A 72,089-nucleotide genomic window follows, 5' to 3' on the forward strand; every position below is an offset into this window, starting at 1 on the left:
TTCTCAGTCACAGTGAGATCTCACACTATCTTCAGAGGATGCGGTGGTTTGTATGTCTCACTGATATATCTGAAAGGAAATGACAAAAAAACCAAAAATCCTGGCTGCTGCCTTCAGCATTTGTCTTGCAAGCACCGTGTTTTATTATTTCAGTAAAAAGAAAATTCCATGCTCTCATGTAGAGGAATCTGCTAACAAAAACAAAGGAGAGAAAAGAAAGCACTAGATTTGTCTTGCTTTGCAAAGCAGAGGGACATGAAAATCTTTCACAGAGCTCTACTGTCCTTCACAAATAGTTTTGTATCACAATGTTTTAGGGTTTAACACAAGGTCCCCTTTCACATTTAACTTCTGTTTTTTTCAGGTTTTTTTTTTTCTCCCCCAGTTGTATCAGCTTGTTTTATATGAGCTAGTATTAACACTTCTTTCTGCAAACCTCATCTCACATTGCAGTTAAGGGACATGCCAATAAAGCCATGGGACATGATGAATTCTATGCAGCAGGAATGGGATATGCACATGGGGGGGTGGTATTGGGCAGCCAGCAGCAAACTCCATTTCATAAGTGAGAGGGAGCTGTGAAAGATGAGCGTGTGGTATGGAAAGGGAAATCTTTGTCGATCAGTGTAGGAAAGCAGAGAGAAAAGACATGAGGGCAATGGGTGGTTGCTACTGGAAAGAGTCTGCAGCAAGGACTGGGTGTTTGGTGCTGGAGTGGATAAGAAGAGGTTGTCAAAGCTGTGTGTTGTGCAGCTCTTCAGGCTGTCTCAGATCTGGAGTCCTGCCAGTGCTTCTGTAACTGGTGCTAGGGAAGTACCAGCAGTCTTTTTCCAAGGGAAGATTATTAAAATAACTGTGTAATTCTGGCCAGAAAATTCACTCCAAATACACCCTCCTCATTCTGTCTGCTCCTTGTTTGTTTATTTTGGTTTGCTTTGTTTTTGTTTGTTGGTTGTTTGGGTTTTTGTTGTTTGTTTGTTTTTTGTGTTTATTTTTTCCTAGTACTGGTATTGTGTTGGAAAACAGCCAGTTTCTGCTCCAGCCCTCTCTGTGCTGTGCTGATATATTGTTGTCCCCTGTGTTCAACAGGTACCTCTGTCCCAAATCGCTTTCAGTGCCGCACCTCCTCCTCAGATCCTGTACAATCCTGCTCAACAGATCCTGACATACGCTGGGTTCTGTCCTTCTGCAGCAACTATTTCTACATATCCATCCTACCCATTACCTCTTCAGGTACAGTACAAAATGGCACCCTTCTTTTACTCCATCAGAAAAGCATAAGTGGCCCCTCAGTACAAACTCTGCAGTGGCAGATATGGGCTCCTGGGGGGCTGAAATGAGGCAAGGAAGTTGGATGCCAACTGAGACTCATCTCTGAGATGACTTAGTCTGGGCCTAGTTTTCAAGTCTGTTCTCAGATCTCATCCTTTCTCTGGTCATCCTTTGGATTCTGCTGACCAGGAATCGCACTGTGGGATTAGAGCTGGGCTGCAGTAGTCGTGAAGGTGAATGTAGCCCCTGTGTTGAGCAAGATAAAGCAGCAACAGAGGCATGAGGGGAAGCCAAAGGAAGCATCTGATACACAACAGGTTTTGGCAGGAAAGTTTACACATCTTAGCCCACTTTACTCTTAATATGGAGATAAGTAGATCAGGACTCATCAGGTGGAAAGGAGGCAAGAAAGGGGGAGGAAATGAGGTCTGTGAAATTGAGTGATATGGAAAGGATTGTGGCTGGTTATTAGTGATAACTTGCCCAAATAAAGCTATTAGTTGGCAAGACAAGCCAGAAATAGGAAGAGTTTTTGCACACCAGAGAAGGTTCAAATACCACAGGATGTTGTGGAAGAGTATAAATGAGGGGTTAAGGAATTAGTCCATCAGCTGCTATTAAACATAGGGATTCAAGTGCCACTTGCAGCCCAGCAAGTTCCCAGATGGCTGCCTGCCACAAGAACCAACGGGGACTCATCAGAAGATGGAGCCCTTTTTCTTTTAGCTTACTATAAGCACTTGTGATGGTTCACTGCTGGGAGACAGGAAGAGAGCTGCCATGGCAGCTGGCAGAGGTTGGTGAGCCTTACTGACCTGGGGCAGCTGGCCTCAAGGCAGGACGAAAAGCTGCTGGAGGTACAGCTTCCTCCCCTTGGGGTAGGGGTTACAACATAAGCTTCACCTCCTTCAGAAGGATGAAGTGCAAGTCTGTGCTCCAAGTCTGTGCTCCTCCAGTCAGACCTGGCCTGCAAAACACAGGGAGTGGTGCCCCAGAGTGAGGGTGAGCTGGTAAATAACTGAACGTACCGAGATCCTGGAGTAATCCTAGGAGGTTTTAGATTTTTTTAAAGCACAGTAAGAGTGTTTTGTTCAATCCAATGGCTTGTTATACTTTGATTGTGCAGTGTTAGACTGGTGGGTATCACAAGTGTTGCAATACTTCTTAATTGAAAACACTGCATGTTTAGCATGAACTAGCTGTGGACCAGCTCCCCACAGCTTCCTGGGCTACATCTGTTCAGGTCCAGTAAGCTACTGGGCACAATTAGTGGGACATGATGACCATCCAGACCAGTGAATTGTTAGCATGCTCCTGGTATGGGTTTGGCCCAGAGCACCTAACTAACAGTCTCCCGGCAGTGCCCAGGAAGGGGTCAGGAGACGGCAAGGGCAATGAACCCTTCCTGGTAGGCAGTGTGCATACAGTCACACTGGTTTGGTGGTAAGAGTTCAGCTGTAGCGATCTGATATGTGCTGTGCCAGTTGGCTTCACAGCCAGAGAACAGTCCTTGGCACATCTTATTTATCAACGTAAATGGGGCCAGGCGCCTTTGGAGACCATGGGTTGAGAGAGGAAAAAAAGAGCACACTTGGAGATCCTTTTTTGTTTGCTTTTAGCTGAAAAGCTGTGCTGCTCTGCTGCGTTCTGTTAGCACGTAGCCAAGAATAGAGAGAGAAAGGGATAAAAACAGACGAAAGAAAGCAATTAAGCTGAAAAGATGCACACAAGTAGTAATGAGGATCAATTGTAACTGTTCAGTTCTTTGTCCACTGACAAACAGAAATACATCATATTTATCCCAAATTCTTAACTGCATTCTAAAATAAACGCAGATTTTTTTCCTAGGTTCCTGCTTTTTCTAAGAAATGTGTTCATTTTTCTTCTCTCCCTTTCATAACATTCGGAAGCAGACACCACCAGCTATCCCCAAGCCAGGATAGGTTAGTGGGAAGCACTGGGCTCCACAAGGGAGAGTGCTTAATTCTTTTCCTGGGAAAAAAAGGCAATAGCCTTCCTATGTGTATGAGCTCATCATGTTGTAGTTTGGAGGGAATTAATTTCTGCATCAGTATATGAGTTAAAAAATCATAATAAACTTATTAAAAGCTACAAAAGGGTAAATGTTAGAAGCAGGCCTGATAAGGAACAGCCAGAAGCCTGACTGTCATCCATTTCCATTACTTGGGAGCTGTGGGCTGAATCCATGGAGCTGTAGGTAGGTCTTCCTGACCCATGTAAGTGCTCCAAGCAGTGCCCAGTGATTTAGGCCTTCACAAGCCCTGCTCAGCTGGTCCTGGTCCTTAAGGCACCTACAGGCCCTGGAGCAGGCATGCATTTGGCTAAACACAGGGGCTGTTGGTGTGTAGGGATCTAGTGCTGACTGATAATGAGATTGGGTAGCCACCTGGCCTCTGCTGTCCCCCCAGGAGTCTCCATGTCACATCTGTGTGAATGTCTGGGATATCCCATGGTATCCCAAAAGGTCTGGGGACTTACCTGTGGGCATCCACAGTGTAGGAGACTCCACCTAAGCTAGTTGACCCTTCAGAGTCATCAGAGAGAGTGAGGCACTTCTCACTCAGGCTAAAGAAATACGATGTGAGTGGCATGAACGTACCCTAAAGGCCTTTCCACTGACTAGGGGTGGGATTTGGTTGCTACATGTCACCATGCTGTGCGCTTAGATATCTACATCCTTGAACCTTCAACTGAGATGTCAAAATCTGAGGCTGAGCTGTGGATCCTAAAGGTGCAGTTCAGTTGCCTAAAGATACAGCACCTGAGATGGCCTGAAGTTCACAAGACATCCGTACAGGGCTGGCTGATGTAGACCAAAGTCTACATGAGACCTGCACATATTTCTGGAGCAGGTGGCAGAGGGTGCCCTTGGGCATCTCAAAAGGTATAATGTTTTTGCTTCCATGTAGACCAAGATCCAAATAAGGCCCCCAAGATGCATTTTTTTTCTCAGTTTTTGCTTTGGCATGCTCAGTATTTGGCTAAACACTGTTCCTAAGCCCTGCATTTCACATTGCCCTGCACCTGCCCCCAGTTAGGGCAGGGTCACAGACATGATGGTTCAGTACAACAAAAGAAACAAAACCTTCTTCAGCTAAGAGATGGGGGGCGGGGAGGAGGAGAGAAAGTTAATTGATGCTAGTTAATTAAATAAAGCAGTTAGCAATCAATTACCAACTAATAACTCCAGTTTGAACCCTCACCTCGAGCAGAGGAAATCTACAGCCATAGCTCTTCCTCCTGGGAACATATCCCACCTTGGGTTAGTCTGGTACCAAACAAGCCCAGCCTAAGTGCTGCCCCCACTTGCATAGGTTGAAGCTCCATTAGCTTAAAGGCCATGAACCTGAGTTCACCTGTGGTTCCCATCACTGAGCAAATTCAGTCCTAGTCCTCTGCTGAATCCCGTATCACACTGAATAACTGCTTGCTGGAGGGACAAACAAAGTCTTTAAAAAAAATCACCACCTGAGCTGGTGATAAATGCTTCTCAGTTCACCTCATCCTTCCTTGTCCACAAGCAGAAATTGGCCAAATGCAAAAAATAAAAAGTGATAACAAGAATGCATTTTGACAGACATGTAACCAGCATTTCTTTTGCTTACTGTGGCATGTGCTAACAAAATCATTCAGCCCTTATTGGTACAGTTCAGGCACAACTAGTCTTGGTAACAGGCCTGCCAACTGGTCAAGTAAATTATTAGCTGTGCAGGGACTGGTGGTGATGACAGCAGGAAGGGTTGTGCCAATCGTTCCTGCCAGAGGAGAAGTCATTACAGAAGCAATTCCAGGCAGACAGATGGAAACAGCGGCTGCAGTTTGAGGGGGAAAGGGAAGCAACAACTTCAAAATAAATTAAAGAAAACCAAACTACTCAAAACTAGTATTATGTTTGGAGCAGATCTAACTAGCAGGTCTGTCAGCATACCTGCACTTCCTCCTGGAGAGTAAAAGGGCACGATCAACCTTCCTGTCAGGATGACCCCATTCTCACTCACTAACTCACCCTGTGGTACAAATGCAGGACAACTTTCTCCTGGCCGTGGAGGTTTGATCCCTGCTGAGCTGGAGCCCCACGGAGAAGGGCCACGGCCTGGGGTCTGCCAGCCCTGGCCAGTTCTGAGATGCCATTGTCCAAGTGCCACCTCTGGTACTGGCCTTCTATATGGTGACTATTACTTCTTCTGCAGCAGGGAGCAGTGTTTACTTGTCCAGATTTTTCATTTCCCTTGAAAAAGATGCATGGTTATGATTTTGTGTTTCGTTCTGTTTCTTTTTTAAATTCCAGGCACTTAAGGCCTGAGCCTGAGGGGAGCTGAACACAACTCTTCTGATGAACCCTAAGGACTGGCGTGTGTTGGCTTATGAGGGAGAGGATGAAATCCTGACCTGCTTTAAATCAATGACAAACCCTGGTTTAAAGTAGTGGTAGGATTTTATCCAGAACATTAGTCCCTAAATGCATTCTTTTGTTTTAGCAAAATCTGCTTGTTGCTGAACATGGGCTGCTTCCTAAGCTCTATCTATTTTTCGTGCCTCCTTCAGCCACTGAGACAGCCAAAGTAATAGACCTACAGGGAGACACATGCCTACCTGTAAAATTTTCTCTTAAGGGGATTCTGCATTTGGCACAGGAATAAGACCTTGCATTTATGCAAGTATTATAACTGAGATTAATTACATCTGAGATAATTTAAATTTCACAGTGATGCCTGGAAATGAGCAGCTACACGTAACCTCATCAGCCAGCCGGGTGCAGTGCCTCACCCAGGAAGCCAGAGCAACTTTTCTTGCAGAAATTCCTGTTCTGCTCTATTGCCTAGCTGTATGCGCAATGTCTATTAAAAGTGACTTGGGTTACAGATGGAATCTGTCTTGTTTCACTAGACACCATCATGCTAAAATGAACGTTGTGCTGCAATGCATGAGAAACTTCATCATGGGGCTTATTATCTAACACTTACATGGCAAACACTGAACTCAGAGCTGCAAATGGGACTGTAATGCTTTACTGAACAATGTGTTTTTCTTTGTCTATATACAGCCTGCCAGCAATTTTCCAGGAACATCATCTACTGACGTTTCTCTATCAGAAGAAACTCAGCCGCCATCTCAGTCCAGCTCCAGCTATGGTCTTCCCCCCAATGCCCCAGCCCTCTATACACCGACTTACTTCTTGCCTGGAGAAAAGCCTCCACCATACGCACCATAGAACAAAAGCATTTATTTTAGGTAGCTGGTAGGCTTTTATTTTGTTTTAAGAAATCTCTGGAAACTGTGCTGGGCAGGCACTAGACTTCCCAAGGAACCCAGCAGAGAGCATGTTACAGCCACTGTGCTTTTACCCATGTCTCACTGTGAGCAGTGGGGGACCCTGGAAATGTAATGGCAGGCACAATCACCAGCGGGGTGAACAGTCACCACACAGTTTGCCTGCAGTCAAATGCAGTGTTACTTTCCAGCTACCACTAGAGACATTCCAGGCCATGCTGGACAGGGCTCTGAGCAAAGTGATCTAGTTGCAGATGTCCCTGCTCGTTGCAGGGGGTTGGACTAGATGAGCTTTGAAGGTCCCTTCCAACAGAAACTATTCTATGGTTCTACCGTAAGCACGAGATGCTTCCTTCTTGGTACACTGCAGAGTGAATTTTCTTTAAGAGGAGATATGAAGAAAATACGCTTAAAACGTGTTCTGCTTTCATAAACCACTATAGAGGGGTTCGAGTCTGTGTTGTCTGAGTGGGTAGTAAGTAGGTCTCCAGGTCAGTTACTTTGGGTAGCAAGAGAGCAGGTGTTTGTTTGCTTGTAGTATTTATTTAATAACCCTTTTTGGTGGAAGTGTGGTATCAATAAAAAAAGTGTGGCAATTATTTTACAATAAAATTGACTGTGTATATTTGTACTGTACCTAAGGCTGTGTGTATTCGTAAGGACAGGAAAACAAAAGAAGAGAGGAAGAAGTACCCTACCAAATAGTTCCCTCTTTCAAGTTTCAAACAGAAAGGTTAATTTTATTGGGACTGTTTTATCCAAAATTTGTGCCAGTCTAGTCTGTCTAGTAAAAGGTCAAGCCAGTGTGCTAAAAATGCAATTCCCAGACAGGTATTTAAGCTGTACTTCAGTGCTGGAATTAATTCCTTTCTAATTAAATCAGGACCACAACAAACCCACCAGTTATATATTTTTAAACTGATCAAGACCTGGTCTAGTCATTTTACAACCACTGAAACAGAGCAGACAAAGGGTCAGATTTCCTTAATGATTTTTTTTTTTCAATTTTTCTCCTATTGTACAGTATAAAAACACTTTGACAAGGCTGAGCAGCACTACCTGTAACAGTGCCATTGACAGGAACACATTCTCGTCCCTGTCATGTTCACCCTGCCTCCTTGCTGTGTGTCAGCATTAGCTGCGGTCTCTCTTGGGACACAGCTGTCGTATTTTGGGTCAGGAACATTTGGGTCAGCTGCACCAGGTACACCAGCATGAAAACCCACCACATCGCCGCATCCCATCACTGCATTTTGCTCCTGGAGGAGGGCTGGTGGTGCTGCTTGCTGTATACATCTTCCAGTCTAGACAGCAATGAAGCTATAGAAATTTCCTGAAAGGCCAAAGAGCAAAGCAGGGGAAGGAAGGTTTTTCTCATTAATTTTTAAGCAGCTGCTTCGTATTATGAAAATATTAAGAAACCCTATATAAACAAAACGTAACACACGTAAGATCAGAGGTTAATTTATATGGGCAGTTAAAAAAATGTTTTGTTCGATTAAAAAGGATTTTCTGAGATGCGAAGTTTTAGGCCAGCGATGTGAACATCAGTGACAAGGTGCCTTATGCATAGCATTCATCAGGTGAATTACATGAACCTGATTAAGAGAAACAGAAGCCAGAGGAGACAATTACTTTTCCTTTAAACATGAATTTAATGCACCCAAAAAGCTTCCTTCTTGTGGAAATCCATGCTGTGCAGAGCACAATGACCCTGGTCATGAAATGAGTGGAACTACACATTTACTTCTTCTTGCTTGCTGTGAATATGACCAGGGGATCCACCTGGGTTCATTTTGGGGACTCAAAGCCTAGAACAGACTTGCTGCCTTTGAGTTGAGCACCTAGGCTGCTAACACAACAAAAACCAAATCAATATTTCTCTTGGGGTGAAGCACAGCGACTGAGGAATGAAGGAATGCTTATCGCTTTTTTCCTCTTTTCAGTGGTACATATTATAGAAGCAGCTGCCTGTTTCTCCAGCATGGTACGGCTGTAGGGTATTAAAAACAATCCAGCTTGACACAAAAATAAATCCCGCTTTATGTGATTCTCCAGACTTACAGACTCTGGCTTTCTCTTCTAAACCACATTTTGGGTTTGGGGCTGTTGTGGTCTGTACAAAATATCTTTGCATACATGCACACATATACACAGTCCAGGAAAAAATTTTGTTCCAAATTAGATTGGTTTAGAAAATGGAATCACAGTCATTTTTCACATAACATTAAGTCTGAAACTGCAGAGTACCATATTGTACCACAGGATTCACGTTTCCAGGATCCAAAATAATTCTGGCCTTATAAATAGTACCACTTATATTAACACAAAGGTCAGACACGTTAGTGATTCATTTATGCCACATGGTAGTTTTTTGGGAACTACCATAGAAATGATACAAAATGCCAGACATAAGACTATTTTGCTGACATGCTGCCTTTGAAAAGAACAAAGTAAAACAGGGTTTGTTTCATCTATTTAAAAAATAGTAGGTGTCTTCCAAGTTCGTACTGTTTTCATTAGAGGTACTCCAAGTTAGAAAAGATGGGAGATATATTTTGGTAAAGGACTAAAATAACCATGAAAAACACACAGAAAACAATGTGGAAGCAGTGTGGAAGTGCTGTTAACCACAGTATCTTCAGGATTCCTGGCTCTCCCTGGAGATACTAAACTCATGTTTCTTGGGTCCTCCATCATATCATAAGCTGATCCAGAGTCACCAACTCTAATAGAAAGAACTCTCTGGAATAACATGGTTTCCCTTGCTCAATAAAAAAAAGCAAAAACATCAAACTATTTCTGGGTTTTCCTATCCATGCGCACTCCACCAATAAGTTATTACTGTCCAGTGACCAACCATCCTTTCAAACTTGCATCTGGTTACACCTGAGTGTAAGGAGTCTTTTGACAGGTCCTTCTGTAAGTGTAAAAGAGTAGGCCGGATGAAAGCTATAAAGCTCTGGTCTCTTCTGCCCTACTGCATTACTGCTGATGGATTTGGTCATGATACACAGCTATGGTGTCATGCTGTCTAATGACTAAGAGAGTACCTTCCTCTTCTATGCTACACAAAGCAGGGATCCTTACCAGCAAATATGTTTGGGATAGTCTTCCCCCTCTTCCATCCTTTCCTCCAGGACAGTTGCATCTCCACAGGCTGGTCATCGATGTTGTCACATATGTGGATTATTAGGATAATCTATCATCTCTACATTTAACTGGGTGAAACATGACACAATGACCAGGAACAATTTATAGAAGACCTTGTAGAGTTAGATGTTTTCCACATTAACCCGCTGAAGCGTAGAGTAACCTCAGCCACCCAGTATTTGGATTTCCACCACGGCATTTATCTGTCTTTCTCAGTTCATTAATCTGACACAAAACAAGGACCAAGTAAAGCAAGATGGAAGTATCTTAAAGCAGGCTACCCCCACTTCACAAGGATATCTTAAAAGTAGAATGCACTTTATGGCTCTACAGCTTCTCCCCACGTATTATCTCACCACACTGCAATTTGGCCTGTCTAACTCTAAAGATCTCAAGCCTCTCTGCTCCCACTAGGCTCACAGTGAATGAGCCTATCTAAAAAATTAAGCAGCAAAAATATGTAATCTCCAGATTTTATCCCCCAGTTCTTGACACCTCATAATTTGCTTCAGCAGTTATTGACACAAAGGCCATATAGCTTTCAACTTATTAAGTCTTTTATTCTAACTGCTTCCTGATAACCCAACTTTCTTTTCCTATTACTGTTGACTTGTCACAGCTACATCTTCTACCCGTGGTACAGAAAGAGAAACTAAAGGAAAAACCCACCTCCAAACAAAAAAAAACCCAAACTAAACAAACAGCGCCCCTGCCCCGTAATCTTCACATCAGGCACAGCCTGAGTTATTATCTCCAAATAACAGAATATAGAATAATCTCAGTACAGGTAAATTAAAAACTTGTATGTAAATATTTTATTCTCTCATATTTTGCAAATCAGAAAGCAGTGCTTGGTAATAAAAAATAATACAGAATTATTATTTTTCTTCCAGTCCACATTCATATATTACCAGGTTTTCCACATTACAGATAAAACTGTCTCTTACAGTCTAAAGAGAACATTAACTTTTGGTATATTCTGTACTTTTGGCTTTTTTAATATTAGTTTTCTGAACTATTTACAAATATATTACAACCTTTAAACCTCAAAGCAATGGAGTATTTCAATAATCAATCTGACACAAGGATCAGTAGCTCCTACATAACTTCAGTGTTTAAGAGAAACTATACACGCAGTGCAGTAGGTCTGAATAATTTATATCTTTAAAAAAAAAGAAAAGCATTGAAAGTTTCTGAATATAAAACTTTCGCATTGCAGTGGTACCTACTGCCCTGCCTCGACGGGAGGACAGGAGTGTGAGGTGATGTCGCTGTGCTTGTACAGAGCCTCGTCTAAGTCCAGCGCCTTGTTGCTCAGCTTGACGGTCATGCAGCCGTGGTAGGACGCGGTGACTGGAGTGGAAGTCACAGGAACGTCTGTGTGAAAGCACAGACAAACATCTCAGATGGCTGGTTTTCAATACATGCCTGCCCTACCTATGCTCAGATGAGCATCATTTCAAGGAATTCAAACTCTCCTCCACTCTGGGATTTCTCCTTCCCCCTCACACCCCTCAGCAGAAGGCAGGAGCACAATCCCAGACATGGGGGAACACGCGCTCTGCTCTGGTGCACAAAAGCTCTTCTGAACCCTTCCTCAGCTGCTCTGTGTCTCTGCAAGGCCTCCAGTCCTGAGGAAACTCCATGCTGCACAGCCGCAAGGCTTCACTACAATTGCACGCTGTGTTCATGCTGCTTTCCTTCTCAGCATTTCCCCCCCTCCATCTCTGGAGCCTCTACTTTGTCTCTAGTGTAGCTGTTACACCTTCCTCTAATGCTCTCCCCCTCTCTCTTCAAAATGTCTGCCAAAAGATTATCGGAAGAACTTCATGACAGGAAGGCTCCTCCTATGCGCAGCCTCTACCACTAGCTGGACTTGCTGCCATACCTCAGAAAGGTGCTGGCATACATCAGTTGAGTTGCTAAGGTTAACGAGACTAATATTTTCTATGGAGATCCACCGGTGACACATTTTTAATCAGTTCACCAGAGGCAGAAAACAACTAGCAAGGAAGAAACCACTAAGTACCATCCAAGAGACTAGAGGAAATTAGTCAATCTGATTACTAACTTCTGTAACATCATACACACTCTGACCATAAATAAACAAAAATCCCACACAGTAACAAAGCAACATGGAAATTTACATGAACTGTGTCTTCTACCCTTCCCAAAAGGTTATTGTTTTTTTTACAACCCAAAGCCAACCTAGTCAAAGTAGTTGTGCAATGGAAAGCAATGAATGTCTCACAGATTCTTTAACTTCGCAGTGATTCGGGTAGCTAAGTAAACTCCTTATCTTTACGTGAAGCAAGGACAACTTGAACAATAGGTTGTCCTGTTGACCTGAGAACATATGCAATTCAAAGGGTTCTGCCTGCAGACATGAAGGGCCAAATTTGAAGCTGATGTGAAGAAACACAGCTCAGACTGAGGACAGGCTCTGGAACTGAGAGAAAGAATATTTGTGTGGGACCTCTAAGCCACAAAGAGATACTAAAAATCACACAGATTGCTGCTATATGTGCCACAGGGCTGACTGAAAGACAGTGTGGGCTTTGAGATGGGTTTGTAAGATACTACCAAAAATAATTAAAAAAAAAATACTTTCTTTGTGTTACAATTGCGAATCAGGTCAAATATTTAATCTTCTGTTATGACTAGAAATGGATCTGTCTGAAATATGGTCTTGTAAAGACTGAGAAAACTTGTTTAAAGGCTCCTTCACCCAACAGTATACACATTGCCTGGAAAAACACCTATGCTTTATATGAATTACATAATTCAGGATTTATCAGAACTGAAAATACCATAGAAAATGTAGTGAATTCCTCTACATTCCCTCTTATCTCTTGAAACTCTAAATAATATTTCTTCCACATCTGGAATTTTAGCTGTACTTAGGATGGCACATACTACATATTTTGACCTAGAATTATTTCTTAAATTGTCACAAGTGGAATAAAGACATTAAGTGTGACCACTATATGTAATTTTTTTCCACAGGGTATGGAACCAGGAAATAAACAAAAACGACATAATGTTTTCAAAATTTGAATGAGCCAAACTCACTTGGATCTGACCATTTGGTATAGTTATTTCACTCGGAGTGATAAATCCAACCAAAGTGCTGAAATGTTTATTTGTTTGGCAAATGGCAAGGTTTCTTGATGCAATGCTGGGTTCCTCTCGATGGCAAAAGCAGACTACGGGCAGAAATTCCCATTGCCAAGAAGAACAGATCAAAGGGGGAAAGCAGCCAAACCTCCAGAAGCCAGCTGGGTCTAACCAGCCACGGCTCTGGTATCTCACACTTAGTTCTGGCTAATTAAAAACTGTGCTTCATCCAGCATGGTTAGACTAAGCAAACCACAAAGAAATCAGGATGGCGACAGAATGGGATTGTCTTCTGGGCTGTGAAAGTCTCTGCTGTGTGTTTGAGAGCTACCTGAAAGAAAGCAGGTGAACCCTGTTGCTTGTGCAATGGTCAGCTTGAACAATTCAATCTGACACCAGAAAATGTCACATTTGAGCACTCAGCCTTGCTCCTGTCAGTGTGTGAACATCCCAGAGTGTGGCCTCCCCCTTTTAGGTGTCACTAGGAGCCATTTACATCATAGGCATAAACAGTCTGCAAACTCTTGTTCATGGCAGGAACAGTCACATCGTGTCCTGGCACACATGCACCTCAGCAACCCTCTTCCAGCCTGACTGCTCTAGCACCTACCAAGAGGCCAACGTTGCTGCCCCTCCCTTGCTTGGGCAAGTAAAGGCAAGATTTTGCTTAGCTGCTACCAATAAAATAGGATGTACTGCTGTGCATCAGAGACGTAAGTGTTTCCCTACTTGCATTCCTCAGCAATAGGAACTGATAAACCAGTTCAGCCACAAAGAGAAACAAATCCCCAAACTTGGCCAAAATTCAGCCAAGTTTCATGACTCAGATGAAATTTCCATCTTCCAGGTTCACAATCAAGGGGTAAACTGGCCTCCCACAAGAAGCCTTGTTGTTGCTGAAAAGCCGGCAAAACTACACATGGTGGTAGCCCTTTGTTTGTGCCCTAAGTACGCTCTGCTGGGAGGACATCTGTTAATTGTGTAGTGCTGTGATCATTTCAAAGACAACATCAGCCAGGGAGAACCAAGACGCTGGGCTTCCCAAGCTTCAGTCAAAATAATGTGAGGCCCTGGTAGCTCCCTCAAGGAGTGCTCACACATGCTCATTACATTAGTGAAGCACTGCAGGACCCTGTGGTTCAGCTCCTATGGATTTTACCAGGTTTAAGACAATGACCCTGCTTACAGCTGTCTTTCAGATAAATCATTCCTATTGCCAAATAAGCAAAACTTCCTCTTTCTATGTTTGCCTCTGTCCTCAGAAGGACACAATCATCCCAGGAAAAAAATAACTGTCAAGCACACCCTCACATCTGTTAAGGACGCATGACTGCCTTGCAGACAAAGCTTGCTCAAGCAGAAACAGAGAAGGAGGCTTCCAGCTTGAACGAATGGAGACAGTTTTCCTGACTGGCAGCTCAGCGAGGTGAGCTGCGTGTCTGTAGCCCATGGTACAAAACTAGGTGCTCACCTGGCAATCCTCCCACGTATGTCTTCACTGTTGACTGCAAAGAGTTCTCCAAGATGGACAGGCTGTCCTCTAACTCGGAGGTGCTTAGTTCACTCTCTCCCACTATCCCATCTACCCTCAGGGATAAGTGATCTTTCCTGAGGAGGATGTCCACAGAGTGTTCCTTCTTATCGCAGACATTTAATGCCAGTCTGGACACAACTGTGCTCTCCAAGGCCACAATGATAAACTGGACAGAAGGGGAAAGAAGAAAAAAGAGGCAGTGAGCAGAAATATGACTAGCCATGCTTATGCAAGATCAGGATGACCCCACTGTGGCCTTCTTACAAATTAGCCTTATTACTATTGCTGATCATGTTCCGAGATCATTTGCATATATGAAAAAAAACAATGAACCCATGGGACTAATAGTTAGTTATAACCACTGTCTTCTCAGAGAGAGTTCTCAGTGGGTCTTCCAGAGGTTGTTACATTGCACTGGAACCAAACAGACTAGAGCTGCTGTACTGTAAATGAAAAGTTGGCTTGTGGGTTATACACTCATCTAATGCCAGAATCCAGCCCTTTATTATGAATACCATTAAATCAGTCACTTCAGCACTTCATCATAACTGGCCTTTCACAGCACCTGTAGTGACACCTAAGCCTGTCCCTTTATTACCTTGGGGCTATGACTGATGAGCTCCATCCATTATTTGCTTATGGCATCAAACAGGTTCTATGCCAGAAAAACATAACAAAATATGCCTGCATTCAAGAGACCAGTTCCATCTTTTACCTAGACCACATCTGCAAAGAGATCCCTAGCAGTGTCTGACACGTATCCACAAGAGGGAGAACTTTGGTGACCACCAAGCAACTCAGTCTCAGACCATGTTCTGAACTCACGGGTGCAAATAAGCAGGCAGGCAGCAAACCTGACAACTGTTTTTTGAGAATGACTTCCAGTTCCCAGAAAGTAGCAAGGAGCCTTCTCTAGAAAAATGCTTAGGTCTGTACCTGTTGTTTCAGTTTTTTTGTGGAATGATAGTCAATCAGAGACAGTGACAAAGGGACAGTCGCTTCTTCCGTAACCAGAGCAAAGAGCACGCCAGTATCTGTTGCTGGTTGAATTGCAGCATTTACTTCTATTTCCCAACTTGTCTTGGTTTCATTTCCAGAAGAGGGTTGCACTGCAGAAAAGGAAATGTGTACCATGACAAACATAGGACTAACAGATCAAATGGGTAGGTTGTACAATTTCTGCCTGGAGGATAGATGGATGAGAGTATGGAGGGACTGCTACATTTCTTCTACTAAAAAAAAAAATTTCCAATGCACCTGAATATAAAAGCACAGAAGAAAATGGCATCCGTTTCCTCTTGTTACCTTCTGCAGTCTACTGCCTTTCAGAATGTCAAAGAACAAGGTTAAGCTTTTTTATCATAAATGGAAATTCAGATTCTTGTGGCTGTCAATCCAACACATTCAAAGAACTGCTGCAAGATATCTAATTTTTGCATCGTTCTTGACTGTCCAAAGATCACTAAGGAATCCAAGTCCAAATTTGTCATAAACTAAACATTTCTATGAAAGCCTGTGTTAAACTGAAAAAAGATATAAGCATACTACACTGATCACCTACCTAATAACTTCCTGATCACCAGCCTCTCAGAAGCATGGGATGTTTTATCTCACCTGCTGAACTCTGAATTAAACTCTCTGACATCTTTCTTACTGACCTACTTCCCTTATAACTTAGAAGCTGATGCTGGCTGCAAAGAAAGATTTCAATACTGTTTCTGCAGCCTCCCTACATGGTATTATCTATGCTGGTTCACCACATCGGAAATACAATAAATAAGTTATTTATAAAGCTTGCCCTTACAAGCAAAAATAAAGAGAGAGGATTATTGTTTGTAGAAAAACGAATATAAAAATGCAGGTGCTGAGGCCTCATCTCTGCTGAGTGTTGTCATCTGCACTTCAGATGCTTCATTGTCTCTACTTCGCAGCTTTTGAATCCATGTGGTAAACGAGACAACAAACACCTGATACCCCCTAATTTACAATGGCACAGCAGAAAAATCCACACAATGATGCACAGAAGGCTTCTGCAGAGGACTTGCACACAAAACTAAAATAGATAGTTAGCATTTGCATGAGTTTAAAAATACTGACAGTTGATCACAGATATACACAAACAGAATAACCCAGAACAACAAAAAGGAGTCTTTCTGAGTGCTAAATTAATATGACTGAGTTCATTTTGAAACTTGTTATTACTATATGTAGGCCAATTTCATTCAGCTTGTATCAGAGATATACTTAATGTGGTTGTCCCAAGTATAATGAGTACCACTTAATGATTAGAAGTGAATCTGATGTTGGACATTTTGCTACAGACAATACTGATTTTCTGTCTGTCATAAACTCAAGATATAGCACAATGGCTTACAGCTCTCCCTCTTTAAAAGAAAACAGCGGATAGTGCTGGAACCACTAATGCTGCTGACAGAGGGATGTGAAGCCCTGAACGCTGAGGATGAGCTGGAATCAGCCTGGATGTGCTACACAGAGAGAGAGGCATATCAATCCTGGTCATATTCATTCTGGCTTTAACTGTCATATATGGGCCTTCCTTCGCTATGAACCACAAGTTTAGCTATTCCTTCTCCATCCACAGCTGCCAGTCTTTTCTGCATCAGTCAACACTGAGTCTGGCATACATGTAAGTTTTAAACTGCTTATTAACCAAGTATGGTTAATAGCAGGACAACAGGTCAGAAATAAAATAAAGTACTTACTGTAAGTAAGATTAAACACAGCAAAGCCTCGGCCAGGATAGAAAGAACCCCGTCCTGCTACAGAAAAGCACTGCATCTTTTCATTCATCTTTATGGTCTCTTGGATAGTGGTGTCCTCCCCATTCAGCCAGTTCCATGCCCGCATACAACCATCCAGCCGAGGGTTTATCTAGGAAGATAAAGCAGTATCTCACATCTCAAAGCCCTGTTCAGTGAAGAACAACTGATTTTGGGTGCAGAGGAAAACTGAGTTATATCATGATACTAAATAGAAGAAATCATTTTGATGTGTTAGGCACATGCAAACCAACTGGCGGCATCTCTAGTCCTGTAACTCCAAGCAAGTAACTGGTCAGTATTCCCCAGGAAACTCTCTTGAGCCCAGCTTATCTCCACAGGACAGAAGGGCACTAGCTAATGCAGGTGCTGATTTGATTGTATTGATTCTGTTAGCTGCTTCTACACACTGCACATCATCAGTGCAACTTACTTTTAAACCCCTGTAGTCTAGGTTTTATAACTCCTGTAATTCTGAATTGCAAATGCTGAAGGCTAACTTGAATTATAAAAATAAAACCACAAAACAATCCTTTGTATCATTGCAAACAGGCTTCATGACACACAAGATGTTGGACCTGGTCATGGCACAAATTGTTGGGTTCTGGCTTAAGGGAGGGGTGCCTGAGCCACAAGATGGGCACACCACCCTGTACACACCTTGTTCTTGCCAGCTTCTAGTTATGTTATCCCGTACCAAGTGTCAACATTACAATGTGAGACAGTATGTAAAGAGATGGCTCTTCGCAAAGTGTATAAATCAGCACCATTACACTCAATTAAATGAAGCAGGGAGAGAATTAAGTGTCTGAGCCAGGATAAAAACCTCAGGAGTTTCTGGCTCTCAATCCTATATTCAGACCACACCCCAGGCTTAATGTTTCAGACAAGCAGCGTCCCTGAATGACTTTTTGTGAGGAACAGGAGCCTTCCTCAGCAGCTGCACTCCCATTAACAGAGCTGCAAGCTTGTCACCTCATTTAGAAATAAAGAGATGCCAATTTGGGTTTCAAGGTGCCAGGTCTGTGTGTGGTGGACATTCAAAACAGCCTGAACAGCAGCTATGTCAGAAACACAGGAATAATCCAATCTCAGCTAAGAGTGCCTAAACTTTTATTCATGTGCCTGATATACTTGGATTAGGAGGAAATAAAGAAAAAAAAGCTTCTGTTTCTTCCTTGGGTCTTACTAAAGAGCAAACACAAGCAGCAAAACTGTGAGAGAATATGCACGAGGCACAAACTTCATTCACAACAGAAAAAATGCCCCCAATGCAGCTTCCAGATGTAGTGGGCACACTGGTACCCTCACCCAGGGGTCTGCCCACTGACCCACCAGGGCCACCCATGGTCTCCAAGCCAGCATGACCACTGTTAATTTTGTCATGTGCTCCAGTTTTTTGGTGAGAAAGGATACATCTCACCCAGATTTATCTATCAAAAACACAGGAGTCTCACTGGCTTAGCCTCCCTCTATATTCAATGGACAGAAAGCTGCATCCAGAAGGTGATAATTCCACCTGCTTCAGGGCAGACTGAACTGCTCTCAGAAAGGACCTACATTACCCCAAGGGAAGATGAAATCAAGCCCTTCAGGCATGCAAAACAACATGAGTGATCATGCTATGCTTACCGGCAGGACAAGGTCCTTTGTTTTGAAAGGAATGCCTCCTACTGTCAAATTCAGCTGATACAGTCCTTTGTCTAGAGTAAACAGATCCCCTGAGACAGCTATTTTCATAACTGCATCCCTGTTGACCTTTATAACCAAACTTCTTTCAAGTTCTTCAACAGAGATCTGAAAAAGTAAAATTGCAAATAGAATAATTCAGGATAAAAAGAACTTAATATCAGCAGCTTCAACTGAAGGACAGACACCATTAGTAGAATCCTTAAGACACAGAAAGTCCCCAAGCCTCTCTGTCCACCTTTTAAGTGACATTCCACCTTGATATGTAAATCTTTACTCTAGACAGCAACGTGGGCTTGACATAATGGTGAAGACAGCCCAGCTACTTCAAAACAGCCACACAAAAAATGAGTGGATTAACTATATGACATTTGTAGGCTCCTCTATGCAAAATGTAAACACAGTAACGAGTTATTAATGAGAAACTTCCTACTGCAACTGCATGTGAAAGGAAAAGCTGGAAAGACAGATCCGAAGATTTATTTCAATTGGACCAGTGAAAGATAATGCAGAAGCCTTCCAGCCACACTAAATCTACATTTCGAATACTGACTGCTGAAAAAACAATAGAAGATGTCATCCTTGAGAAGGCAATAAAAATGGGAAACAATTTGTCATCTCAAAAATGTCTTTGCAGGTTTTACCTCCTTGTATCTGAAGAGCTACTTCTAGGAAGATTCTATCACAACTGAAATATTAAAAAAAATAAATTGTAATTTTAATTATGACCAGGCTGAACTATAAAGCAGACAGCTCTGTGGAGGAAGAGGAGGAGGCGAAGCAGAAAGCTGACACGCAGCGGGCTGCTGAACGGCAGCATGGATTCTGTGCCTTGGGACCCGGGTCCTGCTGCCAATGGGGTGATTCTGTGGCTGTAGAAGAAAACAACCCCTTCTTTCCTGCAGAGAAGAAAGGAGTGCACCTCCTCTGTTTGATTATCTCCAACATAGCACTCCTTCCGACTCCATGACAGACACCCTACCTAACCACTCTTCATCCTTACAGCTCCGTTCCCTGGGACACCCAGATGCTGCCTCCATCAGTGAGCCGCTCTACAGAACCCAGTATCTGTTTCAGCAGCTGTTTAGACACGTTCTTCCTTCTCCCTGCTAGCAGGTTATGTCATGAGCATCTTTCTCTTTGCCTTTTGAGAGCAGCTGCCCCAAAATTGTTTCCAGTAGCCACACTGAGCTCGGCCTCTATGGCTGTGATGTAAAGGATCAGAGAGTTGAGGAGGTTTACTCCTGGACACTCCCTTTGGATTGCAGTCTTCAGCAATGAAGATTAATGGAATTTGATATTCGAGAAGATTATTCATAGAACATCAAACTTTTTTCTTCTCTTGTGGATTCCAGTACTTTCTGGTTTATATTGCTAAAACACTGTTTACACCTGGTGTGTTGCTCTGTGCTATATCCTACGGGACATGAATTTACTTGTCTGAAGCTTCCTTGTTTAAAGTGGCACAAATGTCTCCCCACCACGTTCCACGGAGACACACAAGCCAGTCTCAAACAGGCTTTTTTTAAGCATTGGCAGGTGGTAAAATCCACTCCGTGGGTGGGAACTTTAGCCCACAGATCTTGGCAGCCACAGCCAAACTGGCTTAGCTACACTGGCTAGCAGGCTCAAAACTCACTCGGATGGTCACTGCTGCCCTAAGGCACCAGGGTGCAGAGCATCACAAGAAGCTGGGGCAGAGCACCTCCCTGCTCCTAGCATGGATAATGGGAAGCCACGGAGCAAACAGGAACGGGGAAAAGCCAGCTGCAGCAACGCGTGTACTGTGTGTGCGCTGTGAATAAATCCTGCAGCTTGCAGGGCCACCAAAATTCAGGGTCTTTGAAAATTTTATTAGATCATATTATAAGTAATAGCATAGAAGTTTTAAAACATTAGTCTGAGTTCTTAGCCACTTCTGATCATTAATATAAACAAAACCGAATCCATGGAAACTTCCAGAGGAGAAGGGGTTAATCCCAGTGGCAGCTCTTAACAAATTCCAGTTTAGGAAATGACATTCTGCCTAATTCCCGCTGCCCTCTGGCAGTTTCAGCTGCGGTTCCCTTATGTTCAAAGCTTAATTGCTGGTGCACTGCGGTCACCTACAAACCAAAAGGGAAGGATTTCGATGTTTAGCAGACTGCTGTAATACCTTCCTCCTGTTGCAAGGAGCAGCTGCTGCCTGCCATGGTGTGCTTGGGGAGGATCAGGCAGGCAGGTCCCACCGCTAAGTGTTCCCGTACGGTTAGCCATAAGGGCAGTGAGCTTTATGTTTTGGGTTATGCCCTGGATACCCCACAGCACAGAGCCAGCCTGCCTGCTCTCTGCTGAAAAGCAAGTGGGCAGCACTGAAAAGGGATGGGACGACAGGCAGCTGCAGGGTTAAAGCCAAACACGAAACCGCTTGCGATTGCTTAACCCTCAGTTCTGACATTTAACAGCGCAGGTAGGTTATTATTTTTGCTAACCATACTGTCCTCATGCCAGTGCTAAACCAGACGTTGAAAATAAGACAAAATGATGACTTTTTTTGGAAATGCAAAACAAACAGAAGGTGCTTGTGGCTCTCTACTATCATCAGTTCATACCGGCCACTTCATCCAGCTGGATTACACACAAATAACTACATCAGAAGTTTTTTCCTGAGGGTTGCTTGTTTGTCTTTGCAATGCTGGGAAAGATCATTTAAAAATAGATTAGGAGGGATCAACATCAGAGAAAATACCTAGGTAGAAATATTGGCCTGAAGTTTTGAAAATACCTTCATATTTCCATAAAAGTATGAAACTTTTGCTCAAGAGACCAGAAAACACACACTGCTCATGCTGATTCTCATGTTTTGCTTTTAAATAGCCATTGTTTTTTTCATCTGTTGAAAGTTAAATAGTAAGATTACTGTTTTCTCACAACCCCTATGAAATTCCCACCAGTACCCAAACTCCATTGTTCTAGGTCTAACCAAAACTAAGGGCTTGATCCTGAGCACACTGAAGCCCAGACTGAAGCTCCCAAAATGCATTTGAGCCTGGACTGTGACCTCTGAAGGTTGTTGGGGTTTGTGCTTCACAGAATATGGAGCTGAAAAGTACAAACAAGACGGTACTCACAATGAAATGTGTGGCTACATGTTTTATAAAAGGAGACACATAAAAAGAAATAACCCCTCCTCAACCGGACAGAGAGAAAAGGAGAAATGAGGGAAGGGATAAAATGGAGGGGCAGATTTATAGTCGTATGGCTCAGTCATACAGATTAAATGGCATTTAGAGAGAGGAAAGATGCTGGATGTTAAGAAGAGAACACAGCACCTGCAGGGTGGAGGCAAGGAATAAGAAAGCAGAGCAGAGAAAGGAGAAATCAGCAGCACCCCAGCAATGAAAGCAGCATCCCAAGTCTCAGAGGTGGGTCAACCACAAAGTCAAGAGACCAAAGGCTTCTTCCTCCTGCTGCCATTCATCTGTGGGTAACTCCTTCTGCATTTGGCCAGCATCAGGCACAACATCAACAGTTTCTCTCTGGGAGACAGTCACCAGAGCTGCAGAATGCCCTCTGGTTTGCCCATGCCATGCTACATCTTGGCAGCTGCCAGGCCATGTGCCAGGCAGCACTGCTGGCTGCAGGGGAACCTCTGCCCCACCTTTGGCCTGGCTCCTGTCTACCCACACCACCCAGCTCCATCTGCACTGTCCCCAAAAGCCTTGGGGAAGAGTCCCTAGGGGATTTATACAGTCTTGAAAATCTGCACAAAGAGTGCGTTGCTGCAGCAACCCAACCAATTTGTTGGTTATGATGGTACCTGTGGATAAGAGCCCTGAGATGATGGCTGGCAGGAGACCCATTCTTGCCTAAAAATGATACTTGCTTTTATCATACTGCCTTCTCTCCCTGCAGAAAGCAAGCACAGCCTTTGTTTACCCTGTAACTCCTATCTGTTTGAGCACTTTTGTATTACTTGAAGAAAGAAAATACATCGCAGATAGCTCCCCCAAACTGGGAGAAAATTTGTAAATACTTCATAATGAGGTCTGGCACTTAGCAAGTATGTTACACTCCTGTGTTAAATGGCTTGGCTCAGTAATGACTGCTTTTTGTTGTGGCGTCAACTCTGCTTTTCACATCTTCTGTCACTGTGCTCTCTGTGCAGGCAATTACAATTGCCATATTTCAAATCAGCAGAACAAATCTTACAAGAAATTTAGTAAGAACTGGCTTGAGGCTATTCCTACCTGTAAAGATATAGCGTGCCACACATTTTATCTACAGCTGTGCTGAACCTCTACAGATCTCCATTTGGAATCTAAAATTGTTTCAGTAACTGTAAAATTAAACATCACCTCATCTGTTGGAAATATTACCATATATCAGCAGTTGACAGTGAATGCACTCAAGGACCACTCATTAGAAACAAATTTTTCTTCCTACCTTGTTTTTTTCTTTAACATATAATTCTGAATTATTTTATACTAAAAAATATAAAACAGAAAACTATTCAGATTTACCAGTATCTGTAGTTGTCTCGTGTGAGTTAGCTGAGAACTTCCCACCCACTCCCCAAGATACACATCAACTTAAAAGTCAAAAGATCTATTTAAGTAAGAAAAAATGAAAGGAGAGGAAAAGGCAGAAGTGAAAAGGCACACATAAATTCTTAATCTACTCTAGATCATACTACAAGATGCTTTTCATGATCCTGTCACAAATGGCAGCAACCATGATGCTTCCAGAATCACCAGATGTTCTGAGAGAGTGTCAGGAACATGAAACTTTACAAGGACCCCAACATCTTTACAAGGGAAGTGGACTATTTTGGATATAAAAAAGCGTGAGGAGTTTAAAAAAGGATACTGGAGCATTAGAGATTCGTCGAGGGCTCAGACAATCTGAGTCCCATGAGTAAACAAACAAACAAACATCTGAATAAACAAAAACAACCATGTGCACCATACAGTAAACAAAACACCTTCGGAAACTTCTTTAAGAGAACAGCTACTGAGTTTATAGAATGTCCTGACCTGGAAGGGACCCACAAGGATCATCGAGTCCAACTCCTGTTCCTGCACAGGACAACCCCACAGTTCACACCATGTGTCTGAGGGTGTTGTCCAGTCTCTTCTTGAACACTGTCAGGCTTGGGGCCATGACACCTCCCTGGGGAGCCTGTTCCAGTGCTCCACCACCCTCTCGGGGAAGAACCTTTTCCTAATGTCCAACCTAAACTTCCCCTGGCACATCTTCCTGCCATTCCCTTGGGTCCTGTCACTGGTCACCAGAGAGAAGAGATCAGCGCCTGCCCCTCCTCCTCCCCTTGTGAGGAAGCTGTAGCCGCCATGAGGTGTCCCCTCAGTCTCCTCTTCTCCAGGCTGAACAAACCAAGTGACTTCCTTCTTACTCCCAAATCTCACCCAGAGAGCATCTTCTCAAACCAACATGAAGTCAGCTTAGTGCTGCTGCATCTTAAAGGCACTGTGTCTGCTCTGGTTGTTCAAATTAGTGATGCAGTCTAGTTTGCAATGGATATAAAGTATAATACAATTTGTTAGGAAAAATATCCCATTCTCACTTTATAATATATAATGTACTGGCATGCACTGAATGGATAGATAGGCTGGGAAAGCATCTTCTCAACAACACAGGAAGTCTAGCTGCACTTGACAGAGCCCATCAGGAACCAGCCAAGGAGAGGTTAGACCTCAGCATCGGTCTGGACTCACCGTTTGCCACATGCCATGGTTGATAAGCGGTCCGCTGCTTGTCACACGGCCTATTCCATTGTATTTCAGCTGCAGCTCTAGTCGTCCTTTGCGCAAAGCCAAGACTACCCATGTGCTGTCTTGATGGCCTCCAGCAAAGAAAAGGATACCTTCAGGATCAAAGGTTCTAAAGTCGAACTCAGCCACAAGTCTGACCGCACAGGTGCCAAGAAATAAATTAGTTATGCAGAGTTCAAAAACCACAGAGTACTTTCCATACAGATAGCATCAATTCTAGCAGTTATAAAGCTCCGTTATACTAGCTTTTAATGCATTCCTGAAAGACTTAGCTGCAAATGTGGATTTTAAACTAGCATCAAGAGTGAAGAACATGTTATTGTACTTCAGTAATTATCCTAGGGGCTCTGTGGTCAAGGTTGCCTTTCTAAATTGCTGGTTTGAATAATGTTTCACCTTACAGGACTCCATAGTCCAAACAAATAAGGATGATCATAGGAATTATCGTTATTGTAACGACTCAACTCCATGGCATGCATTAAAGCAGACAGCACATTCGACTGTCGTTCTAAATTGTCCTCACCTCGTGGGTTGTTTCCTTTTGAAGCGCAGCCTGATAACAGGAGTGCCACTGAACATCCTCCCCAGGTACAAGGATTTAATACTTTTTCCAACAGCAAAAGGCACACATGGTATTATGTTCTATAATCAAAACACATTTTTGAGTACTTATTCTTCTAATGCAGCAGAAAGAGAATCAGAGAGTATGTCTCCTCTTCTTTTCTCATGTAGTTGCTATACATATAGTAGGTTAGGGCACTTTAATGTTTATACTCTCAAAATACAGTTGTTTTGTTACTAAGATAATTTTCTCTTTCCTTCCCCCCTCCCTCCTCTGTGCCTTGGAGGAATGTTTTCCTGTTGCAAAATGGAACTATACTGGTACAGCCTAATGCTTCCTACTGAAAATGTTGTGCCTGCAACAAAAGATGTACTAAGAACTTGCTGTTAGTTGGTTTCCCAAGAGACAGCCTGTGCCACTGAAGCCCACCCATCTCAAATTCTTGGAGGACAAAAGTGTCAAGTGGAAGTGCTGGTTCATAACTTACACCATACACCCTGAGAAACCTATTCACCATCCTACTTTGTCTAATTCATAGAATCATAGAATAGTTTGGGTTAGAAGGAACCTTAAAAGTCATCTAGTCCAAGCCCCTGCAATGAGCAGGGACATCTGCAACTAGATCAGGTTGCTCAGAGCCCCGTCCAGCCTGGCCTGGAATGTCTCCAGGGATGGGGCATCTACCACCTCTCTGGGCAACCTGGGCCAGTGTTTCACCACCCTCAGTGTAAAAACTGTCTTCCTCTTGTCTATCCTGAATTTTCCCTCTGAATGTCCCCAGGGACATTACCCCATGTCCTAACACAGAATTCGGAAAAGCTTGTGCAGTCAGAGGTAATGCATCACCAAACAGAGGGCTGGCAGGGTTATTGCTGTCATGCTTTTTTGAATGGGGACAGGATAAGCCTGAGAAGACAGACTTCAAATGAACTTCCTCCTCTACAAGTGTAACGAGACCCTTCTTTTCAAGAGAGCTACTGTCCCCAGCTCACATGGCCTTGGCAATTTGATTCCCTCCTATTGGTCACTCAACTCAAATGGCTTTGGTCCAGAGCTTCATCAGTTATTCTTAATTGCAATGTAAAATAAATGTCTGTTCTGCAGTTATGGCAACAAAGACTAACATACCTCACACGTGTTCATGTCCTGGGAAAGTTTCACTCCCCCTCTGCCATCGCAATGACAGGTGTAACTCCCCAGTGAGTTGACACAGGTCTGTTCACAGAGCTTTTCTTCACATTCATTTATATCTATACAAAACCAGCAAAGAATAGAGGAGTAAGCAGCAATTGAGTTTGTCTAAACATGAATCACTTGGGAAAAACAAAAATGTTACCAATGCTGTTTTGCAGCACCTTTCTTTTGTGCACCCTATGCTACACCTTTACAGCAGAGAAGAGTTAGAATTAGCTCTACACAGATCTGTTTTCATGGACGGATTCCAGCTGCCCAAAGATACACAGCAAGTCAGTGGTAAGGCTGGAAGCAGAGGTCAGCTCCTTGTCTGCTGGTTCAGAGTGCTGGGCTTTATCTTCTAGACAGATTTGATCCCTTCAGGCCCCTTCAGCTCGCCCATGCTGACGGACTCCTTCTCCTCCTTCAGCTCAGGTTCAACTCAGGGACTGCTTGCTTCATTGCTACTCAGCAGCTGGATCCTCAACAGACAAGTAAAAGCTGAGTCTCTCATTCATTATTTTCCTTTTTTTTTTTTTTTTTTTTTGCTTCAACTTATTTTAATCCGCTTCACAAACAAATGCAGGAAAACAAATTGTGATGGCCCATAGGGATCTCATCAGGCAGAGATAAACACTTAGAGCCTGGTGGGGCTGGCTGGTGTGTGATTCAAGTAACTTAACTACATTAACTTAGACAAAAGGCAAGGAACAATGCTCGTTTTGGAATACTTTCAAAACTTACTCCATTGAGAAAGCTTGCAGGCAGTGTAGCCAGCAGAAGTGTGCATGGTTCCAATGCATATTAAGCTCCTCCTTCAGAGTAATACCACAAGACAGATTTTGAAAGAACAACAGCTACTGTAGTGTAACTTTTCTTGCCCTATAGAGACAGCAACATGCACAGATGCTTCTGAGCTTCCACTAGATTTTGTACTTGTCATAAATTCAAGAAATCTCAGTATTCTGGCTCATACAGCTTGATTCAAGTCATCAAAGATGACTGCAAACTCAATGAACTCAAGGATGACCTCAAACTGCAAACTCATTCACAACTTGGGAAAGGGAACAGAAGTCTAGTGTGGAAGCAAGACTGAAAAAAAAAAAGCTTTTATTGAAGCCTGAAACTAAATTTCTGGCTTTTTATAGCTTTAAATCATATAACGTATGTATATACATATAGTATATGTATATAATCATATAACAAATGTTAACATGAGCTTACCATGACAAGTCTTTCTCACATCATCATATTTGTAGCCTGCATCACAATGACATTCGTATGAGCTTATTAAATTTTTACAATGAGCTTCTCCACAGATGTCTGCTGATGCTGTGCATTCATCTATGTCTGCAAAACAAGCAGTTAAACAACATGACTTCAGGTGAGTATAATCACTGTTTACACTCTGGAGTGGGTTCAGGATCAAGAGATACCTATTTTATTTTCATAACTGAAAAAACAATACCTTTAAGAATCTACCTTTAGCATTAGCTAACTATAAGAAGTGACATCAGGCTTTCAAAACCAATTGGTCTTTCTTTCTTTAAGCCATTAACCAACAATGCAAAGTGAGTCACCAGAAAACCTGCAAAACAAAACAACTCCCACAAAACCAAAAAGCCCCACTCCATCCAGGGGGCTGAAACTGCAGGTTAAAAAAGCAGTGAAGAGGAACAACAGTATGAATTTTACCAAAACACAGAAGAAACACACAGCCTGTGGAGCATCACGGATTTCTGTTCTCCTTCCTCTGACAGGCAAACAATAATTTTTCACTCATTTACAAAACTAAGATCTAAATCTGCTAATCTGTAGCAGGCAAAGGGGAACTGAGGCAGCACAATTTGTCACAGAGAGTAAGTCATGTCTGAGAGATGATGTGGGGTTTCACCATGAAGGCAGGCAATGGACTGGAACCAGAGGTCCACAAAAACAAAGAAGTGTTTTTCTAAGGTGTTAACTAATACCCAGCAAAATCCCGGTGTTGACAAAACATTTGCAGAACACCGAGAGTTTAATATTTACTTTTGCTTTCTAGTACATGTTAAAACTACAACTATGTGTTACACTTTGTGATTTTCCCATGTATGAGTGAACTGGCCGATGGTAGTCTATCTAGCATACTATATGGCATAGTCTACCAATCCACAGACAAACCCCAACTTTTTACTGTGTGCATGTAATGACAGGAATAAACGTGAAAGAAAATTGAAATGCAGTTAATAAACCTCAGCTAGTATTAGCCACAGCTGACAGCAACCTCAGCAACCAGAGGGTCACACATTGAAGCTACAGAATGCTTATACGCTCTGTTCATGATGCTCTAATAGACAGAACTAGGGTACTATACAAATATACATACACATGAAAAGAAATGTAATTATCAACCCACTCGCCATCCACCTGTCTGTACCAACTGGCACCAGAGGACAATTCAAAAGTGAAGCTGACTCTTCTAGGGAGCTGCTCCCATTAGAAATGGGTACCATGTTATTTATACAGTCATCCCTTTTTAAAGTGGAAGTGACGCAGAAATAAAATCCTGGTCTTTGTTGTTTTGCTGGTAGCATTAATACGTTGCTCGTATCAGGTATGTAGTCTGTTTAGAAATAGCTGATCACATCCATCTGTAAGAGATATATACACAGACTTGCCTGTTTTTTCATGAGATACACATACTTTTAACATTAATGTGATCATTAGGAGTCTGTGTCTCAGCATGCAGTTTCTTAACACTTTAAAAATCTCAGTTGCTCAAGTTTTGGTTATGTAAATTCATTCTGCAGTTTCAATCAGATACTTCAGATTCCCACTTTCTGTTCTCAGTTGCTATGTAAAATAGCTGCCAACCCTCACTGGGGCCTTTCTACAGCTATTAATATTCTGTTGCTGTGATTTTATCCATCTGTACCTCTCTGAATTTATTAGTTGGTGCACATGTCCAAATTTAGAAAAATAAAATAAGAAACACACAAAAGAAAAACAAATGGCTTTATATACCCCGACACTGTGAGACTGGAAAAAATCATAACAACATATCTGTCCATCCCTTCTTCCTCACAATGTCAGGATATGAGGACCGATCAGCTAAACCAATTTAGCACAATCCAAGCCACAAATCCGCTGTGAATCAGGCCTGTGTTATGATGTTAGAGACCAGTATGGTGTGACTGCTGACAAGCCCAGGCATGTCGTGCTGGCTGGAGCACCCAGTACAACCCCAGCAGAGAGCAGCTCACAGAAGCTACCAGCAAGTCTCTGCTAGGCGAGGGAGTAGACCAGGGCTGCTCAGGGCCACCCAGCTCTCTGAAATACAGTCACAACTCACTAAACATCCACTGAAGGTGATTCTGCCCCTCTGCTCTGCTCTGGTGAGGCCCCACCTGGAGTCCTGTGTCCAGCTCTGAAGCCCTCAGTACAGGAAAGACATGGACCTGTTGGAGAGGGGCCAGAGGAGGCCACGAAAATGATCAGAGGGCTGGAACAGCTCTGCTGTGAGGACAGGCTGAGAGAGATGGGCTTGTTCAGCCTGGAGAAGAGAAGGCTCCAGGGAGACTTTATTGTAGGCTTTCAGTACTTAGAGGGGGCCTGTATGATGGGGTCAGACTTTTTAGAAGGGCCTGTTGCAATAGGACAAGGGGTAACGGTTTTAAACTAAAAGAGGGGAGATTCAGGATAGACACAAGGAAGAAATTTTTTACACTGAGGGTGGTGAAACACTGGCCCAGGTTGCCCAGAGAGGTGGTAGATGCCCCATCCCTGGAGACATTCCAGGCCAGGCTGGACGGGGCTCTGAGCAACCTGATCTAGTTGCAGATGTCCATGCTCATTGCAGGGTGGTGGACTAGATGGCCTTTGAAGGTCCTTCCAACCCAAACTATTCCATAATTCTATGATTCCATTCTACAAAGTAAACTGAGAGGCCCAGCAAAGCTTACCTTCACATATTTTGCTGTCTTTAAGAGCGTAACCACTGTAGCAAGAGCAACGGTAGCTGCCAAGTGTGTTGAAGCAGACCTGGTTACAGCCACCATTCTGCGCTCGGCATTCATCAATATCTGCATCAAAAGGAAGTGTTACAGTCAGCTTTTCATCTCTGTGAATAATCCAGAGGGAGAGAGTGGGACAGGAGTCGGGAAGCAGAAAGACCAAACGAGAAACACTATGACATCTGCAATGCAGTGATTACAAAAAGTACAAAGACTTCATTCAAACCCTTCAAGTACATTAGTTCAAGTTCATGTAATAATAAAAAAGATAGAGAAGGAACTGTAACTGAGTACCTCCCTCACAGCTTTGAGAATGTAAAGAGTATCTTTAGCCACTGTGGGGGCAAAAAAGTTTGTTTGCAGAAGCAAACTAATTATACCTCATGTATTTTATACCATAATTAACTTTTACAGTTATATTATAACCAGTACGTTTGGGATGCAATCTTTAAATAAAACAAGAACAATATATCCTTACTACTACAGAACTCATGAGAACACAAGAAGTTTTAAGTTCACAGCTATTGAGCACCGTGAGCTAAACAGTGCTCTACTTAAGTCAACAGCAAAAGCCTGTTAAATTCAGTAGAGCCTGGATTTCACCCTCAATGTCCTGTTTGTATATGGGACTCTAGAGCCGGCTGATGGGTAGAAAAGCACATTTCATGGCATTTTGTAAGAAAAAGAGGGGATATGCTCTAGACTGATCTGTTGCTGAGCTGTCAAAGCTGATTGCATACTGATCAGACAACGGTCTCAAATGCTTAAGTAAGCCGCTTCTGAGTGATCCTATAATCTCCCCACAATATTTACATCAGAAGGAGAGGCTTTGGATCTCCTGCTGTCTTGGTTGCCACAACTCTGGACTGGCTGTTTGTGATTTCTGGCAACTACTTAATATTGGCAGGCAGAAACGCGGTGGCCTTGACAGGAAGCCTTGCAGGCAGGAAAAAAAAAAAAGCCAGAAAACAAGAGGCAGGAAGATAACTTCAGTATTTCATAAAGGAACAGAGAAAGCCCTCCGGGGGCCTGGAACTTCTTGCACAAATAGTTTCTGCCTGAATATTCTCTTTGGAGGTGATGGAAATACACAGTGAGATTAAGCAGACATGGAATAAGGTCCTACTAGCAAGGAGGCTTTAACAGACTAATTTCATTGGTCTGTGCATCACCAGACTCAAACCCCAACTTGCCTGCTACAAGTCACTGTTCCCATGGCAGGGGTGCTAGAAAGGAGGGTGATCCAGCTTCTCTGGCTCTGCAGTCTGTGATCTGTTACATCTGGGTTCACAGCAGCAATCTGAGGCAGGTCTGCTTGAAAAGCCACTACAACTCTCTTTCTGCTGCCCCTTTCAGATGAGTGGGACAGAAAGTTGCGGCATAACATCTTAGATTACCTTGCTGAGACCAAGCTGGCTGAGATTAAAGATATATAAAAATATTGACATGACAGTTACCTGCTTCACAGAAGAGTAAAAACACAAGCAGTGTGCAACCCAGGTTCAATTCTGTGACTTCTCACTTGTGCAGCACAGTATCAGTGACCATTTGAAAAGATAGGAAAACCAAACACGTCTTTGTTACAGGTATGAAAGATGATGAAACCCAATTACCTTTTTCACATGTTTTTCCCTGCCAGCCACGCTTGCATTCACAATAGAAGTCTCCCTTGAGATCTTCACATTTGACAGTCCCCTCTTTGTGACAAGGATCAGGAGAACACTGGTTTGGCAAATCTGATTTATATTAGGAATAAAAATAATAATAATTTAAAAAAAAACAACAACACAAGCAAAACAGAACAATAAATTCAAGGCACTGACAACCAGGTGTTTCACTCACATTAAAAGTCAAGAAGCTTAAACAGTAGTGGAGAATCACTATCAGAAATACCCGCACCTGGCAAAACTGGAAGCGAACTCTTAGTGTTCACATGCCAAACAAGCTGTGCCAGGAATTTTGCAAAGCATGTGCAGTGGAATTCATTTCATTGCAAAAGGGAGTGAGCTACCACCCCGGTATCTGAAAGGGCACGTCCTGAAAGAAACAACTCAAAGTAGCTCATTTTTAAGAAAGTTAATGCTACTCTCCCTAGTTTTGTAGAAAACAGAAAGCAGGTAGTATAGCAACTAAAGTACTCAAGGAAGAACAGGTACTCTTTTCAAGTGCTTTTGGTAGTTCAACTGAGGATCTTACTGGGGCTGATGGATTTGTTGCTAGCAAAGGTTTATTTCTGAAATTTGTGTCAGAGCTGTCCAACTTAGGCTTTTCTATTACATAGAATGAGAATAAAAAGAAATATAAATGTGTTAGCAGCACAAGAATAGCAAACCCCTAATCCAGTTTACAGACAGCACAACGTTCCTATGGGGCCACAACGGAGTAAAGTCTGCCACTGATTTTTAAGCCAAGTTCCAATAGTTGTCAACGGACATTCTTCATGGTAGTCACCATGCTTTGAGGAAGATTAGAGGAACAAACTTCAAACTATCATGTAACTGTTCAATGAATGGAAGTCATATGTCCAAACTCACCTAATCAGCTATCTGAAAAACACCCAGGGACAATGCTTTGCAGAGATAGCTAAAGGAAGGATGAGAGAATACCTTTGCCCCTGCAGAACAGGAGTCGGTAGCTATAATGTAGTAGTAACCCGTTACATCCGTGTTCTAGGTCAGTAATCTTCAAAAAACGTTAATGTGTTAACTGTTTCCACCACCTTAACCAGAAAGAGCAGTGCAGAAGCTCAGTCTGCGGACCGCAAAGCTCACCTAGTCAGAAGGCCTTTCTGTTTATACATCCCCTCCCAGCGCTGGGGTTCAGAAGAGACAGGGCACTTCTGCAGACTTTCTACACTTGGGTGAACTTTAGTCACAGTCCAGTCTGACGTGCATGCCACCTTCTTCAGAGGACATCTGAACCTGACCAGAGCCGCTGCAAACCTGAATGAATGTATATTCACAATGGGGCTGACTTTCTACACTGGAGCAGTTAAATGGTCAGTCCCAGGGTCCTCTGTGCTCACCAGCACATGGAATGCACTGGAAAAGAAAGTCCTATGGCATGAACGCATGATATCCAGGCTTCTCTTCTGAAGAACGTATCTGGCAGTTTCTTGCGCCTGAGCAGCCATGCAAGAGTGAGGATGGCAAAGCTACAAAGCAATGATTCTGCCCAATCCTTTTGATGCATGATAGAGGAACTGCTGGCAGCAGCTGCAGCTACCAGTCTCTAAAGGAAGCACTATCATGAACAAATGCCTTCTGCAATTGTACAACCTTGGCAACACACCCTTACTACTCAAGAAATCCAGTTCAGTCCAGACCAAAGGAAGAATTTGAGAAAAGTGAATCAGACAGATACATTTAGAGCATGTGATTAGCAACAGCCCACTGCAGGCCAAGTTTGGTCTGTGACACTAGATTTGCAGTGCAAAAAGTGCTCAGTGGGTACACATTAAGCAAGCAGCGGCAGTGAAGACCCCTTTTCATGCACCATTTCTGTTGAGACCAACTTCGGTAGACCAACATCCAGTTCAGACTCTTCATGATACTCTGAAACATGACTTGTGAATTGATGGACATAGGTGGTGGCAAGGAGGTATGTAGGGAGAACTGTTTGTTGATTAGTAGCCCCATCAGACTTCTCAAATTGAGAGAAATTAAGGATTGGATTAACTCCTACTTTTGTCAGGATTATACTGCTTCTACATGTCTCTTCTTGACTTTCTCTATGTTACTCTGAAAGTCACTTTCATGACAGGCTGCTTTGAAAAAACATTAACATTTCTGTGAGTGCAAGCAGAAGCAACTTCCTTTGATGTCTTATAAAGCACTGAGCAGCCCATTTGTTTGCACTGACTGCCTTAGATTTGAATTTCAGTAATCAGAGTGGTCGAGATTGCCCAGCACCTCTGGCAGTCACCTGGTCCAATGCCATAGCTCAAGCAAGGCCACCAAGAGCTGGTTGTCCAGGACTGCATCCACACAGCTATTCAGTATCTCCAAGGATGGAGACTCCACAACCTCCCTGGGCAACCTGTGCCAGTGCTGAGTCACCCTCACAGTGAAAAAGTGTGTCCTGATGTTCACACATGACCTCCTGTGTTTCCAGTTGTCCCACTGCCTTTTGGACTTTTGGACAGCCACTAAGATTGTTGCTATGTTAGGCATAAAAATAAGGTAAGACCACATACTCAAATGTTGGAGAGCATTTGTGTTACAGTTATCAAGAAAAAATGACCTGATTGTTGGGCTGCACTGCACACTGAATTATCTGAAGACTGAAGTTAGCTGCACACAGCCCATATTAATGGCATGAATGACCATGGATATTTCTATCACACCAATACTTGCTGATAGTTCACTCCTCTTATCATGAGAGTTTGAGAACATCAGACACAGCCTTATATTCTCCTGGTGGCTTCACAGCTGTGCAATTCTGCCAACATTGTAGAAAGTGCTCCTAATTTAAACCATGGAAAGACAAAATGGACCTATTATTTCAATTTATCTACATGACAGATTTTAGTAAAAGTATTAAAAGTAATGAAGAGCATGAACTTTTTGTGTGCTTTGAGCTATGTCTGACAGTACATGCGTGGTTCCTAAGTGCAGACAGAGAACAGAACTACCAGTTCTGTTTTGGAAGTCTGTATGGAAACAAAATGTTACCTAAGTACACTGACTTCTCCTTCCAGTTTATTACTCTGTACTGTTAATTTATTTTTTGATATTCACAAAATGGTACAAATTAAAACTTCGTTGGGAAAATGCTAGGTTGTGAAGATTACAACACTCACTATTAAAAAGCAGACACACATGACCTAACAAAAATCCCATTGTGTTTTTTAAGGCCACATGCAGCTTCGTTTCCAAAAAATCCTGTAGAGTTTTCCAAACTCTTGCAGAACCAAATCCCTAATTCGTAGCTGACCTACAGAATCTCTTTTACAAAATGATCCAGATCTGCAGGCCAAAGTACAGGTATGGATGTGTAAGGCAAGCATCTATCTGCAAAGCAGTTGCTTTAAATGCTCATTGCAGCCAGTGGAGATCTAGTCAGTACAATAAATGGAGTTTGTAGAGTGATTCAGCTCTCCTCCAGCAGAGAGAGTGTGGTCCGTGGAATCCCTTTAAAACCACTAATTAGGTACCTGTGCTGGAAACACCTGCATCTACCTCTCTGAACCCAGAGCTGAACCCCACCTGTAACCCTGATCTAAATGTCCTATGAAACCGAGAATCCTCAAATGCAACCCCAAGATGTCTACTCACTGTCACAGTTAAAATTTGTACCTTATTTCCAGTATAAACTTGTCTAGTTAGTCACCCTCCAGCCCCTGGGTTGTGCAACATCTTTGTGTGCTAGATTAAAAGAGCCTTCCACTACCTCGCTCTGAGAGGACAAAGACTGTTAAGAAACAAAATCTAAAAGTGTCTTGCAGGCACAACCCCTCAGAGCCACACAGCCTTTTGGCAGCATCTGTGAAAAATTAAGAGGCACACTGGAACTGGCCAAGCACAAAGCCTGTCATTCTTCCAAGAGTGTTTCAGGCTCCTTCTCCATTACCCCTGTGAATTGACAATGGCTAGCCAAAACTCAGCCATTTAAAAACATTTTAATATTTTAACGGGGGAAAATATTATCATTTTATTTCCAAACCACTGCATCTGCAATGGGCAAAAATCCCTAAAAAACAATTATTCAGCTTTCATTTTTTCAGATTTCTTCATCCCTGCCCTTCAGCCTCGCATTTCCAAAACATTAGTAACTATTTGGAACAAGTGCTCCTAGTTGATACCACCATTTTCAGCAGGAACTCCCACCTCTTTGCTGTGCCATACATGTGAGCAAGAGGAAGCATTTCAGCCTCACATCCCACTTTGAACGAGTGGGCACACCGCAGCCCACATGGGTACCACAGGTCCGAGAATTCCCAGTTCAGAGGACTATAGCATCCATAAGTGATATTGCTGCATCATATCAGGATATCAAGGATATCATATCAAGTTTTGACACACCACTTCTTAACCTTAGAATTCACTCTTCCAAAATAAGTTGCTGTAACACAGTTTATGAACATGAAAGCTTGACTAAATCCTGATCCTGCTTTGGTAGCATTGGTACGAACACATGACTAATCAAACTGGCCACAGTAAGAGACTGAACCACAGGGGTAAAAATGAAAAGTAATATACATACATGTGATTTTCTCCTCATTTGAACTGATCTTCTCCCAGAACATATTTAGAATATTTATTCAGCTTTATATCTTTAGCACTGCTATGTTTCAAAAGGGAACTGGAAAGCTATTAGAAGAGTTAATTAAATTCCAATCTCTAGTGTTAGTGATGAACAAATACCCCTTTTCCTTCTACACAGATATCAGGTTGACTTCCAGATTGATTGGAATTTTTAAAGGTTGCAATATTTAAACCACAGTCATGTGATGCATGAAACTGATCTCCTTAACATAAAGAAGTCTGACACAAGCCTGGGTTTAACTATTACCTTTCTTTAACATTCCTTGAGAGGGACAAGCCAAAGTTACCATTCAAGAAAAAAGAAAATGAAAGGCCAAGCATAGCATACAACCTCCTGGCAAATCTTATTTCTTGTCCCTCTTGTTTCTCAGACTATTTAGACCTTGGGAAACCTGGTGGGAAAGAACTGTGTTGCATCATAAAATACCAAAGCACTGAAAGATGGCAATAGGTTATATGAGGGAAAAGACCTTGTTTTGTTGCTCAGATAGGACAAGCAATGCAGAGTCTCAAGCCTGGAGAATAGGAAGGCAAATACTAAAATACTATCTAAAATGGAGATGGCTGAGCTGGTTCCATTCCTTCAGATAACACAAGTGAACATTTAACTACAATGTACAAAACAAAAATGCTTACTATGAACGCATGTAAGGAAATCCGGACTTCTTGTATAAGGCGACCCATATTTCTGAATGCAAGCTGAAAAACAGAAAATGAAATTGTTGTTATTATAATGATGACACGGCAGCTGTTCAAAGCATGTAAAATCATACCTGGCCCGTTTATTCATTAAGCAAGGATTTGGAGGGTGGATGCAAAATCTATGCAATATTATAATCTCCCAGATGCCTTAAAATTCTTAAATTCATCAAAATTTTTTAGCTCTGAGTTACAAGTCATCTGAAGAGGGTGATCACTTTACCAGATTCTACTATGATTCTAAAAGCATGTTAGTAGCTACTCAAGTTTTACCTACTAAATCTTTTAAAAAATCTAAAAAGCACATGAAGTTTTCTAGAACTGTTGGCACTTGTGATCTTAAGTACTACATATTAAACAGAAATAGAAAATAATATGATGCCATGACTATGAGAGAGTCAACAGAGTAAGTCAGTGGATCAATCAATAAAGGCACTTTGATTTTTTTAATATGGAAATTCTTTAGTATAATAGCTAAGTTAATTAAGAAGGGGAAAAGCTAGAAGACTTCAAATTATTTACTAATGCTGCAAGCTACAGATAAAAATGCAACACAAACATTTTAACATGCAGAAAACACACACAGGATCTCTGTATGTAAGTCTACACATAAGTAAAAAACAAAATCACATAAGGAACATACAGTCTATCTTAAAAGTTAGAAATGTATGTTTACTGCAATCAGACTTCCATCACTTTCCTTAGCAGAGACTTCAGTTGTGACAAGCTCCAATGTTAGGCACCACATACCAGCACTACCACAAAGTGAAGTAAAAGTTGCAACTCACCCAAGTATTTCGGGTAAAAATATTCCTGTAGGAGGAAAAAAAAAAAAAGGCAAAGTTTTATTGAATAATATTTGCTTCTATTGTCATACTATTTAAGAGCTGTTGTTAGTTTGGTGGGTTTGCACAGCAGTTTAACAAGGTCCAAACCCAAACATCCTAATTTGTTTTTATGAAGAAATACAAGCAGCACATTATCATGCATGCATTTTGTCTTTTGAAAAGGAAACAAGCATGAGCTCCAGTCTCAAGGTATTTTTTGACAACAGCTGACCTGGCAAGTGGCAGTGGCTGAGCGTGAAGCCACTTACCCACTATCCAAGAGGTAAAGGTGCTGGTGGTGGCATGAGGTAGGGGAAAGAAGAATCTAGGGACAAAATCCCAGAGGGAAAGTACAGAAACATTCAGTCACCCAGTGTCTCCTCCAAGGCCGTCTGCTGATGCACACAGGCAGCACTCTAACACCATAACCACTAAAACAAGTGTACCTTTTGGTCTTACAACAATGAGCACCTTACAACCTGCCAGCACCCATTGCCACACCACTCACTCCATCACATCACGGAGACTGACCGCTCCAAGAAGGGAATGCCGAAAGTTTGCAAGTGGGGGGAAAATTGACTTTCATTGATGCAAAAGTGGATCACAGAAGGCACTCCCACTCTTCTCGAGGTACACAGTCAGGTGTTGCCTACTTCGTGTCAACAAAGTGTAGCCATACGGTGAGAGCAGCAGTTTGCTGATGTGATGTGGATCTAACCTTGCATGTTAGAAAAATATTCAGCCTGGTGAGACCTTGCCAGTCGCATGATTGCTGAGAAATGGCAGGAAAATGCAGCTGTGCTTCATGGAGAGGCAGGGGATTGGCCTAAGTGGATCATTAAACCACATTCTTAACAAAATACAAAACCGAATGGACAGGAAAAGGATTTCTTTCCAATTTCACTGCATACTGGATTTCATAATGTATACGTCACTAGTTCAAGTGCTGTTAAAATTGTGACGGGGCACACAATGAGGGAAAACTTGTGGATTGTATCAGTGCTTAGCATTTTTGTTAAGCTAATTATGAAAGCATATGCATAGTATAATTCTCTTTCACACAAAATGAGGAACATTCATATATAATGCTGTATCTGCAGGGAGATAGGGGCAGTAAATATCCTGTATTCTACAAAATTAATTTGGCCTATACAATGTACAAGATTAGAAGCTATTTTATATTCTCCTTTTATTACAGATGTTTGGGTAAGCTCATGCATATATTCAGGCACGTACATACAACAGAGGCTGGCACACACCGTGATTCAATTTGACCTGGACTGTCTAACTCAATCAATTGGTTATATAAACTAAAAGTTTTTGCATTCCTGTCATTCACAAGGAAAATCAATCACTTCTGGCAAATGTGCTCCAGTTACTGAAATGCACCATGTAAATATTCAGCATAAATCATGAGAGCAACAATAAAAAAGTAGAAGAAGTAGCTTACACCTTCTTTAGTTTTCAATTCTGACATGAGGGTAACAGGCTTGGCATCTTTTGGGGTTGAGCCTGTAACATCTCTTCAGGTTAACAAACTGAGTGAGGAGCTCAGAACTCACTACGGTCCCCTCTCCCTCCTTTTATTTTTTTTTTTTTTTTTTAAGGTTTAGTTTTGAAAAAGACAAGTAAAAAAAAATACAGTCAAAATAAAAGCAAATCCAAACAGTCTAAGTATTCAAATGACTGCCCAGCTGTGCTGTAACCACAAACTGAACTTCAGCCAGCACTCGAGGAGAAAAGGATAGTGGCATGTGATGAAATATCCCAAACATTTGTTTTTATTATTTCCCCTTTATTCAATATTCATCACAAGAATGTGCAGATGTGTTTAACCACCAACAGGATAATCCAGACGCTGGCAAGAACAACTTTTTCTGCACTCACAGGACAAGAAATAGAAGCTTTTATCCTCATGGCCACCAGCCTAATTGCTCCAAGTCAGTGATGGCAAAGGCATAAAACTTCATTTTCTCCTTGACCTCTGATTAATGAGTTGAGTGCTAGAAAAGTTTTATAGAGTTTACATTCGAATGGGAGATTAAGGTAACTAGTTATTTTCATCACACAAATAACCTTCCAAATGCAAACTGACTGTATATTGATTCAATGCCAGTTGAGCAGCAGAAGAGTTAAACTCCAAGACACTCTACCACCACAAGCTTCACTTCACAAGATAGGTAACAGAGATAAGTGATTTAAGGAGGATTCTATTAATAGAAATTTAACCTTTATTTTCCTATCTTTCTCATTTGCTTAAGTTACACAAAAGTTACACAAAACTACTTGCTGATCAGTAGAACTTCTCCAGGTCCACAGGACCTGCTGATAATAACATTCTAAAATAAATTAACGTGATCCCACGCTCTAACATTACTCATTCCTGTATTATTAACTTTTTGTTATTGTCTGTAACCAATTCTCCTATAACAGGCTTCTGGAAATACAATGACAATGTATTTCCATTCACCCAAATGATTAATCAAGAGTGAGACAAATGATCTTCCACCTTGAGAAAAGGAACTTGCTTACACTGCAAGTCGAAGTTTCTTTTCTAAAAACACCGAATGAGAAGTCTTCTCAGTTAAAAATTCAAGTTGTGCCTAACCTGCACAGAAAGAGAGCCAGATATGTATTATTTCTTGTGTGAGCACTTAGCTCTACAATTCCTTTTCAGTCTTCTGTGCCATACTAAGTCTTAATGACACACAGATGTCAAGGAAGATGAAAGCGTTATACAGGATCAGGTCCCTGTCAAAAGTCTGAGACTCATCTTCCCTCCACCAGAAGTCTTCAACTCTATTTTTGGGATCTAACGAAAATTACCAGATAAATGTGTTGAGGCTTGCTAACAAAGAGTTAGCAAAGATTCTCTGTTGCTACTTTGCTGATTTCTCAGCTAGTCACCTTCAACTTCAGGCTCACCGAACATCTCACCATGCAGAAAGCCACTCAGTATTCACAGGATCAAAACGCAGTTTATTTAACTGTGACTAGTGTGGCATTAAAAGTCATCACAGAATTACAGTAAGTGTTAAATTTTCAGCTTGGACTCTAGTAAAAAAAAAGAAATCAACATTTAAATGTTGTCATCTCTTCCCCTTTGGATTTGCATTCCTAATTACTGCTGAAAAGTAGGAGCAATGGGCTTCTTTAAATAAAAAGCTATAAACAAATACATGTTGGGCATAAACATCCTCTGGCTAGGCTGCTGTACAGACACTGACCTTACCAAGCTTTCTAACTAATCTGCCCAGCAGTAATGTCCCCATGCATGCAAGAGGAAGACAACACCTTGCAGAAGCACCAGCCTTTACAAGAGACCAACCTTCACAAACGTAGTTTCAACAATTCCAACCTGTGTGTCTATTCCAACTAAGAAAACCTTATTGATTTCCACCCCTCCTTCTTGTGACCCAACACTTTCTGTCTGTCCGTTTCCCACATACCAACCAGTACAACTGGGATGCCAGAAGCCTCAATAGTCGAGGGCCTGGCACCAGCACACCCGCACAGCCTACAGACCGACATGTAGGATGAGTTACACACCACATGTCCTGTGCCACCAGTGGCACAGCTCAGCAGAGATCTCAGGAGGTAAAGAGGGAGAAATAGGAGAGACTGGGAAGTGCCTCACATCTACAAGTCTCCACCCTTCCAGCGAAGTGAAAAGTATGGCAGGAGGCCAGTCCCCCCAGGCAGGTCCTGGCTTGCTTACTTCAGCTCAAGTTCAAGATACCTTTTCCTTGCTGTCCAGGACACAGAGCTGTGCATTAACAAAGAAAGATTTAAGCTCTACAGCCCTCACCCCTTTCAGAAGAACACATGTACGTGTTAGAAGCAAGTCTTTGGATGCCTTAAACACAATTATTAGTTTCCACAACAGTGGTGCAAGACCTAAGAGTGCATGCTTTTATTTCAGGGTAGAGTGCCACCAAACACTTTTTCATGGGGTTAAGAAGTTCTTCTCCCATCTACATCCAGAACTTATTCCTACCCCTATGCCACAGCCACTACAACACTTAGTATGGATATCTAAAAGGAAACGAGAGCATGAATTTAAAAGTGTTCTCAAAAAAAAAACAACAATGCAAACAATGCTCTCCCCCCCCCCCCCCCCAAATAAACCTGTAGATTGTTCATTTTTATATTTGTTTTTTCTTCCAAATGTGAATGGTTGCATTAAAATAGTTACGTTTCTGTGGAGCTACCCCCACAATACCCTGCATGGAAAAAACTCAGAACAGCAACATGAATGTAAGAATTCATAGCAGGGCTGCAGAGTTGAAGGGGCAGAAGTACCTATGTCAGCTTCCCTGCTAAAAGAAACCTACAATGTGACTGAGGTCACCATCTATTTTCAACTCCACGGCCAAACTCTCCCTTAGTGGTAAAATCCAGAAGTTACTCAAGTCTTACGGGGTATGCATTAGTCCTGCTGCATTTTCAGAGAAGATGGAAGAACACCAAATCAGAACAGGCGTTAACATGAGTCACTGTGTAAAAATAGCCCTACTGAAAACATAACAATGACCCTGTCACCACCAGGAAAATGTTCTCACTGTTGCTTAAAGTAATTGGCAACACTGGAAACCTCAGCCAAAAGAGCCTGCCAACTGCTTCTGTTTGTTTCACTTGAGTACTAGGTCAGGTAAGCCAAATCAGCACTGAATCTAATCAAAATCATGTATGAGCCACAGTGGCAGCAGATAAGAGACGTAGTCTACAGCAGGACTGTTCGTGTTCCTGGGCAACTGGCTCTTGGTGGCCTTGCCTGAGCAGGGGCTGGAGCAGATGACCTCCAGAGATGCCCTCCAACCTCAGCCACCCTCTGATTCTGCGATTCTGTGACTGCAGCACTGCTAACACGGGAGGATCTCACAGACTTCTATTAGCAATGGTAATTTCTAAAAAGCACTTCTTTGTCACCTAGATACCTCTTACAGAGCAGTGACAACTCCCACACTACGCCCCTTTCTTACTTCCATATAATAGCTCTCCCTTTTCCCCTTTCCTTCAGGACTGAATGTTTGTCTTGTGCATGGCCTGACCTCCTTGTTTATAAATGCACTTCATGTTTCCACACTGCAGACATGCACTATCCTTGCAAAGAAATGGCCGCTACCAACCATGTGGACTTGTGTTTCCTTATAAACCAACAATTGTTTAACTGTTATAACCACAGAATGCAAATCTCATTAATGCTCAAGAGCTCTCCGCATTTTTTTTAACTCAGCCTGAGGCTTTTGATGCATGGCAAACCTCATGCTGAATGATTAAGCCTTCCTCTCGTACAAGGTAATTAAACAGTTCTACAATTTATAATTTTAAATATATAGAACTTACACTTGTAGATTTACACTCAAATCAGTGCTATGTTGCTTGAACAAGCTTTCCTTCTCTTTGTGAGGAAGACTACACTCAGCCAGGTTCGGTTGCTGCCTCTTTTGCTTTGGGGCAATGTGCATTCTACATGCAGGGGGCAAAGGGAACTTCCCTCCACAATTTGACAAGTAAGGCTTTAGAGAAGCAAGTAGGTCATGTTATAATCCAAAAGTAGCCTTGAAGCCTCATCTCCTACCACCAGAGCTACTGTTGTTTAGGGTAGCTTTTAGATTTTGTCTCCATTTGCAAAGTATCCATTTCACCGCCTAGCTACTGTGCTGCACAATGAGTATGACTGCCCCTTCCACTGAGTTGCTCATCTTTCCGAACAAGAAGCGTTCAAGACCACGCTCCCTAGCATCAGCTGTTTCATAGAGACTAAGCATCTCTGCAGAATCCTGAAAACTGGAAACAAAAAACATCTATTGTTGTAGCTTCCCTCAGCTTCTTCTGAGAGGCAGGACTATTTCCCAACAGTATACTGAGCTGCCACTTCAGCAAAAGACATTGCTCTGCAATGAGGAAAAAACTGCCAATGATTAGAAAGCACAATTACAGGGAAAAAAAAGAAAAAAAAAGTAATGAAAGAAGAAAAAAAAAGTTCCTGTATGTCACAACCAAGCAAAATACAGATACTGTACATTAGTGAAGCTGTAGGGGGCACAGAGACATGATCTCTGTATGTGGCCTGAGGCAGGGTTAGATTGGACAGTAATGGTGTGAAATGGATGTAACTGGTGCCAAGAGTCAAATGTTCCAAGATAAATAATTTGTAGAGTCATTCCGGTTAGTTAGTTGCATGTGCTAAAAGCTAGAAGTTATTCCTAATGCAATCCAGTCACAAATGGCTTGAGGTGTGTTCCACTGCTTCAGGACTGAAAGGCTACTTTCCTTCCAGCTGTGTTAACATGCAATTTGAAAAGAGGATCCCAATGTCTGTGCTGCTTGTTTGAATCCCTACTTGTTGCAATAGTTACAGTATTTGTACAAGTGCTTAAACTAACACTCACTTAGAAACTCCAGTCAAATTAAACAAATGAGGATCTGACAAACACCTAGCATAAGTAAAAAGTATCTCCCTTCAATATCCTATTGCATCATTGCTTTGCAATTATTTAAGCTGTATTTAAAATAGAATAGATTATATATCACATCCAACATGATTTAAATGTCTGTGGTATCTCATAAGCTCTGTAACATTTTATCCGTTGAAGTGAAGAAATACTGTATTATTCCCCTTTCTGTAATCTAATGATATTGTTTCTTAGGATTTTGCTTACCCGCAGAGGTTGCAACTTACAGTAAAAGTCACGTTAATGCATTGCTGGCTTTGGCCTCAGAGGGGACAGGCAAGCGAGAAACAGGGAAGCAACATCTAAGAAAACACCAGGCCCTTGTGACAGAATCTCATCTCATACTTCCCTGTTCATTATTTTAATAACTAAGTAACTTTTGCTTTTTTGTTTCTGTCCTAACTGTTCTCTGGAATTGAACTAGGACTCCCTGTTCTGTGAGTCGGTCAAATGAGGTAGCTCTCCAGATGCACATGATTTTGTACAGTGCAAGCATGACCCATTCTCCTTTTACCTCTTCATTTAAGAACATTTCAGTCCAGGCAGGTGTGGCAGACTGAATACAACACCAGCACTTTGCCCACTTTCAGGGTATCTTCCTTACTTTCCACCTTTGTTCTTCCTTTGGGTACCACTGCTGATGCTCAAAGCAACAGGAAGAAAACCCAAAATAATAAATCAGGAAACTTCCCCACAGACATGTGCACATGTGGAGAGCCCCTAGAACAGCAGGTCATAACAACACAGTGATGAAGGAACAGATACAGAAGGGAGACCTGCTGAAAAACTTCAATCAGATTCTCTAAGGCTTGGTTATTCATTCCTTTCCTTGACGGTATGAGCTGTGATGACCCTTTCTGCTTCTCTCCTTGCACCTGGCCTTCCCATCCTAAACCTACGCTATCATTTGCAATGTGTTGATGCAACCCTTGGTGAAGCTGCGTGGAGACCAGGACCAGGGAACTAACTGATCCAGCTGCAAAATGATAATTTTTTTTCTCCAGACTACTTTTCCTTAGATCAGTTCCTTAAATCGATCCATGCCATTGCACAAACTGCCATGCAGGCACAGCGTGAACAGAATAGGCAAGGGGATTGCTTACTCCAACTAGATCAGCTGAGCCCTCAAACACAAAACCAAAGCCTGAAAATGTGAGAGGAGAAGTAAATAGGAAGAATCCCTCCCCCAGCTTTCCACTGGTTCTGTTTCCAAATTGCCATGGTTTTAACCATTTAGCGCTTGCTGAATTACTTCACTGGGGACTGAAGTATGAGATAATGAACATTTTTGCTCCTTCTTTAGTAACTGTCCTACCCCAAAGCTTTCCCCTCTTCATACCCCAGCTCTGTGTCCCACAGTCTCTAGACCAGTTGTGCTGTCTGCAGCTCCCTTGCCGCGTCCATTCTCGGTTTCTTCTAAATCTCCGATGCTGATTCCATTCTTGTTCTTCATACTTACGGGAAAGTAATTGCTTGTAATTCTTAAAGTTCACTTAGAGTTTGGAACACACTTGAACCACAACTGCCAATTAATACAGATTCAATGCTTCTCTTACCTATTCTCCTGCAGCTGTTCTAACAAACTCTGTATTAATTCCCAGTAGGCTGCTCCTCTTTTTCTCTAATTTAAAAAGAAAATTCAATGACCCTTTAGCCACAGAACAGTTTTCTTCATATTCAATTGGCTTTTTTCTCCCTCTCACATATTTATTAAAACCCACTGTATTCCTCTAAAAAACTGACTTAATAACTTTACCTGCTTTTTTCCATTATCTTCCTTCCTGACCTAAACCTGTATAATCCCCCTGCTTCAGTTTACCATTCCTTTTCCATCCTATCTTCAAATAGCCCCTCACTGTAATATTTGCCACTTCCATTTTCTCATGTTCCTTCCCTCCTGCTGCACAGGAGGTTTAGCATGTAGAACTTTCATGATGTGCTGTTTCACTATTTCCAGGTCTGCTCTGAACTTCTGAACTGAACTCACATAAGTGGAAACAGATCAAGATCAGGTAGGCATGAGTCCAGCAGAGTTGATGGAGCTGTGTCTGCTTCCACCAACAGCAAACTTTGCTCACCCTTCTCAACGACTTTTTATAAGCAGCATTTAGCTAATAAATGAATGTATGACCTAGCCTTCTAAGGCAGGCAAGAATATTTTTGTCACCCTCCTGCTACTGAACTCCACCACCATACATGCTGTGTCTGTACCACCAAGGAGATGCATCCTGCTCCACAGTCCCAATCTGCTTGCCTTTCAGATCAGTTAGACCCACTGCAGTTTGGTACAATTCTCTCCCATCCTGTGTTTACTTCATAAGAAAGTACAGGGAGAAGAAAGAAAGGAGAACACCTGGTGGATACCCAGATCTCATCCCAGGAGAGAGCTGGGATGCCATTGTGGCATGTATCTGGGCACTCAAACTTTTCTACTTCCTTCTTCTCTCCCTTCAGGCCATTCCTGGGCAAAAGTCTAAATCTCCCTGTGTCTCCTTTCTCAAAACCTATTAAGCAGGTACCACTGTACCCGGGAATCCATTCTTTGATATACTGAGTCCAAGGCTGAATCATCAGCACAGAGTCCTTCAGAAACTCTTTCCCTATCCTGGATGAATTCTGCACCAACAAGAAGAGATACAGAAATCTATACCAGCTATAAATTTAGCCCTTCCTCCACACTGCCAAAATGCCATAACAAATTGGTATATTGAGAAGAATTTTCAGAGCAAATAAAAACAGAGTTGTGTCTGAATCTAGAAAGGAATATTCTATATCAGGATGATGACATCTGTATTTAAAGATGATATCAGTATTTTTCATGTCTAGACTACACGACATTCATTAAATTACTCAAAGAAATTTTACACTGCTTAACTCTCCCAGTAACTCTTCTCCTCTCCCCCCCTCACATGCCTTCATACTTTTCTGATTAGTATTTACACACTTGTATCTACCTTGTTATTCTTAGAAGACCTAAATATTGTCTGCCAAGCACTCCTCCTAAAAGATCAGAATAAAATTTGCATGAGTCTAGTCCCTGCATGCAGTTCATCTCTTATTGTGACCACGTCACGTAATGGAAGAGAGAAAGAAACAAAACCAATGAGCCAGCAACACTATGAAATCACACCCTATATATTGCTTCACTTGCATTTCGGCTTCTTGATAAACCCAGATTAGCAGAAAGGATGCTGACATTGCTTGATGTTTTGCTAGGATCGGTAATTTTCAAGACATGATTGCAAAAGCCACAATAGGCCACTGCTGCCCTTTCCATGAGTGGGAGACTGGACTAGCTGAGTGCACTAGACACCTCTCCAGTCCCCTTCAGCCCCAGTTCCCCTGTGATTCTCTGCCAGCATTTTGTGTAGCTGACCAGCCATAGACCTTAATAGTGGTTTGGATGCACGTCCCTCAGAAAGCAAAACTTTTCATGTGCCTGCCTGTGAATCAGATGTTCGTTCCACATGTATATGAGAAGCAGCCGGCTTTCCAAGATACTCTATTGACGGACAAATCAATAAAAAGTAAACACAGATGGCCAGGCTGGCCTCTGTCGGTGTTTCTGGTGGGCCTAACTCCTTTCAAAGTATTCAGCATGACAATTTCAGTGGTGACCTGTAAGAAGACCAGTAGTTCTTCAGCAGCAACAACAGCAAGTAGGATGTGTAGTGACAGATGATGTACTGATATAGTATGGTACCAAGTGATAAGAGGCTGCATTCAAACACCGCCCCTCTGCCAAGCCTTTTAGAACAAAGAAACTCCATGCACAAGGACACTTTCTTTTTTCTGTATTTATTCTTCAGTGAAATCTAAAGCCTTCAAGAACACCAGCAGCTACACTCCCTTCTGCCCTTTGTTTTACGTTCTTGGATGACCACATTTTTAGAACAGGTCAAACAAATTCCAGAGCAGTTTATCAGTTGGTTAACAAGCTCAATACCTTGTCTGCATACCAAGGTCAAATATTTCTGCAGTACTGCTTTTTATAGGGCCTCATCAACATTTGAAATAAGATAACATTCTTATCTCTATATCCAAGATATTTTGCAACTTCATCTCATCTATCACATCTAGCATGTCTTTTTAATAGATCACATTTAGAAATAGTCCTCATACCTCCCATGAACATGTTTTCCATCCTTATTTGTTCCCACCATATTATCTTTTCATTTTTCTGTTTGGTACCTCTAGCATAAATGAAATTATAAAACAGAAACCATCCCAGAATTCTGCAGTAATATCTAAGGATGTTATAATGAGCTTAATGAAAAAGAGAGCCTGCAAGGCTCATTAACCTAGGCTCACACTTGTTTTTACCATGTATAGTCATACAAATGGCACAGACTGAGTTTTGTTCTTCTGCCTAAAAAAAACAAAACAATCTAAAAATGTTTCAATTTATCTTCCTTCCTCCAGTCTGTGCGATCTGATATTTATATTTTCCGTAACATAAAAGACAAAAGCTGCACTGGGCTGCAAATGAATGGCTATTTAGCCCCACCTAATGCACTATTCTTAGCAGTTGATTTAAGTAATCACACATGTGGCAACACCCACATCCAGGTTTCAGAAAGCGTGTATCTTCTGCTGACAGCTTGCAGATGTTGCTTTGGAAAGCTGACCACTGAAGCAATGGAAAACACAGAAAAAAGGGTGGTCTGGTATAGGTGAATGACATTTTGTTCCTGTTTACTGGACAGGTCAGTAAATATGAATGAAATGTCGTTCACCTATACCAGAGCACCCTTTTTGCTGTGCTTTCCATTGCTTCAGTAGGTATCTTTCTGTACAATGCTACTCTTGACTAGATGTTAGAACTGGCTGGATCAAGCTATGTTTTTACCTGGGAAGCACCACATAAGCTATGCTACAGCCTTGCTTCATCTTACCTGAACTTCTGGAGCTGTCTGATTGAATGAATCAGTTAATGCAATTTCATATCATATCTCTAAGTCACAGATCCGGAAATTTGACCTTGAAATTCTCTTCACACAACCACAGGAGAGTTAGGAATGGCAAGGTTTGTAAGGAAGACTCATACATTTCATTAGATCATCCGATGGAGACCAAAGGGAAGAGAGACAACACATTTGCGCTCACATCGCAAGGTTTTCTTGAGGTTGGAGAGAAGCGGCAAGCTATTAACTAATCTCGAACTAACGTTCAGTTGTCAAGGCTGCAAGACTATTGCTCCCATGGGGCAGTAAACAGCCAAATGCCCACATTTGTGCTCATCTGGTGCTTTAAAGCACTAAATCTGAGAGATGCAACAGCACAGATCAGCAGTGCACTAGTGTATTCCCCACGGCTTGCCTACTACGAGGTTAGCCATGGGACTCAACATAGGGCAAAAAGTGCTGCAGCTCTTCTTTCTGCTATGACCTACTTAGTTGATGTCTGTGACCAGATTAAGCAGACAGGCAAAAATTTCAACCTTCCTAAACTACAAGGAATCATCAGCTGTCAACAGCAATCCGTACATTTCCCCAGTCAATAAAAAGTCCTCACTTTACCAGCACGGATCAGCTGCAGCCTGACAATATGCTGACGTGTAACTGGAGTTACTGGATTTCCTCAAACTGCCAGGCTGTTGTTTATCAACAGTTTTCATCTTTCCTGAGTCCAGTCTGTCTCAGCTAGCTTCCTTCTTCTGTCAGTCACCAGGACAGGACGGGACGTACAAGACAGCACGAGAGAAATGAGAGCATGAAACACTTCCATTACCTCAGGTGTGTATTAAGGAGATGTGAAAAGATCAAGTCAAATAAAAATGCAGATGAGGAAAATGCCCATCAAATTCACAGATACTGCCAGAAGAGTAGTAACCTGTGCCTTACAAAGCACTGAAGGCTTCCAATGTACAGAGTGATAAGAGCCTGTATACATGACCTCTGCCACCATGCATTAGAATAGTGTTACTGAACAGCAGCAGCTGCCTTCATGTCACATATTGATTGCAAAATGGGTAGGAAGGGCCACAGATGACCCTGATAGGGGTTGGCACACCTGCTTCCCAGTCATATTGGAGCAAAGTAACAGCAAGGAGGGGGACATATTGCGCTTAACAATCAAGTTCACAGCTCTTGGGAGGTTTTTGTCTGAGAAAAGGTAGGATCTTATGTCACTGCAGACCTAAAAGTATTATAAATTACAGTACTTCAGTGTAGAAGTGCATGTAAAATAAACCCATATAACCTTAGTGATATTTCTTCAGAGGTTTTCAGAACTAGAGACCTAGCAGAAGTAATGAAAGAAATGTACCAAGAAAGTCAAAATCCTTTGCAATGACAGAAAGTTTGTGTTGTCCTACAAAACACACTCAAATTGAACGACTGGATCTTACAGAATTCATATTACACATGAAAAGGTCTTAAACCAAAATGATTTCACTATTTTCATTACAGTGTAACTGTGTATTTTTTTCAAGATACAAAATAAGTGCCAAATATTCTTGAAAACTCCTGACACATTTACACAGTCTACCATACTCTAAACTGATCTATCAATGCATTGCCTTTGGGTACTTTCTTGGACAGAAGCCTGTGATCTGAACTGGTGACCTTAGATCACCTTTTTTTCAGAATGCTATGAAATCCCATTTGGGATATTTTCCCTGCATTCGCTGCTATATAGGGTATATTTATGCAGCACTTACAGTATTGTTACTCAATGTGAATACAGAAGTAATTGTGTGAGCCACTCTCAACACTTTATAATTATCTATATTCTGTATTAGCTCAGTTTTACAGAACAGAAGCAAACACTGCTGCAAGCAAATGGGATTACATGTAAGAGGTGTACCGTTAAATACTGCCTGGGCAAATACTCAAGCTCTAAATTAAAGATTGTCAGAAAGAAAAGCCAGTATTACAATATTTTTGCCATACTACTGCCATGTGACAACAAGCTACCACACTGTATATCCAGTGCTGAGCCTGCTAATGAAGCACACATGTCAAGACTTGTCTGACTGAAACATAAAACATCTTGTCAGATGGGAGTCCCTCCCTTGCCTGTGGTGTGTGTGGTTCTGTGTACGCACACACACATATACTCTCTGTCCTATCTTCTGCCTAGAGCACCACACAATTAATAGGAACACGCTGTGTAATATTACACTTCAGTTTGAACACTGAGAAAATCCACTAAATGAATGCCAGATCATCTCTGCAATGAGAATGGCCTATCCAAATTAACACAGAGAGGAGGTGTGAAGTAACTGGAAGGGTAAGCCAAGTTCAGTAAAGCAACACAACTGCATTCACACTCTGTCCAAAGTGAGAAGACTGAAGTGACAGTCAGCCTTGAGAAGACTGGAAATGTCAGCTCTGCATGCAGCGTGCAGGCTGTAACGGTGTGAATCCACGCTTGGTGTTACAAGTGCAGCGGTACCACCTTCCCATACATGTGCTCTCCTCCTGCCGTAGTGACAGGTCCTGAAGCTACCAATTCCAAAATGTTAACCAAGCTGAATATGGCCCAAAAGGATTAAAGTGTGTTTGTGACACACTTCTTCTGAGAAACCCCTATTTGACACATGCCACAACATTAAGGGGACTTATAAATACAGCTGGGATGGGAGGGTGAAGGGAAGAGAGATGGTAAAGAGTCCAGACAGAGAAGCCATAGCATTATGTCACATCGGTCCTGCTTCACGGATTCACACTTCGTGGGTGTGAAGTGGATTCCTGCTTCATGGGTGAACAGCGCCCTTTGGCTCCTCAGGGACAGCAGCCGGGCAAGTGGGTGCCAGACTGGGCTGCTCACCCAGACCATCCTCACTGAGGCATTTCTGACGGGTCAGCACCGACACAGGCCCCTGTGCAGGCTGAGTTCTACCTATGCCATGTGGCTTCAAGTCATTCACCTAATGGTTCTGGTTCCTCCTTCTCCTCCCAACGGCTTCCCCAGCGGTGTGGGCAGCTGGCACCGAGCCCCAGATGGATGAAGCGAGGGCTGAAGAGCCAAAGCCAGACAACCCACCCGAATCTCTGTGGCAGCTCTGTGTCCTTACCGTCTCAGGGTCGTTCTCGAACACCTCCCGGGCCTCCTCCTTGCTGCAGTGCTCCTCCACACACTCCCTCTCCAGGTGCCCTTGCTTGGTCTCCTCGAAAATCTGGTAGGCTCGCCGCTGCCTCTGCCGAAGGAACTGGGCAGCCTGCGGGGCGGGCAGCAGCACGGCTGAGCCGGCGATCGCCGGGGGTGGCGGGGAGGAGGAGGAGGAAGAGGAGGCAGCGGTGAACAGCTGAGCCCTCCTGGCCGCCCCGCACACACACCCCGCACACCAAACCGCCCCGCCGGGGGTGACTAGGAGCCCTCCTTGCCCGGCGCCCCGCCCGCGGGTCGCGGCGGCCTCGGCGCGGCCCCTCACAGCGGTGACCCCGCCGCCGCTGCCGCCGCACCGGCATCCCCCGCTGCAACCGCCGCCGCCTTCCCCACCGCAGCCGTGAGGCTGCGCATCCCCCATCCTCACCGCAGCTCCCGCAGCTCCGCACCCCTCACTCACACGCACACAGACGCGGGGCGCTGGGGGGGATGCTCGGCGGCGTGTGCGGGAGGGACGGACCCCCCCACTCCCCACGCCGCAGTACTCACTCTGCCAGGAGTCCGCCGCTAACAGGACGAGCAGCAGGGCGGCCCCGAGGGGCGCCGCGGGATGCGGCATGATGCGGCGGCGGCGGCTGGGGCCGGGCCGGGCGCTGGCGGAGCGGAGCGGGGCGGCGGCGGCGGCGGCGGCGCGGGCGGGGAGCGCGCTGCTACTGCGGGAGCGCGGCGGCGGGGAGCCCAGCGGGGGAGCCGGGGAGCCGCTCGCCCGTCCTACCCAATCGTTCGCCAAGTCACGGCCGAGCCGCCGCAGAGAGACACACCTCGGCGGCGGGGCAGCAGCCCGGCCCCGCGTACCTGCCCGGTTCGCTTGGGAAAGGCCGTGTCGAGCTGCGGGGGAGGGTTTACGGGGCGTCGGGCTGATGATGGGCGGACAGCAGAGCCCGGGGAGCTGATGGGAAGGCAGTTCCCTCACCTCCGGCTGGGCTGGGCTGGCGGGCACATCGCTTTAAGAGCTCTGGGGCTCGGCGTTAGAGAGGGAGAAGCTGGCACCGAAGCCAGCCCAGTCTTACCTTAAATTAGAAACTTGGCTTCTCCCATCCCCGATATATATAAGGAAGAGATTTTTTGCAATGAGGGTGGTGAAACACTGGCCCAGGTTGCCCAGAGAGGTGGTAGATGCCCCATCCCTGGAGACATTCCAGGCCAGGCTGGACAGGGCTCTGAGCAACCTGATCTGGTTGCAGATGTCCCTGCTCATTGCAGGGAGTTGGACTAGGTGACCTTTGAAGGTCCCTTCCAGTCCAAACTGTTCTATCATTCTACATTATCTTCACAACTAAATTTTCAGCTTATACTGGTGGTTTAGGATAAACTCCTCAGGAAAGAGATGGATGTGGTTTATACTAATACATTGCAAGCCATCCTTTACCGTCCCTTGTCCATCTGTAGTTACACAGGACATGCCCCATGTGAGAAACCTTGTTAACCATAACCCAGAGCTGTAGGGTGGGAGCTCAGAGCTGCACTTAGACTGCCCATTGCCACCACGTTGATGCTACCTCTGTTATCTGCCCTGCAGACATGTAAGTGTGACAGATAACTCGAGTAACACCAAGTCTATACATTCTTCACTATACTGTTAATGGCGTAGATTGTGTGAAAAGTAACTCATCCAATGTAATTTTAGTATTTAGGTATACCTAAAACAAACTCTGTGTCTCCACAATAAATTCCTGCAAATATGATGTAACTAATGTAGACAATGTGTTTATGTTACGTATAGCTGAAGTAAAATGAATGGAAATATAAAAGCCCACCTTACTGGTTCAAAGCAACCATCCCTAAGTTGGTATCTTCTGCCTGTCAATGGCCAATAGAAGACATATAGAGATAAGAGATATAAAAACATATAAACCACCATAGAGTGGTCTTTTCTTTTTGTTTTCAGCTTCTGAAGTGCAGAGAGAGAGATCTTACGGTAAAAGCTCTTGTGTCTACCATCATGCTAACAGCCACAAATGTACCTCTTCTCCATGAATTTGTCAAATACCTTTTTTATCTGTTTGTACTCCTGATTTCCAGGAGTGGCAGCAAGGTCCTAAATGTGCACAAAGGCTAGACAGGAGCTTTTTCCCACGAGTTTTAAGTCCTGTACTTAATAATTTTATACAGTTCCTTGAATTTCTGTCTTCTAAGAAACAGTGAATTATCATGCCATATTTGTTTTCTCTGTGTCATTTTATAGACATCTCTCATATCCTTTCAGAACCATTCCTTTTCCTAAACTATGGAGCTTCGCTCTATTATTTGTTTCAAAACCCTTGACATTGCTGAAAGAAGGTATCCCACCGGTCCCCATTGCTTGTTCCTGTCCTTCGGTCACGTCCGCCTCTTGTGCTGGCATGCAATGAACCTCATCAGAGTAACCTAACAAAAAAGACTAATTTTAATTCAGGCCGGTTCCCCCACTGACTTGTCGTGCAGCTGCAGAAACACCGAAATGTTGAAACTAAGATGTCCTGTAAAGTGGCCTTGCAACTTAGAAGTCAAAGATACTGAGTTATGGAGAAGAGGGAGGGATTCCCAAGTGTGCTCTTCCTTCCATCCATGATCCCATCAGTCAAGGCACTATGTGGGGGGGAGGGTTAACTATGGGCTTTCAAGTGTAGCAGCAAGTAGATGCAAGTGAAGGAGCGTGGGCCTGCTAATGGCAGCAGCAGGGTTGGCCAAATTGGCTCATGAAGCTCCAGCTGCAGGCAGAGGTTTCCTAGGACTGGCTACCACATTCCTCCCTCCATCGTGTGTCCCTCTGTGTGTGTCTGCAGATGTCACCAAGCCGTTTCAGCTCACTGGCACAGCAGGAAACTCTTTCCTTTTTCTATTGTATGTGTGTTTTCTATCAAATTGCTGAAACAGCTCAGTGACAGGGCAAAGAAGTGCAAAATGAGGAGTAGGATTGCAGCAGTGAATCCATAGGGTGCCTCTGGACTGCAGCCTGTGCCCCTCATGCAACAGCCATTCCCAATCTTTGTTTTTATCCTTCTCTGTATTTTTTCTATTTATGCTTTTCAGACAAAGTGGACAAAACTGCATGCAGCATTCAAGATGTGGGTTTCCAGCATCACTGTCTTGCTTTTATCTTTTACCTTTTTCTTACTATTTCCAAACATTGTGTGGGTTCCTTTTTACTTCCTGGCCTGCTATTTTCAAAGGGCTATGAACAAAAGGTCTGAGACGTCTTCCCTGAGTAGAGTTGCTTTTTTACCAGTGGATACACATAGGGAGGGCTGCCTTCCATGGATGCATCAGTTTGCATGTCCATACATTAAATTTCACTTCTCATTTATCAACCTGTCACATTAAAAGTGCTATTAAGCAATACAACTGTGCTAATCTACAGCTTCTTGCTACCAAAAAAAGTGGTCACACTCTTCCTTCCCTCTATGCTTTTACCCCATCCTGAATGCACAACTCTCCTCCCCTCCTCAGTTCTTGTATAGTTTTGTCACTGGTGTGATATCTCAGCAAGTCAGTTCAGCTCCGTAGGCCAACAGAAAAGTATTTCTTTTTCTAAGAGTTTTCCAAAATTCCTCATTGGCAGTGTGAGACTTGACTGTTCACATTAGTTTTATATTATCTGCGAACTGTCCTCATCGCATGAAAACTCTTCATAAAATTTCTGAAGATGTTGAACAGCAGAGATTTTTGTGGGTTCTGGAAACCGCTTTATATTGTGTAATCTACTGATGAGTTTCCTTTCTTTTAGATAGTTTTTTATCCTTTTCCTTTTATGCCATACAAATACACCGTGGTGAAAGACCAGGTCAAAAGCTTTTTGAAAATCCAGGTATGTAATATCAGAACCATCCTTATCTACATAAAAATCACTCCTGGAGCCTCTAACGGGTTGGCCAAACGTGACATCCTACTTGATACACAATGCTGATTCTTCTCCAACAGGTCATTCAATCTGCTAATTCTATTCTTCAGTACAGTTTCCAGTAAGTTGCCTGGCACAGACATCAAACACTGATTTGGGTGAGCCCAGAAGTCCTTTCAGTTGTCACATTTTCCAACTTCCGTTCTTCTGGCATTTAAGACAGATTTAAGCAATGAGTAGCATAAAACAGCAGTTTCGTTTTCTTCAAAATTCATGGCTTTATACTGTCTGATCTCAGCTGTCCCGGTGAGGTCTTAGGAAACATAAAAAACAGGATAGAAAAATAATGCAGAAAATATTAAAACAACGTTATATGTTGCTTGTACTCTCAGCACGTCCTTTTTTTTGGACCTCTTTTTTTTCTTCAAAGTAGTCTAGGCACAGAAATTTCCTGAACATGTAGGATTAGATTCCATTGATTACTAGACACTAAACAGAAGTATGCACCAGATTTCAAAAATTTTGAGAAAAGTGGTTAAAAATACTGCTAGAACGTATTTGCTAAAGACCAAAAATAAAAAAAATGATTTGCCAGGTAACAGAACCTGAGTCAGTTATTCCAAATTATGGCCAGTATGAGTTATTCTGTCCTCCTTACTTATATCCAAAACAAAAAAACAAGTTTACATTTGCTTTTCAGTGAAAACCAGTGTGTTGTAGGCAGCTAAGCTGCAGAAGTGTAGTTGAAATAGGTGTAACTGAGCAAGGTTCCTTTAGGTTCCTTCAACTGGTTATATTTGTGGGTACCAAACTGTAGAATGAAACTAAGGTGTCCTAAAAAGAGTAAACAGGCCTCACAACTTTGAAGTCGAAGATACTGTGTAATGGAGAAGAGGATGGGATTCCCAAGTGTGCCATTCCTTCCACCCATGATCCTATCAGCCAAGGCACTATGGGGGTGGTTCTCGTTGAATTCTGAAGGACCGTCTTTTGCATGTAATGTGCTCTTTTGACCTCAAGGAGAAATTGATTAGACTCGTGTCCTATAGGCTGTCCCACACTGCCAAAGTATCTCCGATTTTAGGTACAAGTGACTGTTTCACATACTCATTCCACATTCATTTCTTGTTCTTTCTCCTTCAAAACTGCTAAGAAGATGACATTCCAACATTTTGTTTCTATTCTACATGGAGGGAGGAGTAAAAAGATGTGAGATTACATCAGAACATTTAAAAATGTAAATGATTGTGGAAGGCAGAGTTCTTAACCAGCAAATTCTTGTGTGAGTAAGCAGGCTGATTCCACAATCCTTGACCTGAATGCACTACAGACTGGGCACATGCCAAATATGCTCAGCACATTAAGATCTGGAACTTGCTGCTTAGTTGTGTGAGCTACAATTCACAGCATGATGCCAGGAAATAAACTGGAAGTTTCAAGGGCAGAAAGCTCTGAAGTGTTGTTGTCCCCTCCGCTTGTGTCTTGGTTCCAGGTCAATGGGATTTCCTTTCATTAGAGGTCAAAATGATGACTGAAAATGGCTTTCAGCAACAGCAAAATGAAATTGAACCAAATTGCTCATCTGGGTAGTGGCTCTGCCTCTGTGGCCAGCAAGGCAACCTGCAAACTCCTGGGCAAAACAAGCCACCATCCTCCGTGGATGATCTCTCGGCCTAAACGGCACTGAGCAAAAATACCAAATCTCCTGCCCCAACCTACAGTACATCGCAGGTCCCTGTTTGTTAAATACTGCTGCAGGTCACAGAAGGGATGAGGTGGGGATGGGGGACCAGAGGATCTGTTTGCTGTACAGTCTGAGTCACTTTGGTGCATTTATCACTGAGTACCTCAGGGGTGGGAAGCCCAGCAAGGCTGTTGTATTTGTCATGGCAAGAAGAGGCTGCAAACAAGAGGGAGAAACTGGAAGAGGTCCTCAAATAACTGACTCTGCTTTTTAGTTCTTGCTCCATTTGAGAAGAACAGCTTTGAAAATAATAGCTTCAAAAAGAATAGCTTTGCTTTCCTCCATTTTGGAAAAGACCTCTGGATCAAGACCCTGGGATCAAGCATTAGGTTGGGGAATTAACTACTTTGTCAAAGCTCAGTTCCTTTGCTTGTCTGTTACTCAGTTAAGCATATTATGTTAAGTTGTAATAGGTTTCTTGCTTGAGGATAAAACACCCATCACACCATCACTAAATGCTTCTATTGTATCTCCTTATGTTGCTATTTGGCATTAAAATTCTGTAGAGATTGAAAGCATATGATTTTCACCCATCTGTGGACAGGCAGACAATGGAGCTCACCTAGTGGAACCCCTGTGGGCAAACAGACTATAAGTAGCTCTAGGATGTCCCTGGCCAGTAATTTACATCAAAAACCCAGCACACCAAATATCCTGTCTTCACAAACACGCGCACACAAATTTTGATTGCATGGAAAAATCACACACAAAATCCTTACTGGAACAGTGTTGTCTTGAAAAAGAGCAGAAGATTTCTATTTTTGCTTCATCCAAAGATGAAAGAGCTCCTGTAGAATTATGTGGAGCTTCCCTAGATGGACCTAAGTTATAAGACTAAAAATTGAAGTCTTCTTCTCATCAGCAGCAGGAATTGATCCCAGAGTGCAAGACAGGAGCATCTCATGGTACCAATGCAACCCCTGCAGCTTGGGAAACATCTGGTGGATCAGGCTGGACCTTCTCCTGAAGGGCCACTGATGCAGATGAGCTGAGGCTTTTTGCACAGCCTGCACTTTCCTTTTTAAATAGAACAAGAGTTTGAAACACATCAGCTTCACTTAATGTCTGGCTGTGAAAATGAATCTAAATAAATCGAAATCATGAAGCGCTTGTATTAATGAGAAGGCAAAGCTGGAAGAGTAAAAAAAAATAGGATGGAAGCCTTCTAAGAAGATTTCAAGACAGCATAATGATGGATGAGCATGCAGCTCTGTTCAAAGATCTTACTAATGTGTGTATGAAACCTTATTCAGAGATACAGACTGATGTAGAATGAGAATGGTGATGAAAAAGAATCTGTCAGAAAGATGAGAAATGGTAACTAAAAACAATTAGAAGCCACACTTTCATTCAGGCTATTTCCAGATCCCTGGATAAATATGAAAAATTACTCTCCCCTTCTCTCTTCCAAATATAAATCCTTCCTGGAGCCATGTTTGGCAAACCTGTTTAGATCGGGCCAATGTTTTTGTGGGAGGATGTGAAATTTCTTCAAGAGGTCTCCCATAATGCTAATATCATAAAATTCCTCTTATGCAATATGTTCAAATTAAACATTCTCTAGAAAACAAACACAGAAAAGGTCACATTATACTGCTTAACTCTTTCGAGCAATTAGCATATACTGACTTGAGAAGAAAAGGGTTAATTTTAAAAATATGCTTAATTTTAGCAGAGGAAAAAACTGATTAGAAGAATAAGCAAATGCAGATCAGATAGAGGAAAAAAACTTGGATAAAGAAGTGGAACTGGATGCATGGAGAGGGATATAGAAGAAAGGTTGTTCATCTTTTGCACATAATTTACTCAAAAAGAAATTTAATAAAACTTAATAAAATTCTCCATAACTAGTACCTCTTTTCAATAAGGGACCCAAACCCCATTTTCTGATAGTGACACATTATGCTGGAGGGAGAAGAGAAAGGCTCCTTTTCCTTCAGGTCCTACTCATGGCCATGTCCATATGCTGGACTGAATGACCAGAGAAGTGACCTTTGCAAGGGACCAATTCATCATGAGGGCTGTTGGTTCGCCTGCTAGATGCTCCTCTCTAGCCAAGACAACTACATCTTGCGTTGAAGCATTACGCCAGCACAGCGAGACCTGTTAACCTCTTCTCTCTTCCCTGCCTTCCTTGTCCCAGTGGAAGTGTGCTGAGGTAAAACATGGGGCATCTCGATGGTGAAGAAATTGTGGTGACCTGTCTGATTGCTGGGAAAAACTCAAGAGAAAAGGTGGGGTCAACATCTGGAGCTCATTTCTGACTTCACTGAGGACAAGAGTTCAATAAGCCTGAATCTCCAACCAGACTCCCTGAATATGAATGAACTTCTGAGTGATGTAAATTATTCCATAAATATTCCTAGTGGATGTAATTTTTGTTTTATTAGGCCAGCCATATATTAATATACTCTGTATGAAGTCATAATGGTTTCTATTCCTATGCATTCCACATGTGCTCATTTTCTAGGGGATTTTTAGTTGCTTGAATAAAGCCTAAAATAAATATAAATGAATTTGAGTTGACGTGAGGAATAAAAGAACGTTGCAGCAAAACAGTAAGAACAAATATAAGCCCATACAGTGTGTTTTGCCCTACAAAACTGCATCAGAGATAACATAAACACTGAGTTGCTGAGAGATTATGTGAGTGTGAGCTGTCTCTTGGAGGCAGGAGGGAGTGTATAGATACCCATTACCGCCTTTGAAATTAATGTCTTATCAGAAGAGCATAGTGTTTTCCTTATTGTGCTTGTTACCTCAGAGCAACAAGTATGTAACTTAGAAATTACTTGTACACAGAAAAAAGGTGACTTGTTGGAAGCCAGTGGCTGAACTCCCAGCTATATAATGCAGTACAGTGGGACGATGAGAGATGAAGCCATGGATTTCGTGAGATGTAGCTCTTGCAGATGCTCTGAGCTTTCAGAGGGGACCCCACACTGAAGCAGCCCCTGTGGATTGATCTGGGTTTGGAAGAAGGGAGAAGAGCAGCCTCTGCACAGCAGCTCCCAAGCCCTGGTCCATGAGGCAGCTGCCTGGTAACATGGAGCTGCCACCTTCTCATTTCCAGCTGTTAAATTGCATTGAAAGGAGCTGAATAACACCACTTATCATTTGTCAGGTTTAATACAATAAAGTAGTAGCCATTTAGTGACATCTCTAAATTGTTTACCACAAGAACAGCTCGTTACTAGCCAAGTAAGCGAAACTGTTTCAACTTTTTTGCCACAAGGACCGTTTCTCCTGTGGGTGCATTTTGTCTTAAGCAGGTAGAAAATTTGGTAAGTCCTAAGTGAGCACCTGTGCTGATCAGCACAGCAACACTTGTTTTGTCACTCACCTTTTCCCGATTAGCAGCATGACATAAGTAAAAATTCCACAAATGTGAAGAGCCTTAAACAGAAGCTAGTCACTGTTCTCCATACTATGTGCACACACACCCCTGGCATCCTATTCATGTGTATACATAGACATGTGCATTCAGTGGCTGAAAATATGTTTCCTAGATGTGGTGAAGATGACATTTTGCCCTTCGGACTACATCTTTATTATATTATATTCGAAGGAGACAAGCTTTTGAAGCAGAGTTCGAGCAAGTCCATGTTGCTAAATGAAAACAAGGCTTTCTGTAATCTCTTCTTGATTAGCTCCTTGTTCTAACAAGGTTTGTCAGTAGGATGCTGTAAACCCTGGCATGCGTGAAGGATGGGGAAAAAAGGTAGCAGCAGATGGAATTGTATCGGAGCAAGACAAGAAATAGACAGAACTCAAACATTGAAAGGTCATTTTTGGAAAGTGCATGCAAAGATATGTATTAAAATATAAAAAATTATGTTTACTTTTTGAATGGAAAATAGAATATCCAATGTGCTGGTTTCTCCATCCAAATGGAAATGTGTGTATTTATATAGTAGTAGTAGTAATAATAATAATAATAATAATAATAATAATAATAATAATAATAGAACATTTCTACAGGTTAAGTAAAGGAAGGAATCTGAGTTTAATTCTAAACCAGAATGTATTCTGGTTTGGGTTTGGTTTTGTTGTTTTTTGATGTTGTTGTTGCGGGGGGGAGGGTGGCTTTGTTTTTTTTTTCTGGAAGGGAAATTTTAGCTGTTCAGCTTGGCAGAAAATGAAAAGTGAATCAGGCCTTTTAACATCCTTGTGGGAGACAAAGAGAAATGGAAGTGGTGGTCAGGCTGGAGCAGATGGTTATCCTGCTCTAAGCCTGCCGTCATTGAAGGAAGGAGTTTCCAGATGTCACGTTGTTGAGCAGTCTGTGACTGACTGCCATGAAATTTCCATCTCCCGAAGATGGAGGAAAGGAGAACACCTGCAAAACCCCAAAGCAGCGAAGCAAAAGGAGGTGTCAGGTGTGAGGATGGGTCACAAGTCCTGGGAACAAAAGGTGGCATTGATGTGGGCTTGGGCATGGGAGGCAGCGCAACCAAGAGCTGCTCATGGAGCCTGCACCAGCAATTTTGAAGGGCACTGGCGACAGGAAAGAGAAAGATCCATTATGGTTTAAATAAAAATAAATTGTTGTTCAGCAACTAGTGATTTAACCCAGGAAAATTAGGGAGGGAGAGGCATATCTCGATTAATTTTTGCTTCCCTTTTCAATTATAGGTTGCTCTGAAAGATATAATAATGTGACAATATATTGCTAGTGAGAGCTGTTTTGAGCCTGTGTTCCATTGTATTTATCAAATATCAAAACTTTCTAACATCAGCACTTAAAATGAACAAGAAGTATATATCAAGAAAACACAATGTTTCATTCATGTGAAAGGTGGTCTTCAAGTAAATGTCTTGATGCTCTCTTGTATGTAAGAAAGCTTTGCATTTTGGGAAAATGCTGCTACTGTGGAGAGAAAAAGCAGGAGGCATACACAAAAATAAGACCAGTCAATACCTCCATCCATAGATGTATGCAAATATGCACACGTATATCTCCATAGGCACACATGTATTGCCATGTCCCAATGGCCTACAAACATGAATCAGTTAAACCTCTTACACCACTTCTCCAAGACAGGAAGGGATTATTCCTGTTTACAGACTAGAAAGTTGAAGCCTCAAGGTGAGGAAGTTCAAACGTAAACCCCAGGAAGAGCTGGAATTGCCTTTATTATTTGAAGTCCAAGGTTGTTTTTGTTTTTTTTTTTAATCTCCAAGGTTTACAATACCATCTTTTCTTTCCAATGGTTGACTTGATTTCCAAATTTGTATGGCAAAGAGAGAAAAATCACAGGTAGACTACCATAGAACTAAAAGGTGAGAATTATTGTTTCCCCTTGAGAGGGTGAATCTTTTCTGCATCTTAGCCTGCGTCAGAACAGTAATTTAAAAATGAAGGTCTGATTTTTCAAAAAGCAATGTATTTTTGCTATTGTTGATGCCGGCTGTGTTTGCAGCTCTACCACAGGAAGAGGTGAATAAGTGGTTGAGAAAACCTCTGAATGAATTATAGAATCATAGGATCATAGAACAGTTTGGGTTGGAAGGGACCTTCAAAGGTCATCCAGTCCAACCCCCTACAATGAGCAAGGACATCTGCAACTAGATCAGGTTGCTCAGAGCCCCGTCCAGCCTGGCCTGGAATGTCTCCAGGGATGGGGTATCTACCACCTCTCTGGGCAACCTGGGCCAGTGTTTCACCAATCTCACTTTAAAAAATTTGTTCCTCTTGTGTAGCCTGAATCTCCCTTCCTTTTGTTTAAAACCATTACCGCTTGTCCTATCACAAAAGGCCCTGCTTTAAAGTCTGTCTCCATTTTATGTTAGATTCAGACTACAATAATTCGAGCCCTTCTTGGTTCTTAAGGACTGCAACCAGAAAAAAAAAATGGTCCAAAAGATCCAGTTCAGCTGCACCATAAGCTTAGAGATACGCAAATGCTTCATGCACCATTGCATTGCCATACAAAACACAGCAGCAACACCTATTTAAAAGGAATAAACAGGGAAAAACAGGGCTGAAGGGACAGCAACTTCATTTTACAGATTGATGCAATGGGCAGATAAATCCCATCCCCACCACAGGACATGGGTTGGGGCTTTCTTCAGCCTGTGGTGCTGACCCCTTGTCCCTGAGGAGAGCGCCCTCCTTCCTAGGAAGCAGTGGAGGTGGTGGAGAAGGCAGCTGTGATACTGTGGTGTATGGAGAGGATGCTTGGCAGGGTATCTCCTACATACAGGGAACAGTGTATCTCCTACGTCAGCGTCTTTCAACATCTTACCCAGCGACTGTATATTGTGTGCAGGACCCAGCCTAACACCGGATACTGGGCTTGTAATCATTTTGCTTTCATCTGTAGTTTGGCACTATCTGCACCAGGAAAAGGCATGTAATTATAGTTTGCTTCTAAGTTATTTAACCAGAAATTCAAATTTTAAGTCCCAGAAATTACACATTGGTTACAGCTAAGAAAAAAATTCAAGTATCCCTTTAAGGAGCCAACGTTAAGCAGGATACTCCTGAGTAAGTCAAACTTATCACAAGAAAAACACCTTAATATCTGAAATAAGAACTTCAGTCATTATCTGGCTAGAAAATTAAGTTCAGCTGTTTTCTTACTAAAGTTTTCCAGTTCTTATTTTTATTGAGCATGCATTGTTTATACATTATGCTCTAGAAATATTTTATTATGTAAATGTTTGTATTGAGGGAGGGAGAAAGGAAAGGGTGGGAAAAATGAAAACAAAACCACAACAAATAAATCCAGCCTATTTAAGGCTTTCAGTCTGTACATACGCTGCAAGGAAGATCCTCACATCATGGCTCACTGCATGCCAGGTGCCTTTGCTGCCTGGAAATGTAGCTCAGCCTTCTATACCACCGGTAACTCTGTCAAAATTAGAAATCTCTGATATGTCCACTGCTTGCACAAACAGCAGCTGTTAGGGCAGGTGCAGTAAATGTACAGCCGACGCACATTTTGGGGTTGAAGCCCACTGAATCCCATCCTGAAAGCAGGGGACTCGTTGTGTGGAGGCTGTACAAGATACAACCAGTCAGCAGAGGAGCTGCTCTCACCATGCAGTGGGTTGTAGCAAGGCCAGTTAGAGGTTTTCAAGACATTTGGTGGGAGATGAAGGGGAAAGATGCTGCATTGGCAGCACTGCTGCTGTCCTGCATCTCCCATGGGCAATGCAACGCTCTAGTCTTTGGGCAGAAAAGGGCTCATGAGGTCAAAGCTTTGTATTAGGTGCAAAAGGTAAAGTCAAGAGGCTGTGGCAATGCCGCTGGTGTGACTCCTGCACTCCAGTTAGCCTCATAGCACATGTGAGTTCCTGTGTGATCCCATGTACATACATCCTGCATAGCTATATACGTTCATTGCATGTGGTGAAGATAACTGCCCTCTGCAGTGTTTCAGGTCTCTAAACTCAAGGTGCTCAGCTGTGGCCACATCTGGAGTACCATGCAGGGAATTAAAAACCTGAGCTTAGAACCACCCCAAGCACGAGAACACACTTACTCAGGGGCAGAGGAATCCATCTGCCAGCAGCCCTCCCCTTCCCGCTCTCCCTGTGTGCCCAGGTATCTCCTGTGTGACAACTGCAGCCTGATACCTGCTGATGGGAGCCACAGAGAAGCTGCAGCACCAGCCTTTCCCATGGGACAATCCCTGCACCCCGACCCTTTCTCCCTACCCTTCATTGTGCCGGAGGAGCGGTGGCCCCATCCCATTCCCAGGGAAGGGATGGGGGTGCTCCTCTGATGCCAACCAGTTGCAAGGAGGATGCCGAGCTCCTCCTGCTGCTCCTGGGAATGCTGCCTCCCCCCAAAAAAGGGCTCCCTCCCAGCGCTCTCCCTTTTTCCTCTCCTGTGGTCAACTTTCAATATATGTTGCAATAGCATTGTGCAGCTTCCAATAGGGGTCAATAGACAGATTGCAAAGGCTCATTTTTTTTTTTCTGGACAGACAGAAAACTAATGCAAATGGCATTCACTGTGGTTTTTGATATGTGCATCTTGACGCTTATCAGCCCAATTGTACATCAGGGAAACAAATGACATGATCATTCTCCTTGTCCTACATGGAGTTTAACAAGAAAAACTGTGAAACTCTTTGTGTTACAGTCAAGTGTAACCTGGGCTTACACATTTCCAGAAATAAAGCGAGTTCTCTGGCCAAATTAAAGAAAGTGGAGAATTGCCAAAGGAAACATTTTTGTCCAGCTTAGCTTATCTGATGTTACCAGCATGTAGTATACTTTATCCTAGCAAGTTATTTCCTCTGTTAAACATAGAAACAAGAGCAAGTATGGATAAACAATGCATGCAAGCAAACCCCAAACGTTTGACTATTTTTGCTTACCATGATGGGAAGTGGAGGCGGAGGGGGAAGAGATAAAATTAAGTATTCCTCAAAGAGCCCAGCTACAGCTTTCTGTGCTGAAATTGTCTCCATCAGAGAAGAAAGCCTGAAGCACAGAGTGAGTGGCTGTCTGGCAGCCAAAAGCTCTCTCAGAACTCAGGCCTGTTGTGAAATATGGGAACTCTGTGTGGGACTGGGATGGGTGATGCGGGGAGAGACATCTCAGATCTGGTGGCCTGGGAGATGCACAGGAGGAAGCAAATGTCTCACTTGCCTTTATGTATGTTTACACCTGATTCACTGACCCCAGGCTTTCCTCATGGCAAGCAGAAGGCCATGGACACCCTTAGGGACACAGTTTGAGTTATTTCACGTGTCTGCTTCATGATTAAATGATTCACACTCTGAATACATACTCATTGGTTAAAAAGAGATTACACCACAGTTGATGTCTGTGTTATAAACATGGGTATTTCCTCAAAAGAACCCACGGGTCAGCACAAGGCTTGCTTATGGTGGTTGCGACCAGCCATCACCTTTGGCCGGTGGGAGCCTGTACGGCCTTGTCCACCCAAGTGGCAAAAGGAGGAATGGACGACCAGAAACCTTCCTTCCTACAAATAAGATCCTCACCCTCCAAAACAAACATGCAACAAGGAGGAGTGACAAGGATTATCTCCCCAGATAACGCAGTTTCACAGTTAGTTATCCCTCCATCCTTGAGTCCCGCAGTTGAAGTATTTAGAGAATCCCCATGCACCCCAGGCCAGGAGCCTCCGGGCAAAACAACTCCTACAGAAATATTTAGAAGAGAAGGGATATTGTGCAGTAAGTGTTACTCACTACCACCATAAACCAGTCTTTAGCGCAACAGTTATATCGCAGATCTGTTTGTTAGGAGCATAAAATTCTGTGCTGCCCAGATAATATACAAAGGGATTTTTCAGGATGAAGGGCTGAAATAGGTTTGTGTGGCTGAGACAGGGCTTTTGTGCTGTAGCACTCCACTATCTCTATGTTTGGAAGATGAGGAGCAGATCCAAGTGCTCTTAACATGTCAGGACACTGAGGGGGTGAGGAGCACTCTGGCCTGAGGAGTGAGGACAGAGGCTGATCCTCTCAGCCAGGGAGGCCATGGCCAGCCTCATTTGATTTATGGTTGCTTGAAAATCTTGTTGGTTAATCATGATTTAGTGCCATGTGTGCACAGTGAATTATGTGGGGTTATGAAACAAAAGCTTGTGAAACCTCTATATGGTGGAGCAACAATGGCTCAGCTGTCTTCTGGGGCTGGCTCAGGTAAGGCTGTGTCATCACCCTGCCACCCCTCCCAATGCCTGGATAGTGAACAATGACCTGGGACATCATATCCTCACTGATAAACCCTATTCCAATGGGTCTTGCGTACACATAAAAATACAGCTGTACATGTAAAGTTCCAGCTCCTGACTATACTTTCCAGTTAATTTGGGTAGGGTGAGACACAGCGTTTTCCAGTAGCATATATTGATTCATAAGCTAGGACCTTCATTGGCACAGCAGCAAAAAAGGTGTTTGCTAATGCTTATGCGCAACAAACAGGTGCTGCTGGCAAAAACGTGTTCTGCAGAATGTCCCAAGGAACCTCAAAGTTGAACAGAGCTTCACAGAGTTGTGTCGCTCCCTGCCAGGAGTCTTTGGGTGTCATCCAAAATTACCTGTGGCTTTTTGAGTTTAGTTCAGCTGGAACTGAGAATTAGCAAGAGAAGCGTATGTAAACACCTGTGCAAGTAAAGGTAGAAAAAACAGCATATAGAAGCCTGTATCTTGATTGCCTACATATAAGTCTAAGGGAATACTGTGAAAAATAAGTGTGTCTAAACATTTATGTTTTCCCGTAGATACTTAAGAACTGCCATTTAAATTCACAATGCTGAAACCACCACTGAGTCTCCAGTAGGACCTTTCCATTTCACTACACTGTCACATAGTGGTGTTGAGTTGTATCTTTTCAGGCTTTCTCAACTAGGCCCAGTCTAGAAAAGCTGTCAAGCGTGCGTTACTTTAGGCATACAAAAAGTCCTTTATATGTCTGTGACTTGAGCTGGGTTACTTATACTCTTCCGTGGTGTGGAGCTGTAAGTCTAGATTCATGAGTGGGATCCACATGCTAAGTAAGAATTGAGAACATCAATGCCTTTGTGAAATCAAAACTCTCAGTCAAGTCCTGTGTATTTTCCTCTAGACAATCCTCAAAACTTAACATTAAAAAGAAAGAAAGCAAACAGATTGTGAATTTAGATGCAGTCTAATGGAGAAAGTACGTATGTTCCAAAGTTTCTTAAAACTCATTCAAAAGTAAACTCAGCAACATAAAAGCCTAGTCTGAGCAATTTCTAGTTTTCTTTTGGGGGATTTCTTTAACTAAATAGACAATTTAGGTTAGCATAAGCCTCTGCAGTATAAAAGGATCCATATCTCACAGGAATTTGTTAGTGGTTTGCAGTAGGCTGTGATGTGACTCGTCTGAATAGGACAAGGTAGGACAAAAAGTACATAGATATAAAACCGCATAATCATTTTTCCTAGTGTGCTTGTAGACATGTCCATGTAACATCTAAAACCTAGTCTTGTGAACACCAACAATTGTGTGGGTGTGAGCAGAAGAGAAATAAACTTAAACCAAACAAGCCAACAGACAGATTGCATCATACAGGAAAAGCCGTTCACCACTTCTGTGGGGATACAGCAGTTGCACCCACACTGAGAAAGCTCATCCTCATGTACCTTGTTCCACCTGCCAGGTCCTGTGCCCTGAATGGTGCATCAGTTCAGAACGTCAGTTCAGAGCTAGTGTGGAGCTAGGAGTGGGGCATGGACAATCCTCTGCTTCAGATGTATTTTGACTTTGGCACAGTCAGCTTTCATAGGTTGGTTCATGGATCCAGTCTTAATATCTGCAGGAAATCTCAGGACCAGGACACCTAGGCTTGGCCAGCCAGCACCATGTGTCCAGCAGCTTGACTGCTCTCCCCCGTTGGTCTAACAGTGACACAGGCGGTGACAGCAGAAAACCCAAATTGAGGCAGTCTTCACTCTTGTTTCTTCATCTGTGGGACGTGTACAGAAGACTGTGATTGGAATCAAAGGATTTGCAGTGAGCAAAATAAAGCCCAAGGAACACTGACTGGTCTGAAAGATTTTGAGTTTGTTTGCATCCACTCCTTTTTCCTTTTCTCTCATTATCTGGGACTTTGGGAGTACTGTAGCACAGAAACATCTTTAAGTGGAAAGGCTAGGACACTCGTGGAAAGATACACACTGAAAAAGGTTCCAGCATCAAATGAAGATCTTCTTACAACCAGCAGTAGTAGCGTGCTCAGGGTTACTTCCATGTGTTGGCTTCAGACTTACACAGCCTATCTTGACACAAAGGACTTTATGGTTCCTTGCAATTATAAATGGGACTGACTGAACTTTTTGTCAGCCCTGTTTATATTTGCACATTTTTGTCTGGTTAAAATTTGGGTTTGTTTTTTCTTTTTTATGGGTCTTCTGTGTTTTGTTTCTGTGACTGCAGCATATTTGAAAAAGAAAACCCCTGAAATGTCAACTGTATTAGGAGGACACAACAGTGACTCTTTGGGATTACTCTAAGCGCTTTATTTCCTACAAAAGAAGAATGATAAATTTGTGTCCGTTTTATTACATGGGAGGAATTTCTTAAGTACTCCAGGAATTCTCTACTGTTTAGACAATTTTTATTGCTGTTGGGGAAAACAGCAAAATTTGGTACCTTGTTAAGAGGTGCTTGTGTCTTCAGAATCTCCTGAAGACTCATACGCATAACTGATCTCCCAGCAATTCCTCCCATCACAGCCACTTGCACCTTCACTATAAGGCTTTACTTTGGTATGGAAGTCTCATGTGAGTGCAGTGGTCATGCAGAAGAGTTTGAGGGTACTCTATTATTCAGACAGGGTATCACAGTTTTCCTTCTTCTGCTGCCCCTGTGACAGAGACCAGGAATATCTGCTACATCTTAGAGTAGTCATGAAGTTTAGACCTACCTCTTCATTTTAAATAGATGGGTTTCTTCTTATTTGACTTCTTGTTTTAAAGTTGATTTGGTTTTCAAAGAAGCGATGTAATAGAAACCCATGCTTCTATTATAAAAACATGTTTTCCCATAATAAAAAACATCTTAAAGAGACGAACATGTTTCTACTAAATCCATGTTAATTAGTGACACCAGCAAAACTGAGATAACTTACTCAAGTGTTGGGGTTTCCTCTCTCTGACAACCTTTCCACTGTTCTCCCATCAGTCAACAGAAATAATCTAATTGAGACTTTTCTGACATCTCCACAATGCAAACAAAGATCTAAAAATGAAACACTTTTTAATCCTTGTTGAAAAACTTAAACATTGCTGCAAATCTTTCTCCTTCTGTCTTTTTCACAAGGGTCACTATTTCGATCCTTGCTTAATTCTCTCTTGAAACTTGTTTTACTGTTTTCTCTTCCCCATTCCCCTTATCCATCTGCTATAAGCAAAAAGCACTTTCCTTTCTTCTTCTGTCTCTATTTTACTTTCTTATCTCTCACAACAGGTCTCCAGTGACTCAGGAGAAAATCAGGAGCCTGTCATCTCTTTTATAGAAGAGACATGCAAAGGCCCCCAGCATACTCTTTACTATTTTTCATAACAGCTTGATAATATTGAGTCATTGAATCCTATAAGCCACTGAAAGTTGGAAACCCAAGTGTGAAACTTCACATTTCTCTTACTGAATTATTTTCGCAAAATATAGAGCTCATTTATCAAGATCTTTTTGAATTCAAATTCTCTTCACCGGAGTGCTTGCTACCCTTCCCACTATAGTGACCTACAAGATAAGAACTACTATTATAAGTACTAAGCATACTCTTTAACACATTACTGAAGTTAGTCATGACAATATTAAATAGCAAAAGACTTAGGCCCTTGTAAATGTCCATTTCACACATCCTGCTATTCTGATCACAGATTTCTGATAGCAAATTTCTGCATACAGTTTTACAACCACTTTTTTATTTCTCTTGATTTACCATATATGTATTACATGCAGGAGGATATCATGTGAGCTGGCTGCAAGACCTTGTCAAATTGAAGAGATATTGCCCCTCCCCTATCGACAAATAATATATTGCAGTAGATAAATAAATCTATTTCCTTCTTTGGAAGGACATAGCCTTATTTTGACATTACCTGTCCTTGAAAAATTTGTACTAAGTTATACTTTCATCCTTAGTTTGTTGTTGTTGTTGGTTTGGGGTTTTGTCATTGTTGTTGTGTGTGTGTGTGTTTGTTTTCGTTTTGTTTTTTTGAGACTTACAAATAGCTGGATTGTGTCTGGCTGTAAAGTCTTTCATGAATAAAAGAAATTGTCAATTCAGAGCCAGTCAAAAATAAATGGAAAGGTTTTCATTAATTGAATTGAGCAAATTGTGCAAAATAAACAAGATGGTCTCAAC

General features: G+C 42.5%; 2 protein-coding genes across 2 annotated transcripts in view; one reads left to right on the forward strand and one right to left on the reverse strand.

The window, feature by feature from the left end:
• Window positions 1–7,200, forward strand: part of TMEM255B (transmembrane protein 255B) — a 76,291-nt gene extending 69,091 nt beyond the window's left edge. Inside the window, exons 8-9 of the mRNA XM_065046790.1 lie at window positions 1,090–1,233; window positions 6,338–7,200. Of these exons, the coding sequence (XP_064902862.1) occupies window positions 1,090–1,233; window positions 6,338–6,505 (312 nt within the window). The 3' untranslated portion in view covers window positions 6,506–7,200. The remainder of the gene's footprint in view (window positions 1–1,089; window positions 1,234–6,337) is intronic.
• A 3,305-nt stretch (window positions 7,201–10,505) lies between these two features.
• On the reverse strand, window positions 10,506–53,561 carry GAS6 (growth arrest specific 6). Its single transcript, XM_065059541.1, has 15 exons — window positions 53,187–53,561; window positions 52,606–52,772; window positions 38,089–38,113; window positions 37,238–37,300; window positions 31,949–32,071; window positions 30,285–30,404; window positions 27,568–27,693; window positions 26,299–26,420; window positions 25,132–25,250; window positions 24,552–24,741; window positions 18,781–18,945; window positions 17,092–17,260; window positions 15,305–15,477; window positions 14,306–14,534; window positions 10,506–11,094 (listed from the first exon to the last, which is right to left on the reverse strand). Exons 1-15 carry the CDS (start codon window positions 53,254–53,256, stop codon window positions 10,943–10,945), a joined length of 2,013 nt encoding a protein of 670 aa, XP_064915613.1. The 5' UTR covers window positions 53,257–53,561; the 3' UTR covers window positions 10,506–10,942.
• Window positions 53,562–72,089: the final 18,528 nt, after the last annotated feature.

Source organism: Columba livia, chromosome 1, assembly GCF_036013475.1.
Source record: "Columba livia isolate bColLiv1 breed racing homer chromosome 1, bColLiv1.pat.W.v2, whole genome shotgun sequence".
Taxonomy (NCBI): Eukaryota; Metazoa; Chordata; class Aves; order Columbiformes; family Columbidae; genus Columba; species Columba livia.

Coding starts and splice junctions, on each gene's coding strand:
- GAS6 (XM_065059541.1), bottom strand. CDS start 53,256: ATGCCGCATCCCGCGGCGCCCCTCGGGGCCGCCCTGCTGCTCGTCCTG. Junction 38,114..52,605: donor TCGAGAACGACCCTGAGACG/GTAAGGACACAG, acceptor TTCCTCCTACAG/GAATATTTTTACCCGAAATA. Junction 26,421..27,567: donor TGTGAGAAAGACTTGTCATG/GTAAGCTCATGT, acceptor GGTTTTGTATAG/ATATAAATGAATGTGAAGAA.